The sequence below is a fragment of the Hippopotamus amphibius genome, chromosome 10, assembly GCF_030028045.1.
Source record: "Hippopotamus amphibius kiboko isolate mHipAmp2 chromosome 10, mHipAmp2.hap2, whole genome shotgun sequence".
NCBI classification, from domain to species: domain Eukaryota; kingdom Metazoa; phylum Chordata; class Mammalia; order Artiodactyla; family Hippopotamidae; genus Hippopotamus; species Hippopotamus amphibius.
This window is the reverse complement of record NC_080195.1, coordinates 103,028,551-103,100,639: the sequence shown is the minus strand read 5'-3', so window position 1 is coordinate 103,100,639 and position 72,089 is coordinate 103,028,551. Positions and strand designations below refer to the sequence as shown.

Below are 72,089 nucleotides of genomic sequence, written 5' to 3'. Positions count from 1 at the left end.
AAAATAAACAAACAAACAAACAAATAAATAAAATATTTAAACAAAACAAAACAAAATGTTAGTGATGACAAGGTTTAGAAACCCTAGACTAGAAGGAAGGCAGTAAGAGGACTGAGGAGATTTATGACAAATTTAGAAGACAGAATGGGTCATATTTAGAATGAATTGCATATTTTAAGAGGATTCCAAGTTTTCTGATTTAAACTATTATGTGGTTTGAAATACTGCTTACTCAGGTAAGAAAAAAAATATTTTTTTTCTCCTTAGGGAAGAGCAAATGTTTGATTTTATACACATACAATTTTGATAGCCTTATGAAACCTCCCAAAGGAAATGGCTAGTAACTGGATACCTGGGTCTAGAATTTAAATAAAAGGAGGTGTGTACTGGAAATATACATTTGAATGACATAGAATACAGATAGCATTTCAAGCCATGAAGGGGAAGAGCATCCCCCACGGAGAGAATAAGTGGAAAGATCAGCATCAAGCCTCAAGAAACATTATACACAGGAAGCCAACTAAGGATAAATTGAATTATGTGAAAGTTAGATAGAAAACCGGGAGTATGATGGTACAGAAACACACAGATAAACATATTTCAAGATCAGGGACACAGTTACCTGTGTTAAACGTGGTTAAACATTTGCATAGGATCATCCTAAAAATGTCCACCTGTAGCAGCATAGAGGGCACTGCTGACCATGCCAGTGAAATTTCAGAAGAATGTTAAACCAGGGAAAAACAGTATAATTATTGAGATAGTTGACAAAATGATCACACAAATCTCTAGACAATTCTGTCTCTAGAAACAAGAAGAGCTGTATAATCATGTAGGAAATGACATTGAAATGTTTGGATTGAAGAAATTTGACTATGTCTGTAAGCCTGAGAAAACAGAACCATTAGAAAGGCTGGGTATGAAGCTATTGGACAGAGAAAGAAATAACAATTGATCAAGGCCACAAAGGCAACTTTGCTTGGGCTGGCAGTGAGGGGAGGAGATCCAGGGTCACCTCAAGCACTAAGGTGGTTATGATTAATCGGGGGATTATATTTAGTTACGAAAGAGGTATTTATATGTGCTTAACATTGTATTAAAGATAACTTAAAAAATTAGTGTGGATGCATATATTTATTTTAAGGTGAATGTAAAAATAAAAAGTTAATAATTTGATGTATTCCTTCATTTCATAAATAATTTGGAACATCCACTGTGTGCCAGATGCTGGGTAAAAGAAAATTAAGCCCTGTATCTGATCCTGAGGAACTTCTGGGTACCACTCTTACGATATATGTGACTGTCCTGCAAGTTCAAATGACTGAAATCTTACTCAGTCTGCACAACCCACTTCGAAAGACATCTCTTCCAATTCTTCCATGACGTGTGTGAGTGTGTGTGTATGTCTGTATGTTTGTTTACCCAAAAGGATAGCTAATAAGGTACTAAGATCCTTATTGCAGAAGGGTTTAAACAATTGAGATGAACACTTGTCAGATATGAGGAATTTGATTTTGGCTTTGAGGGATGAGAAGGATTTGGGGAAGTAAGACATTTGGCAGAAATTTGTAAGCAGGACAATGGGCCGACCGTTCCATTGGTGCCAGATAAGCAAATGCTATAGAAGATGAAAGAAAAGAATCACCAGGAAGCAAATGGAAAAGATCAAATTACATAAATAGCTTTTTGCTTTCCAATTTCTGAAAGATGCTTTAAGGCAGAAGTTGGATATTATAATAAGTGGAGAAAAAAAAAGATCTCTAATTCCAAGACTTTTCTTTATGCTGTTGATTTTTTATAGTGATAAGGATAATTTTAACTACTTAATACGAGGGTATGTTTTTTGCTCCTTTGTCTTCCTGGAGCCATGAGCAAAAGAGAAGCTCAGCAGGGAGTGAAATGAATCACTCTCTAAGGTGTCTCATTTCTCACTCCCAACTGAGTTGGCAAAGGTTAGCACACTATTAAAATTCAAGTTTTTGCAAATGTATTTCATTGGTAGTCAACTCACTGGAGGTATACCAGTTTTTAGCAATTATTCTCAGTGATAGTCTATGTGTTTGCCAAAGAATCTCTGCCTTACATGGAAAAGGAATTCAATAACTCCACACAGAATCAAACATGAGTTGCTTAATAATGATAAGCTAAAGGAGAGGACAAATAGAAGAGCAGTTTAAAATAACCATCTCCATGGTAACTTTGAATGCTAAAATAAAAAATAACTGAAAGAATTATGAATCTGTTTCTTGGTGGTTATATTTGGTTTTTCATAAAAAAGGTAAGAAAATATAGGTAGGCACATCCAATTAAATGCAAATGTTCTCACATGGAAATTTTTTTTCACCCAGGTATTCATCGTTCACATGATTCTGGGAGCTGAAAGGTTAAGCTTCGGCACAGCATTGCTGTTCCTGCCAGCTTTGGAAGCAGTCACACCTGGGTTATTAAATTGGTGATAATTCCCGTCTCATAAGGATTGTTGCAAGGATTAAATGATGCCACAATCTGCTCTGTTTTACACATGGTAAAGGCTTCATGAAACATATATAAATATCTGCGAGGGAGGTGCTAATGACTGTTAGGAGGAACAATTTTACACACTCAGGCGCAAAATCCCCACAGTCAAGCTCTGCAAGGAAGCAAGGGCACTATCTTTATGTATCATGACCAATGTCTCTGAAGGCAAACCACCCCTTATTTCTGGAAAAAAAAAAAAAAGAAAGGGAGAAAAAAGAAAGAAGCAGAGTGGCTTCTATAAAGCAGAATAATTGAACAGCAGTTAAGAGAACACACAAATGTGTTCAGTTATAATTATAGCCTAGGTTAATTAGCTGTTTTCATGACCAGACCTGCACAAGAACAGGGAGGGTCTGCATCACATCCAGCGTGGTGAGGATAAACACTGGCTGGGAGAAGCCAAGGATATCAGAGCATCTTCTCACAGTAACTCAGCTGAACTCACATCTCCTGTCAATATGTCCTACAGCTGCTGCTCTGGAAACTTGTCCTCCTTCTCCCTTGCAGAGCACCTGCGCTACTCAGGCTCCTCCTGTGGCTCTTTCTACCCCAGCAACCTGATCTACAGCACTGACCTCTGCTCTCCCAGATCCTGCCAGTTGGGCTCCTCTCTCTACAGTCAGGAGAACTGCTATGAGCCCACCAGGTGCCAGATGTACTGTGTGGTGTCCATTCCCTGCCAGACATTCTGCTACCATCCGAGGACCTCCATGCCCTGCAGTCCTTGCTGGTCAACTCACATAGGGTCTCTGGGCTATGGGTCCAGAAGAGGCTACTGCCTAGGCTATGGATCTAGAAGCTGCTACTCGCTTGGCTGTGGATCCCGTGGCTTCAGACTCCTGGGTTATAGAGTCTGGGGCTTCTCTTCTCTGAGCCATGGATCCAGATTTTGCCACCCAATGTACTTGGCTTCTAGGAGCTGCCAAATGTCTTGTTACCAACTAACCTGTATATTTGGCTTCTACTATGCAACTTATTAAGGGTTTTAGATTATGATGTCACAGTTATCTCCCTCAAAGTTAATCTCAGCTATTATCTAGCTAGAGTCTATATTCTACTACCTAGACAAATGATAATTGTTAAAATCCTACTAATATTAAAATAATTTATCTTAGAGAGTACCCACTCTGTTTTCTTCTATTTTCCCCCTTACTTCTCTAGTTAAAAATAGAACAAGAGGTATCTTTTCCTTTCAAATAAACATTGAATCTGATATCGGTTCATAAATCATACCATTAATTTTTTTAAAAGATACCTGTTGGGAATTCCAAACCTACTGTTATTTGTCTAAAAAAGGAGTATTTAATTTATGGGGCAGATTCCCTGGTTGGAAGAATTATCTGCCAATACAGAGTTAGTTCCCTGGAATTTTTGGCAAGTGGAATCAGATCTTGGGGGGGAGATTATCCTAAACTCTTCTGAGTGGTCATTTCAGCCTTATCAGGACACCTCTCCTTTGGTTAACTAGTCATGGGTCTGACCCAAGAAGAAAAGTTCCAGAGACAGCAGTGATGAGTCAGCAAGTACTAGTCTGGTTGTTTTAGAAGAGGGAATTGTCAGAATACTTCTTATAAGACCCTTTTACAGACTTATGCAAGCTCTAATGGAATTCCGAGGTCATGATATTTGACTGTTGTAACCCATATAGTAAAATAAACATCTTAAGTATGGATGAAATTAATTATACATTCATTTTATTATAATAAAAGGAATACAATCTCTGAATCATTTTTTACATCGATACTTCATTCTCTCTTTCTTCTATTTGATCAGTATAAGGCCAGCTGTTTTCACAGAAGTCTCTTGAGAACTTCTGAAAACATGGCAGTATCATCAGTAGGAAATATTAGCTTAGAGGGAGGACCCTTTGATATCTTGGGCTTATATTTGGATATGATAACTAGTTAGTTTACTAAGCTTTCTTGTTTTGGGGAATGCATTATATCTGCATTTGAAAATACATAAATGGGAAGAAAATATGTAAGTGGATGTGGGCAGCCTATTGTTCATTGCCCTCACAGTTGTTTTTCTCCCCTCTCTTCTTCCCACAAGAACTGAATTTTGCTTGTGTATCCCTTCTTAAGTACCCGCAATCAGTTCTTTATATTAACTTGGCTATGTCCCCGGTTTCAGGATTGACTCTGTCACACCAATCTCTATGGAAAGTGAACAGCTCAGAATGGACCATGTGATCTGACTTAAGCCAATGAGAAATAAGAAATGATCTGGAGAGGTACTTCTGGAGAAGTTCTTCTTGTGGAATTTTCTGAAGCAAATATGTCTTCCTCTGGATTTTGTCATATCATATGTGGAATGCTGCATCCCTCTTGCATATGGCCTGAAAATTAAACCATCACATGAAAGAGGGTAAAACCAAGAGAAATGCTGAGGAACAGAGCCCAGACCACATTATTTCTGGACTTTGGTAAACATGAGCCAATAAATATTATTTAAGCCATTTTGAATTACAATTTCTGTTACTTGTAGGTAATGTTTTCCTAAATGAGACACTCATTTAAAACCTGAAACAACCTCTTTCTCAATAAAGCCTCCTTAATACAATGTTAAAAACCATTTGCAGCCCACCTCTGCCCTCTCCCAGTCCCTCTTCTTACCACTCCGCATGTACGTATACTCCACCAACATGCACTCCGTCAGTGCTAACTTCTCCCATTTCCTTGAACATGTGGTAAGATGTAAGCTCTTATATGGCCTAGTACTTACAGAATTAATGTTACATCTCTCTTAACCTTCAAAACCCATGGAAATGCTATCTCTTCTCTCATTTCTTTTAAATAGACCCCAAAATCAATCAAGTTGATTATTCCCTACACAATGCCAGCATTATATATGCTTATACTCTGTTAATTACAAAGTCGCTGTTTTTAATGTTTCATTTAAAGTATTATTTTGTTTTATTTGTTTGTTTGTTAACCTTTGTCATATTTTCAATAAATACAATGGAATCTTATCGAACAGAATCTTGCAAGTAATAAAGACTCAATAAAAGTTAATTTAATGAATGAATCAATCAATCAAACGGAGCTAGGGTGACAGTCTACAGAATATATATTACGTCAGTGACATCAAACATGCATTCATTTTTACTGGGTGAACTCTAGTTAGGCTACTTGCCATCAGTGTCAGCAATCTTCTGGTCATCATTACCATAAAAAATTACTTAGCACCATCTCAGTGGCATATTATCACAACTTCAGTACCCACAGAAGTGGAAAAACTCAAAAACAAATTCACATTTTTGGATCACACAAAAGCAGAAAAATAACTTCACCAAATGCTAACCTCAGAGGCAGGCCAGAGTAAGTGCATACGGGGAAAGGAACAAAAGCAACTGTATAATTACTATAATAAACCATGACACTTTCACATCCATGACATAATGAACAAAGGGATGGAAACTATGGAAGTTAATGCTGAGATGGTTGAGATACTGTGGTTCATTCTTTTTTTTTTTTAATTACTCATCATTAAAGGCTACATAGACACTGTGTGATCATCTAACTTTTCTCTATTTTTTCTTTTTATCTTTTTGGCTCTTTGAATCAAAGTCTGATTTAATTGAATTGTAAATGACCAAGGATTATTCCAAGAAGCAAAATTATTTAGAAATAGTTTCTGAGAAGAAATGTTGTCACATGTGAATCCTTTTATTATCATATTCTAAGAGAATCTATTTATCATTAGAAACAGAGTAAGCTGGCAAGAGATTATTTCCATATTCCACATAGGACCATTGTTATGGTTATAGTGTCACAACTTTGAGTATTCCAGAGCCTAAAAATTTTTGCATGTATGTTACAATGTCTAAGAAGGGTTACATGGTACTTGACTTATTTTACAGAATGTTATAGCTAAGGGAAGTTGGTCATTCCCCTCAGCACCCTCTTTTGAAGTGGACCAATGTGTTCTTGCCCAGTGAAACATACTTTTTATTTATTCTCAGAGTTATTCTCAAACACAATAGAACTATTCATTTATAGTTGTGGATTTCTACCAGCATACGTTGCATCTAATTGTCTACAGATTTCAACCTTTTTTGTCTGTCTTCCAAATTTTTCATAAATACTCTTAACAAAGATTAGATAGCTTAAATGAAAGTGTGGTTTTCATTCAGTAGGTAGAATTGACAAGATGTCATTTAATGTACTTTTCAACTCTAAGATATTCAGATTCTGATAGAAAATCATAGAATGTGATAACTGGAGAACACCTTGGAGGTCTTCTCATCTAAACTCATTATCTTGTAAGATATCCAGAGAAGCAGAGAGATGTCCAAATTCATGCAGTAAATTGATAGAATTAACAAGGCTAGAAGCCAGGTTTTTGCAGTCTTAGCTTACTATTCCATTGCTATACACTGTATCTTCATGAGTGACTTCTTGGTTGGAGAAGAGGAATGGATTTAAATTAACTTAGGTGCTTTGGCATAAGTTTGTTCAGTGCCATAAAACTAAGGAAAGGAGAGAGGAAATAAATTGTGGAAGAACTTAACTGAATCACATGACCAAAGGGTAACTCTAATTTTTGAATTTTTGTTTACTTTGATACAGCTGAACAAGTGATTAGAAGTCCAACATAGCCACATAATCAAATATAAAAGCAATATAAACTATTCAACTTATAGCTACAGAGTCCCAAGCTCTTGAGAGATGGAGACAGGCTGGCTAGGCCTTTAATGGTAATGATAAACACAATGCAATTGGGAGATTGGGATACCAAAACGTGCACTCTAAATATATGCAGTTTATTGTATGTTAACTGTATCTCAATAAAAGCTCTTAAAAAAAAAAAAAAACCACACAATGTAACCCTTAAAAGGATGGACTATGCAACATTTACAGACACAAACAACATAATCCCAAACACAAAAAAGAGACTTCTGCATTTTACCTTATAGTATGATATCAGTCCCAGACTGATGTTGCCAGGAGAACGTCTTGGTCTGTATGGTGATCCTTGATCAGAAATAATTGCTACTCATTTATCACTCAATATGTGATAGGCCCTTTAGTAAGTTATGTCTATCACGTCAGTTAATCATTAACCCACACTTATGGGGTTGATGCTCATAATTTTAATTTTAAAAGTGAAGAAACCACATCATAGAAATTGAAGGTTATCGTTTATGGTCGTAGATCTCGGCTTAGAATGCTGGCAGTCTGACTGTAAAACCCTTATATTTAATCGCTTCTCCGCAGCAAATGTTAATATTCCACCCTCTGGTGGTTAGGAGGTGCCACTGCAGCTGGAGTCATGTACACTGTTCAACCATTCACTAGCCAAGTATCCAGTCACCATAAGCATTCAGGTAATTATTTCTACCTGTTTCTCGAAATTCTAGGAAATAGATTACTTAACTATCATTATTCAAGTGTCTACAAAACTAATACTTTTTAGTAGGTTGAATGAAAACAATTGCAGGGTGATCAGTTGTCCTAACCTATGTCACTCCCTTGTAATAAGCCAGATAACTCCCTCTACAAATTCAGCACCAGTCAAAATCAAAATTCAATGCTGAAACATCTATTAATTCAACACTCAATTACATAGAATGTGCAAGCTAATGCCTCATGCCAAAGAGAAAAGAACTCACGGAGTGGCCTTATTCACAAATGGCAGATCTACTCACAAATAACATTATCTGACATGTGGAGGTTTGGAACTGCACGGGTATTCACTAATTTACTACGTGTTGTGAGGGTAATAAGGAGATTGTCTGCTGGAGACAATTGTGTGAATGTTGGCCTAGAGGATGCCCTGTCTTTGCCCCTCAGAATTTGGCAACAGGACTCTGCGCTAACAGTGAAAAGTGGTACCCTTTTTCCTAGTAAAAGCTTTCAAAAACATGCCTGTGTGCAATCAATGTTATTTTAAAAGAATTGACTCACTGTGTGCAATGCTAATAAGAGGCTTCCTTAATGATTTTGTTCTTATTTCACAAAGGGGTAGTTGAAAGGTAGGCATGGTTATCGTTATTTCTTTTTCTTTAAGCTCTGTGCCCTTGCCAATTCTTGGGTATGTTCAGCTTTCAGAACTATATCCCTTCAGACATGTAACTATAATTTGAATGAATTTTTATTTAGCAACTTCTATTCATTAATTTTTCAGAATATCTTAATGGAGATCTTATTACGCACCAGCCAGGTAGGATGCTCAGAGCTTCAGGATGCTCAATAGTGAGAAAGATATACACAGTTCTTGCCTTTATGGAACTCACAGTGTAGTGGTAAAGACATAATGAAAAAACAAATAAAATAATTATAAACTGAGATACATTTTGTGAAGGAAAAAAAATTATTTCCTAAGAGTGGGATCTTTCTTCAAGTGAGATGATGAAGGAAAGCACTTAAGAGGTAGCACTTGAGGGACTTCCCTGGTGGTGCAGTGGTTAAGAATCCTCCTGCCAATGCAGGGGACACAGGTTTGATCCCTGCTGCAAGAAGATCCCACATGCCACGGAGCAACTAAGCCTGTGAGCCACAACTACTGAGCCTGCACTCTACAGCCACAACTACTGAAGCCCACATGCCACAACTACTGAAGCTCTCACACCTAGAGCCCGTGCTCTGCAACAAGAATAGCCACCACAATGAGAAGCTTGTGCACTGCAACAAAGAGTAGCCCCCACTCGCTGCAACTAGAGAAAGCCTGTGCACAGCAACGAAGACCCAATGCAGCCAAAAAATAATAAAATTAAATAAAATAAAAAATAAAACTAAAAAAAGAGGTAGCACTTAAGTTGAGACACAAAAGATGAGGAGGGGACCTGTATATAGAGGGGGAGAGGGCAGTGAAGGAATGAAATAGGCAGCAGCAGTTGCAAAATACTGAAGCCAGGAAAATCTTGACGTGGTCAAGGAGCTGGGTAGAGACTTAGGAGAACAGAGCATATTGGGGAGAAGAGAAGTGATAAGATTTGGAGTTAGAAAAACAGGCAGCAGGCAGGGCTTACAAGGTGCTATAGGCTAGGCTAAGGGCAATGGATGTTATTTTTAAGAGCAATGAGGATCCATTTAAGGCATTTAAGAGAAGAAGGCTCCATGTATACGGAGTCTAAAAAAATGGTACTGATGAACCCAGTGACAGCAAGAATAAGGATGCAGATGCAGAGGATGGATTGGAGGACACGAGGTTGGGGGGGGGCGGGGTGCAAAGGGGAAGCTGGGATGAAGTGAGAGAGAAGCATAAACATATTTACACTACCAACTGTAAAATAGATAGCTACTGGGAAGTGCTGTATAACAAAGGGAGATCAACTCGATGAGGGGTGATGCCTTAGAGAGCCAGGACTGGGAGCGTGGGAGGGAGTCGCGTGAGGGAGGGGATATGGGGATATACGTATAAATACAGCTGTTTCACTTTAGTGTACCTCATAAGCTGGTATAAGAGTATAAAGCAATTATGTTCCAATAAAGAGCTTAAAAAAAAAAAAAGAGAAGCCTTTGTGTAATGATGAATACAAATGTGCGTAAGAGTTAAGTGGGTGGTTGTAGGGTTCAGGTGGAGGGCATAATGGGATCTTTCATCACACAAGAGTGGTCATTCAAAATTATAAAGAATTTGCATGTATTACAAAGACATTATACACAAGTCGAGTGCACAGCATGTCAAGCTGAATGTGGACACTCAGAGGTGTCCTTTTAAATATATAATATCTCTGGTCCATGGCATATCAAGGAGGAGCTTGTATAAGTGTTGTTCAGAGTTCCTGAATGCTCTTGGTTAGCTTCAGACCCAAGAAAGGGAGAGCAGAGTCCTATGCTAAAAACATACTTCTGTTGTTTCACTCTCGCAAGCTGAGCTAAATACATTATAGAATGTGTTTAGAAATTGTGCCAGTAGGTCTTGTGCTACGAGTTTGAAACTATACTGAGTACAGCATGCTAATGTGATAAATGTGGGAGTTGATCATTCTACCGTCAAAAACAAAACACTGAATAAACAAAAATGGAAAGCATACCAGAAACGGGCTTATTACAAAGGCAAATTATCAAGCACAACTATAAGTAAATACACTACTTGGTATAAAATACAATCATAATAAAGAATGTGTCAGAGTCCATTGGTAATTCAGAGGAATAAGCAATAATGTCTCACCAGGAAAATCAGGGAAAATCTCTATAAAGAAGCAACATTTTAAATCATCTTTCAATAAGATGAAGGGAACAAAAGCAATGGCCACATTCAGTGCTTTGGGTGAATAGTGAGGAGAATGAGGGTCAGCTCAGTCAAATGAGCCTCTTACTAAAAATGTCTTGATTGTATTATTGAGTTCTGCCAAGGTGCCATTTCTCAAAACTCCAATGCTGAATATTAATCAGATTTCAACTGGCCATTTCCACATACATTTCTTATTCTCCATTTACCAATATGAAGAGTCATGGTGACTAAGCAAAAAAAAAAAAAAAAAATGTTAGCTTGGTGGCATGTTGGGACTCACATTTGACAAGATCCACCCTGATGAGTCAGCTTTGGGGCTAACATGAAAGCCATTTTGAAGATTTGAAATGGACTGGGTTTCTTTGTTAATAAGACGTCATCTTCATATATAACTAAACAAAGTGTTAATGAGATGTTATCCTTCAAAGTAGCTTAAGCGATGAGGTAAAAAGAGTCCTGAGAAGAAGCCAACACCCAGTTTGCTGAGTATATAATCTCCTCAGTAATGAATTTAATCTTCAAACCCAGCATATTGGGTCCTTGGGACCAACTTCATTGAAAGATTTTCCCAATATGACCCAGAGATCCAGCCATTTGCTCAAGAAGTTCTACAACGTCCCACCTCTCTCTGCCATTGTACATGAATCAAATGTTATAAACTTTGAAGACGGATTTCTTTTACCTAGTAGCTGCCACAGTAGGACTTGGCTCCTGGACAACTTTCACGATACCTGCAGGGAAACCACCAGCTGCAAAGTATCCCATGGTGGACAGGAATTATGCACAGAGGACAGCTGTGTGCAAAGTGCCTGTCTCCCCAGAGTTGTCCAAATGGCGTGTTCTAATTCCAGGCCCTGTGAAAGGACAGCATGCCAGTCAAGAAGTTCCTCGGCAGTGTTGGAGTGTGTTTCTCAGCCTCGCCAGTCAGGAAGTAGCCAGCAGATGGGTTTCATAGCCCAGAGCTGTCAACCTGTGAGCAACATGGCAAAGTCTTGTCCACCCAAGACTTACGTCTCTAAGAGTTGTCAAACTCTGGAATGTGACTCTAGCCAATGCCAGTCTCAGAGCCCTGAATCCAGTTCCTGTAGCCCTCCGGTCTGTGTTGCACCAGAGCCACAACCCCTGGAATCTTCTTCTAATGCTTATGAGCCAACTTGCTGTGTTACTGGTGGTTTGCAATTGCCTAGTAAGTGAAGAATGTGTAGGGAGGACCATGTTCTAATTTGGATAAATTGATTTCTGAGCTATCTAGGGACTTTTATTTCTTCAAACATAAATTATTTTTGCATATGTTTGAATAATCATGACCTCTACTGTCTCCAAAGAGAATTTTACTTTTTTCTTTTTTTGCTTTTTGGGGCATTTCTGGTGGTAAGCTGGGATAGGAAAGTATGTTAACTATTTTAGGTCACTAGGACACTATTTGTTATAAAGCAATAAGAATTGCCACCGGGGAAGAACATGAATACTTAAAAACTCCACATCACACTTTACCGATTATTATCAGTGGAAACAGTGTTGAATCTGGCTTATTATAATATGATGTTATATTATCATAAATAAAGGTAATGTATACTAATATCAGAAATCCATATAGTATTGGAGTTTAAAGACACCTTGAAGCCCATTTAGTCCTGTGAGTTCTGATGGGTTCGACTCTATCCAAGGTTGCTTACATAGTTAATAACATCAGAACCACGGCTCAAATCTGTGTCTCCTCACTGTCCATCACTATTTTACTTGTTGTATTACAGCATTCTTTTAGTTAACTATGACATTGAATCTATTGCTTGACAAGTGCAAGAAAATTTTGAATTTTACTTCCATGGACTTCATAACCATGGAGTAGCCAGAGATGTCTGAATATGATAAGTTCAAGTTTAACATATGTTCTTCTTCCTCTTTTCACTATTTATGTGTTTTTTAGTGTGTGATTTGGAAAAATATTCTTTGCTTATTAAATAAATTTATTTACATTAAAAACAATTGTCACTATTATTTTTATTCAACACTTATGAGGGTTTTATGTTACAGGTATTTTTTCCCCACTGGATGAAAAGCATAAGTATTTGGAAGAAAAAAAGAAGACATATTCCTCTACCATTTTTTGTATAGTATGGACCAGAATAAAAGAACACATTGGTTGTAGTCAAGAGAGGATGGGGAACATGCTCAATATGAAGATCATGAAACCACGGAATCCAAATATGTGAAGACATTAATTTTGTTTAGAACAGCTTGGCTAATGTAATGCTCTGGATATGCTCTTAAATGGAGTGCTGATTTTCAGGGCAACATAAATTAGTGGTTAAGAGCATCAATTCCAAAATCAGATTTCCTTGGGTCTGACCTTAGCTGCATTGGTGAAGACTGTGTGAATCCCAACTGTGTGACCATGTGCAAGTTTTTAAACCACTCTCCGTCTCAGTTTCCTCAGTTTTAAAGTTGAGATGATAATGGTAGGACCACTGTGAGACATAATAAGTTAATCATTTGAAAGTGCTCAGCATGTGACCTTGTATATAGGAAATGCTCAGAAAGATTTAGCAACATGATTAGTGAGCTTAGAAACTCAATATGAAGGGCGGAGGCAGGGATTTGTAGATAAACCCAGAAACCTATGTCATATTAGGAAAGCTATTCATCCAAAAAATGAGAGATTAAGTTGTTTTGTATCTGGAAGGATGCAAGCAGCACCTTATACCAAGAGAAAAGCTTAAAAACCATATGCCATGCTTTGTTGAAGTGAGCTGGCAAGTATCTCTGAGTCTATAGCAAAGCCAGTGTTGATTTACCTGTCAGCTCTGTGAATAGGTTAGGCAGAGGTCATCCCAGAGAGGAAGATTTCAACCTAAAATCCATAAACCACCACTTACACAGGTGTTTCTGTAGAGGGATGGAGTTGAGATGTAGTTTAGGCAGGTCTGAAAGAGGTTGAATGAACAGTTTGATCCCATCAATAGCAACAGAGCATATGGCAGTATCAACATTGGAGTACCATTCAGCAAGAAACATTGACATAAAGCTTCTGGCCGTAGCAGCGATGGCAGCCACACAGCACTGGCAATGGCAAGGATACCTCATCTGCAAGGCAACTTCTCAGGATTCTAGTCACAGCCAATCATGTGAACATAAATGAAACTCATTCACAGTACAGATATTACCAATGTAACTCAAATAGGGAAGAGTTCAACTCCTTTGGGCCAGTCATCCTTTCCAGGCTGAATGTGATCACTCTCCTAGGGAGAAGATAGCTGAAGAAGAAACTAGCATCTAATCTAACCCTACTTGGAGTACATTGGAACTCTTTATAGAGAGAGATTGTGTGGACTCAGGGGCTAAAGACTCTTGGTATTGGAATGGAGACTGGTGTGGTGATGTGAAGAGATGCCTGTTAGACAATTCAGTGTGGTGGGAAGAGAACTGGCTTTGAATTATGACTAGGCCTTGTTCAATACAAGTTCTACCATTTCCTAGCTATATGCCCTGGGACAAGTTAACATTTCTGAGACTCAGTTCCTTAATTGTAAAATGGAGATAATGCCTGATTCATTGGATGATGGTGACAACTAAATGATCTCATGCCCACTAAATGCTTACTAGAATGTTTGTGTCAAAATATGCAAGATATCATTTGGTATTTCATATGACATTTGCTTCTTGGACCTAAGCCTCATTCTCATGATTTCTCTACACTGAATTTAAATTTTAGGACAGAGACCAAGAAAAGTTATTCATTATGGGTGCAAAGGGCATAAGTAGTATGGAACGTGACCCAGATAATCTGTGTAGTATTCTCAAAAACTGTAGAAATGATTCACTAGGTACATGCTATAGAACATGCTTCATAAATCAAGGAACTTCTTCCTGCTCAACAGAAAGATTTTGGTAGGATTTGTGTATTGACACTGCCTACCTGAGGTTCTTCAAAAGGTAGATAGCTTAATAGTAGGCTTTTTTTCCTAGAAGTCAAGTATAGGGAATTTAAAGTACATTTCCTCGTCTATGCAGTACTGTGCGAAGAACCATAAAATACCTCCTATTAATTTGATTCTAATTCTTTACCAAGCACTGTGTATATATACTTCATCATTTTAAACTCAAACCATCCAGTTGGATATGTACTATTTTTTAATTTCCTTTTTTTTTTTCAGTGAGGATGAAGACACAGATAAATTAAATAGGTTGTCCACGATAATACAGGTAGTAAAAGTGTAGCCAGGATTTTAATCCTTTGAGTTGGACATCAGAGTTTGGGCTATAAGTTTTAACTACCTGATTAGAGTTTTTCTTTCTCTCTTTCTTTTTCTTTCTTTCTTTCTTTCTTTCTTTCTTTCTTTCTTTCTTTCTTTCTTTCTTTCTTTCTTTCTTTTTCTCTCTCTCTCTCTTTCTTTCTTTCTTCTTCTTTTTTTTTTTTTTGTCACTAGACCAGCTCAAATGTGGGTAAAATCTCTTTGATACATGAAAGGTCTGCACAAACAATTTGATTTTAAAATTTTGGGTGTGGTATATTACACTGTTGTGAGTCTATAGAGGCTACAATCAGAGAACTAAGTATAGTTGATTGGATGGTTCATTTATAATTAAGGAATAAATGCTAGAAAGGAATTAGGCATATTTCATTGGAGTTTGTAAAATATTATAGATTTTCAATATCTTAGAAAAAAACATTAACTTCAAATCATGTGAGACTGACATAACCTAGGTGTTGAGGAAGGTGTTTGGATGATATGGAGTCAGATTTTTCTAAAACATGAGCTTGATTATCTGAATGTTGTTAGAAATTTGATTTTTCATACCCATTAGTCCCTACCTTTTTTTTATTTAAATAATTATCCTTTTGAAAATGTTGAGCTCTCTGTAGACACTAATGGGATAAGAGATAGTATTCTGTTTCATACTGCATCAGCGACACTGACACCTTTCCTGAAGCCAGAATATTCTTCCCTAGTTCTGTTTCCCATTTCGACTTTCAGAGAATTCCTATTATTCCCTCAGCTTGAAATTCTTTCATGTCAGGAACTGTTCATATTCTTCCCCTAGGACCCAAATAGAAAGAATGATGATTGGAAAAAAATGCTAAGAAAAGAACATCACAAAGCAAAAGCACTATATACTTCTTTAGACAATTTGTCACTCATCACTACTGGTTATATTGAGAGGTGGCTTTCATAAGCAATAAAATATACCATAGGCAGATAGATACAAACAGACTAAACACTTAAAAATGAAATTTTGAATTAAAAAATACCTTTTTGTGGTTGCATAGTACTAAGCCATTTGCCTGATTTTTAAATAACTTCCTCTGCTTTTATGAAAAGAAATTAATTGATAACATTCTGAGAGAGTTATTCCTTGGAGGCAAGAGGCAAAACCAATGTGGTTGCATCCAGACACTAGAACAAAGAAATCTCAAAGGTAAATACTGAAAATAGTCCATTGCTATTCTTCCATCTCGCAATATAGTACTGCTCCAAGTTCAGGGCCAGTGCTCCTGCAGGAGTTCAGTAACTACTAATTGACAAAGATAATGAGAAAAGAAGACTGAAAATTACAATAAAATTCTAAGAATAACACCTCTCTTAGCAGTTCACTGCCTTGTCACTATTGCTTCATGGACTGTAGCATGTTGTTTATTTAAATAAAATGGGCAGAGTATAACACTTGGATTTAAAAGCCCTCTTCTACCATAAACCCTGTCAACCTTTACAATAGTTATTAACTGTTGTTCTTGTTTCCCCTTGGAATGAGCTACATTCACTCTGACACTCGCTATGGTTAGGAAACCAATGTAATAATGCATGTTGAAATTCTCAAGAACAAAGTATCTTCCTCTAGACTTCATGTTTTATTAAATGAAGCTGCAGGAGACAGTGAAAGAAATACATTTAAAATTTTAGTTATATTCATATTCAAAAGTGCTCTACTCTAATGATTGGACTTACAGTAAATCACAGTAAAGTTTTGTAATGATCATGGGTGTACCTACCATGTTAAACTTAGAAGATCCATTACTACTGAGAGAAATATTTTTCAGAAATCCTTCTCAGGAAACAGAAACAGGCATTAGTGTCTTTCATTTCTCAAGTCTATATTTGTTCAGCAAATTGTTTAATGTGGGCCTGCTCCCGGTTTCCTATCTCCCAGATGCTGCAGCTGATGGTGTCTTCATCCTCAGGAGTCTGGCTTAATTTCCTGCAGTGAATGACTATCGTGATCAAACCATTGATCTTCAGATGGTCCTGGAGGAGCTTCTCCTGTAAGGCCAGCGCTCTGGGGCCCTCAGGCTACAAATAGAATGCTTAGACAATCAAAACACAATAGGCTACACTCTGGTCCACTAAGCCACTCTGGAGGACAGCTACCCTCTGAAGCTGTGTTTTGTTCTGAAAGATGTCTGATCAGGGTTAAGTGTCTCCCATACATCCATTAGGTAGCTGAGTGAAATTCTGATGTCTTGAGTAGTTGTTGTAAAGAGCAATTGTACATGAGTTCTTCTTATGGCCCCTCATTGCTATCACAATTACATTTTCATAGAATCATAATTATTTCTAAATGTTTAAGACATGTTTAGTGAGCTTCACTTATCATACAGTTAGTAAATATACTTGCTGAGGTTATGTGATTTACTCACGCTGAGTCACGGCTAGAATTCAGACCTAGTGACTCTCATTCTGGTGCCCCATTGGCCATAATCCAGTGTCCCTTGTGAGAAGTTTATTAAAAATATTTAAATGTACTAAGCACAATAGTTTTAACGACCCCTACATGTACATTAAAGGCCACATATAACACATAAAAAACCTTTATTGGATCATAAATGTGGCCTATCTTAAATTAATATGGCAGATGTAATAAACATTAATCTACCCTCAGAATTTCAAGTATCTTTTAACGAAGGTTGGGATATTGTTTTTCTAAATGCATGGTTTGCTGAATGGTAAATAAGACCATAATTTCTTTGTTTTTGAGACTCAGTGGGTACTTTCCTATGGTTGTAATTAGCCATCCTTCCTGACTTCTAAATAACTGAGTTATGTTTATCAACATTTTTTAAACAATGAGTCAGAATAAAACCTGCACTGGATGTCAATATTCATCACTTAAAAACTTCTAGAAGCCACAGCACAAGAGGTAAATAGCACTAAGTGTGGGTACTTTGCTTAGAATCCACGCTAAGGTCAACTTGTCTTTCAATAACTGCTTATAAAAACTACACCTGTCATTCCCTCGGGCTTTATTGCCATATTTCCATTGTCTCCTCTAACAACTCTCCCTCCATGTGATCCTCAGATATGTTGAAGCTAAATCCAACCTCTGTACCCTGATATGGAATTAAATCTCGGAGACAGAGTTTTGGGTGAAGTAGAAAAGAATAGCTTTATTGCTTTGCTAGGCAAAGGGGACCACAGCGTGCTAATACCCTTAAAACTGTGTGTCCCAACTGGGAGGTGGTAGTGTGGAGTGTTATAGTAATGGTTCAAAGAGGGTGTGATCAGCTTCTGGACATTTTTCTGATTGGCTGGTGGTGAGGTAATCGAGAGTCAGTATCATCAGCCTTCTTGTTCCAACAGGTCTGGGGTCCACGTGCTTGTGGGCAGCACACCCATTAACTTCTCCTACCTGGCTAAGGGTTTAGTATCTGCAAAACATCTCAAAGACATTGTTATGTGTATCCCTTGAGGGGAAAACAGAACCCTGCCCCAAGGCGGCACTATTATTTCTTTTAACTGCCCCTCCCTTGTCCCCATGTCCCTTCCCTTCCCTAATTAGTAACTGTTTGAATCTGCAGGTTGGAACTCAGGGAAAGTCATGGAGGCTGAATGAAGCTTATTTCCTGTAATCAAGAATGGGGGACACAGAAAGGCTTTTGTGCCCAGGAGCCCCACAGGGTCCTGCTGGGTATCAGTGTCCCCTGCTTAGCAAGTCGCAGTCACAGCAGAGCCCAGCTCTTGAAGGATTGCCAAGAAGCTGGAGGGGATCCACCAACTGCCAATCAGCATGCCTGTACCCTGCTCCTGTGAAACCACCCCCTACACCTCTCTGCTGGTGGTATGTCCAGAGCCTGCCACACAATCATCACTTGCCTTTTTCTTCTGAGGTCTTTAATCCCTACTATCCAGCAACCTGCACTCAAAACGTTGGGCTACATGGACAGTACAGAGCTACATACAAGGTCTCATGGCTATTCATCCCTGGGCTGTTATTCACGGCTCATCTGTGACTGAGGATCAGCAGTGCTGACCCCTAGTGGGGAGCCTTTGCTTGTTAACAAATGAGCTACAGCATTCAACAGCTTTTGCCCCTGAGTTCCATATCTTACACTTGGAGGCGTTTTAATCCCTCATACTTGCCAATTCCTAAATAAAGTACCTAAACAGTACTACCTAGCCTGGTTGAGAGAGGCAGGCACTCTTTTAAAAGACATGTTATATGGCTACATTGTTTTAAAGAAAAATTTGCTATACCCAAATATTGCTTTACTATTCAACCTTAAGACTGTTTATTAACTAAGCCATGGTTTACAGTTGTTTCTCTGTCAGTTTTTTTAATGTCTTTTAAGCTTTTAAGATATGTTTTCAATACAGCATCAACCTGTTTACTTCATCTTCTGATAACTTTGATTGATCTCCACTAGTTACTGCTGCATGTTTGTCATTATTGCCATATTATTATGATTATTGTATTTCTGGTAAAAATTTCTCTTATTAAATGATTGTTAAAACAAATAGAGTTAGCTATGACATTGCAGTGCCACAATTTCAACTAGAAAGGAAAAACTGGTCAGACATGGCAGTGAAAACCATAAAAGGTCCAAGATTTTACCGTATTAGCAAGCTAACAAGATAGCCTGTCACAGCGTCATGGATGCTGGCAGAAGACATGTAACACCTGAATCAGAGACAAAGGCTTTCTTATTCATGATAATAGAAGAAGCCAGAGTGTTAGCATTTGCAGCAATTTCCAGAGCCTCAATTCCCAAAGGCCAGCAATAAGACAACCAGATGATATCTGTATATGTAGTGAGTTGTTTTATAGGAGAGGAATCTTGAGCTCAGGAAGCCTGAATCATGGATGTGAGAATGAACAGTAAGCATACCTGTCATTTACCCCAAAGAGAAATACTAAGTCTTTTTTCCAAGGCTTTTTGCTATGTAAATATGCTTACAAAGATAATTCAGAACAGAAGGAACCAGTGACTGCTCTAAAGACAGGCAGAAATGCATGAGATCTATGCGGGCCTTTTTTCCCCCAATACTTAACACTTGTCTCTACACAGCATTGCTTCTGATGAATTTTCCTGTGAGTATGCCATTCCGCTGGCTACTCTGATTAATCTGACCAACAGAGGTTACAACCAAATCTATTCAATATGTCTTACTCTGTATTTCAGTAAGGTTACTATTAATAGGTCTCCAAGCAGCATTAAATGGGTAGAGACTCCCTTTGACAGAGATTCCAATCAGTGTCATCAGTCACAGGGATCATGAAAGGGGTCTCAAAGCTACTAGCTACTAATTTCTATACAGTTCTTCACAATCAAGGGGAATCTCCTTTGGAATTGATGGAATGGGGAACTATAGGCCTATAATACTTGAAAAAACAAAAGTACTTTGCTTGGACTCGAAAGGCCCCATCCACAAGGTCACATATCTTCTGTTTCTTTCCGTTTCTTCATTTCTTTAATTTTTTGCGTGACTATTAGAACCTGAAATCAGTTCATTCACACCCAGGCCTAATGTTGAAATACTAGGTATTGGATGATTATCATGAAAGGCACTGTTTTATTTATCATAAAATTAGGTCTTCCATAGTTTTAGTGATGTTTCATATCACTTTCAAGGAACTACTGATTGAGGACATTTTTTGAGGTAAATGACCATTTGCTGCACAATCCAATCCACAAGTATTTTAGATAGGAAAATGTCCTCCATCTTGTTTTTTCCAGAATGGACCTGAATTTCTCTGGAGAACAGCTACTGGTGGTATAAGGTAGATGAGAATGGAACATATCTCCTTTTCCTTCTTCCAACATGAAAAAAACAAAATGTATGGTTACTATTTATGGTAACCAATTCTCAGGTTTTCAGAGTATTTCATTACAAATTAACTTACCTAAATATAAAATAAGACCATCTCCAGGGGTATTAGTCAAGGAAAGAGATGAGAGGTTTTAAAATATTATGAGAAAACTTCTAGGGAAAACAAAACAAAACAAAACTCTTTAGCTTGGGGAAAAAGAAAGCATGAAACTATTCTAGCAGAACCTGGGAAGAGCCTGTTATAGAGAACAGGATAAAGACTTGAATCACTTAAATGTCAGTCTTTCAACTGAAGAAGAGTGATTCTCTATCTTTTATGAAGTGTTATAAAATAATATTTCTGAGGAAAAAATGTTTTAGGAAACTGAGAGTCTTCATTTGTCCCTGAGTGCTGTTCTCTTTGGCAAGATAAAGGTTTGCTAGAGCCAAACTCCCAGAAAGCACCTATTGATTTAGTGGGACTGCTGAGTTGCTGACAAGTCATAGCATTGCTATTTTGATCTCATGTTCTATCAAAAACAAAAAACAAAAAACTGGAAAACCTTTACACTCTAAAATATTTTTTTTTTTTTGTAAAATCACTTTCTAGAGTTGCTGTGTGCCTAGAGAGTCTGGGGTAAAAAGTAACCAGGAGAGGTGCTTGCTATGAAAGGAAATAGCTGAACAAGGGTATTCTGTGACCTGGAGGTGAACTGCATACCCCTTGCTGTAAAATTCGTTATATGGGGAAATTCCAAGACAAATACTGTAATAGACCTATGCCTCTTTTTTTTCTAGGAGGTTTAGAGTAAATCTTTGCTTTCGCTGTGAAAAGCTCTCAAAGAACCAAAAACAATGATTAGTTCTAATTTCTTTTAGGGGGGAGCTGCGTTGGGGTTTGTTGTGCACGTGGGCTTTCTCTAGTTGCAGTGAGCAGGGGCTAGTCTTTGTTGAGGTGCTCGGGCTTCTCATTGTGGTGGGTTCTCTTGTTGCAGAGCCTTCTCTTGTTTCAGAGGCTCCTCTTGTTGTGAAGCACGGGCTCTAGGCATGTGGGCTTCAGTAGTTGCATCATGCAGACTCAGTAGTTGTGGCACACGGGCTTAGTTGCTCCAAGGCATGTGGGATCTTCCTGGACCAGGGATTGAGCCTTTGTACCCTGCCTTGGCAGGCAGATTCTTAACCACTGTGCCACCAGGAAGTCCTAGTTCTAATTTATAAAACTAATGGCCAAAGGGGTTGAAGATATATACATCTACATCCAAATGAACAGATTAGGAAACATGAGAAGGTATGACTTAAGACAGACTCTGCCAATCCTTGATAAACTTTCCTCAACAGCCATTTACCATCATATACATTGAACTACAAGCAAGTCTTCAGCCTGATATAAACCTATAATGGAAAAGAATCTGAAGAAGGATATATACATGTATATATGTATAAGTATGTAACTGATTCACTTTGCTGTATACCAGAAACTAACACAACATTGTGAATCAACTGTACTTCAATAAGAAAATGAATCTTTGAGATAAAATAAGGATAATAAAATGCACAAAATGAATAGGCAAAAAATTGACTAAAGCATTTTCATTCATTTTTTAAATAAATATTTACAAGAACAGCATGTTGGGCATTTTTAGCAATACAAACACAAAAAAGGCTATAATGTCTTTAATGTAATTATTACTGAGAAACAAGAATAAGGTGCAAACTGAATAAAATATAAGGTATGAAATGATTGATATAATAGGAGATATGTCATGTAGAAATGAGTTCAAAGGGAAAAGAAATTACTTCTGGTTGGGCAGAAGTGAAGGTTTCCTGGTAGTTGTTATGCTTGACTTGAACCGTAAAGAATAAGTAGGATATGGATAAGGGGAGACAGGGTGGAAAAGCATTTAAGAAGCAAAGAGGAAACCAGCAATGTTAGTGAGTCATTCATTCTCAGTAAATACTGAGAATGGCAAATTGGGTCATCCAGGAAAACAAACAAACAAACAAACAAAAGAAAAAAACAAACAAAAAAAACGCTGAAGGACTTATGCTTGGCAATGTATGTTTGACCCATATTATGAATAGCTTTGAACGACAATTTAGGGATCAGTGTTTTTTTTTTTGTCAATAGAGGTGTTCAAGATAAGTGAAACAAAGGAAGAGACATTATCTGAGCTAAATTTTACTACTAATCTCATCTTCAGGAATATGATAGATATAGAAGTATTAATGAGGATAGTTTTATAAGTGTAAGCTCACGTGACTAAGAAACTATGGTACCATAAGCAGGTATAAAGTTCATGAGAGGAGGAACCAATTTGGGAGAAAACACTCTGTACATATAAATATTTAATTTGAAGTATAAAATGTCCCAATGAGATGATCTAGGAGACAATTGCAAACGCAGAAACAGATACCAGGAAAGACAGCAAGCCTATAATTATTAACACAGAGGAATTCAAGTAGAGCTATTAATCATACGCTTAGGATGAACAAACTCAGATTGGTAAGAATGCAGAAGAAGAAGAGGCTTAAGAAGGATCACATTCTGGAGAATAGAAGGAGAAAAGGGAAGTAGATGTGAAGACAAAACAGGTATTTCGTGGGATAGAAACAGAACCATGAGATTAGAGCGTTGCTGAAATAAAGGTAGAACAATGTTTCAAAACAGAGAGTATGGAGAGCAATGTCAATGTGCCATGGAGTTCAGAATGAGGGCCAAGATTGCCTTTGGGCAGGGAGTTAATCATTGGTGATCTCTAAGCCAACAGCTGAAAATATTGGTGAGGATAGAAATTAGATTTCAAAAAAAATGAGTGGAGAAAACATAGGAAAAAAATCTTTAAGACATGATGTTAGGTAAAGATTTCTTAGGTACAACATCAAAAACACAATCTACAAATTAAAAATTAATAAACTGAACTTCAACAAAATTAAAAATATCAGCTCTTCAAAAAGTCACTATTAATTGGGAGATTGGGATTGCCATACACACATTACTAATAAGGAAAAATATATCAAATTGTACACTTTAAATATATGCAGTTTATTGTATGTTAATTATATCTCAATAAAATTTCTTAAAACAATAGTCACTATTACAGGAATAAAAAAAAAAGCCACAGACTGGTAGGGAATATTTGTAAATCATATATCTAATAAAGGAGTTATATTTTAAATATTTAAAAAACACTCCAAACTCAACAATAAGAAAGCAAACAAACCAATAGAAAAATGGACAAAACATTGAGCAGTTTCTTCATTAAAGAATATATAAAGATGGAAAATAAGCAATTCTATGCTCAGAATCATCAGTCACTAGCAATTTAAAACCACAATGAAATACTACTATATACAGTTAATAGAATGACTAAAATTTTAAAAGTGTAACTATGCCAAATGTCGGAAGAAACCTGAAGCAGCTTGAACTCTTATACACTGCTGATGGGAATATAAAATGATGCAGTCACTTTGGAAAGCAGTCTGACTGTTCCTTAAAAGTTAAACATTGACCTATCATATGATCACATCATTCTACTTCTAAGTATCTACCCAAGAGAATTGAATGCATATGTCCATTCAAAAACGTGTATGCAAATGTTCATAGCATGTTTGTTTTTGCAGTTTCCAAAAACTGCACACAACCCAACTGTCCATCAACACATGAGTGAATAAACATATTCTATCCATATCATGGAACACTACACAGCAATATAAGGAACAAACCACACCATGGATGAATCTCAAAATAAGTACACAGTGAAAGAAAGAAAAAAGAATATATGCTATACGATTTCATTTCATTTAATAAAATGTTAGGAAATACAAACTAATCCAAAATGGCAGAGGGAAGATCAATGGTTGCATGGGGAGGGGGAAGGGGTGGAGGGTGGTGGAGAGGGGTGAAGGGAAGGACTATGTGGGGCATAAGGAGATTTTTGGAGAGTGATGAATGTGATTATTATCTTGATTTGGGTGTAAACAAATGCCAAAACTTATCAAACTGTATCCTTTAAATATGCCTAGTTTATTGTACATCAATTATACCTCAATAAAGCTGATAAAATATATTGGCAAAGAGGAAATCAGAACATTTGAATAGGGATGTTGTGAGGATTAAATCAGTCACGATGTAAAACACGTAGAACCATGTCTGGTATGTAAAGAGGACTCAGTAAGTAGTAGCTAATAAGGTGAAAGGGACACAATACTAGGACTCTACTATGAATTGTGGAAGGATGCCTCCACCTACGCAGTCCTTAATGCAGGTATGAAAGGACGTAAACAATTTTCTAGCATCATCAAGGGAAAGTTCTTGTGTATGAATAAAATAGGAATAAGTGTAGCAAATTTTGTTCAAAATGTATAAATCATAGTTTCCACACTCAAGAATATTATAGTAAAAATTCAGTTGAAAGTACATTACAGCCTAACTTTATCAGTTACCCCCAATTCTACATTGTTTAATTCTTTCAATTGATTATAATTTACTGATTTTACATATGGCGTCCAACAGGGGAAGCTAAAATTAGGACACTTCATTATGTTGCAGATTGCAGTGTACTGACTCCAGATAGTTAACTGGTTGTCTTCTTTAAACCAAGCTAAGATGAATACTAATCAAGAATATTAGGGTGGACAGGAGGAAAAACTTGACAAAAGGGTGTTCAGTCCACCTGAATCTCTTTCTGTCTTCCTTTTTTTGTATATATTCCTTGAAAGGTGACTTTCCCTGGTGAAAATGGATAGATAGTGATAAAAGTGTATAAAGGAGATTCTTGACTAAGTAATTGTCAATTTTTATTTGATAAAGAAAATCTAAGTTATATATTATGAATGCTATGATGTTAGTCAGTAAACTAATCCCATTTATAAAGGAGCAACTAAGTTTCTTTACATACATTGAGAATAATGATCACGCCTATTTGAAGGGGATGTAGTAAGGATCAAATCAGTTAATACATGTAAAACACTTAGACACATCTCTGGTATATAATAAGGACTCAGTAAATAGTAGCTAATAAGGGTTCTGTAATATATTCAGAAAATAAAACATGTAAAAATGGTTTTCTGGCAATACAAAGAGAGAGAGAGAGTGTGTGTGTGTGTGTGTGAATTAGGTAATGATAATTACACAAATTTAAAGCTGGAGAGGTTTAGGTTGGCAGGAAAATATTTACAAAAAGGGGGCTAATTTAACTGAGGTCTGAATGATGGATAAAATTAAGGAATTATTCCAAAGGAGAGTAAGGGTAGGATGAATGAGGAGATGATATGAAATGAGGACAGATGTGGAGTAACTGGAGAAGTGAAGAGAATAGACAGAATCTCTATTGGGAAGTAGAGGAGGGCGAATCAAGTGTTTGGACAATTTTCTGTGGGCAAAAGAGAGTTCTTGACATTTTAGAGTAAGAGTCATATGATGAAATTAATTTTAGGAGTATTAATCTAAACACAGTATTCAAGCTAAAGAGAAGATAGTAGAGATAGGAGTCAAGATGGCAGTAAGAAATGTATGTATCCACCAAAGGGGAACAAAACCCAACTTGAGCGATGACAGTGATAACAGAAAGGGTAAGGGTATACAAAGACAATTCCAGTGGATCAAGGGAGAAAAGCATGACAGTGGGTTTTCCCTCTTTCCAATCTATGCTACTATTTAATCATAGTGGTCTCTTCTTGAAATCAGTCACTGGATCACTGTGCCTGTAAGACAAAAATCTTAACTACTTCCTCTATGATTGAATTAGATTTAGCATGTGAATCTAAGTTTACTTACTACAACTTGCTTCTAAGAACCCTCCAATGAAAACACTATCATTTTTTTGTCTCTCTACTCCTTTTGCCACAGCCTGAAGTGTCTTCAGAGTCTCCCAAACCCCTGTCATTCCCTCCCATCCCACAAAATTAATATCAAAAGCCAACTTTAGGTAAAGCCAATGAACAACGTTTGCCCTTCTCTGCATACCATTTATAGAACTAACTAAACACTGACGTCTTATCACATGTACAAGATTGGACGTGTCTGGGAGCAGAAATCAATAGTATCTTGGTAACATTGTCAGCATCTGTCATGTTTTGCACATACAAGATGTTCAAAAAATGTTTGTTGAATGAGTAAATGAATGCAAAGGTGTCATTTATTGGTATAACTTTATTGTTGCAATGCTCTGAGGATTCTTTGTGTCCAAGAAAAAGAGAAAATCTGGGTTGTTTTTTCTAGAGCAGAAGAAGTAAGGACTCCTAGTTCATTGAAGAAAAAGCAACAAAGTGGGTAAATCTGGAGGAACACACAGGATACCCATTTCCTCAGTCCCTCGCCAGGAGCTTGCATCAGAAGGAGAGACTGAAACATGTAATTTATAAAAGCCTGCTAATGAGATACCTGCTGTTATGCCCGCGTGAGCTCTACTTTTATATTGAGAGAGTCACTATCAAATAACATCATTTTAACATTTGTTTTATTAGGGGACAACTTACACTCAGGGCACCTCTAATTTTTGAAATCCATGAATATTTTTGCAGTGTTACAGAAAAATGAGTCTCGTGAAGGTGCTCTAAAGGAATTAAACCCGAGATGGTACTCCTTGGAATGGGTTAAGAATTCCAAAGCAAGAAAATTAATTATTCTGCTACAGTGTTTTGCAGTTTATACTTAACTTTTTCTAACATCTCAGCATATCCTAAAATGACACTTAAAATAGACATCATAAATATTTCCATTGTTTCATGAAAGGATACTGATAGTGACTGGGGGTCAGAGTGATTATGCAAATTTCCCAGGGTCACACAGATAGTAAATGATGGTATCAATGTATCTCTATATACTGTCATATTGGATAATGGGAGAAAAAACACTTTAGGGGTCAAGGACCACCCAACAAATATTCAAATATTTGAACCCCCTTTATTCAAATGTTTCTTTTCATATCAAAACTTTCTGCATCTCAAGTTTTCTCATATGAATACATGAACTTTTAAAATTTACTGTTAAGAATTGTGAGGGTAAATTGACATTACACATGTAGGTATGCACACTAAAAGATGTTGCCCAGAACAGACACTAAATGAATGCTAATTTCCTCTTATTCTATACCCCTTCTCTTCATGGAAAACATTCATGTATACATACAACATAAACAATACACATACATACATGCACACAAATATATTGATGTACTTATGATGCAGGGGTTGAACTCTTGCTTATAAATGAGAAGACCAGTCATAAACAGCATTGACCTATAAAATTGATAAGCATTCATTTCAGTATGGCTGTACCTATTACTAACGCCATTCAGCTGACGCATCCAGGATTTCACAAGAAGATTCTTGCAATGTGTACAAATAATATCACATGATGGAAACTGGCAGGGTGGGGGTTGGAGTGGTGCGGGGGGTGCTCCTCAAACACATCAGGTACAAATCATCAAAGGATAAAGTTCTATGACCTAAAATACGGAGATCATTTCAACATATTATCACAGGACCTTAGAGACTATATCATTTTCTTCTTGTAATTCTATTCCTGATAGTAAAATAGTCCTATATTGGCTCACAGAGAAATCAATCTTCTATTTCACAGATTCTACTCCAGGACAGAGGGGGATTTAATAAGCATATCCACTGAACATAAAAATAAAAGAAAGTGTTGTGATTGTTAAATTTTCAGCTAAAGGGAATTGGAACTTAGATCCAGCAGATAATTAAAATTTCCGTTAAAATAGCCCTTAGAGCCACTAGATATGTTGGTATACGAAAAATACAGCGGGATGGTTAAGGCTAAACACAATTATGCATCTTTTAAACCAATTTTCATCAGAAAATATATCCCCCCCAAAACCTTCAAAGTATTCATACTTAGGAAAACTTTACATTAATTCTGATGCTATTGCCAATGTACAGCAGTTTAAAAGCTCCTCTTTGGAAACTGGCATCAGAATCAATGTAAAAAGCAAAACCAAACCCGTTTCTATCTCTTAGTCATTGTGTCTAATTTCCTTTTTTCTTAACCAAGAACATTACTTTTCAGTTGGAACATGTGTAACCATGAAATGATAAGCCTATAAGAACTACAAAAAATGTCATATTTCAGGTTTTTTAAAGGGGTTTTGTTTGCTTTTGTTCACAGTAAGATCCATAATTTAAACTGAGCACAATTTATTCATTTGTATTAAGTGTACACATAAATCAGGACTTCCCTGGTGGCAAAGTGGTTAAGAATCCACCTGTCAAAGCAGGGGACACAGGTTCGAACCCTAGTCCGGAAAGATCCCACATGCCGCGAAGCAACGAAGCCTGTGTGCCACAACTACTGAGCCTGTGCTCTAGAGCCCACGAGCCACTACTACTGAGCCCACGTTCCACAACTACCAGAGTCCATGCGCCTAGAGCCCGTGCTCCGCAACAAGAGAAGCCACTTCACTGAGAAGCTCATACACTGCAACAAAGAGTAGCCCTCGTTCGCCACAACTAGAGAAAGCCTGCACACAGCAATGAAGACGCCATGCAGCCAAAAATGAACAAATAAATAACTAAATAAACCTTTAAAAAAAAAGAACACACATAAATCAAACTTTCAACTAGACTCAGTTTATTTATTGAAATGAATAAAATGAGCATGGCTTTTTAAAAAAAGATATTTCAGTGGGGACTCACTTTCCACCAGGATCCTAAAATAGAGCAAAGCACAAATGTTGGCACATTGAAATTTTCTGTAATATACTACTTTTAGACTCTCTCTGCCCCAAATCATATAGGTTATAGGATTTTTCATTCTTTTACAACATACTTGCTTTCAAGTTTTTTACTCTTGGCAATTTCCAAAAAGCATAGAACTCCCCCCCAAAGAAAGATAATTTGTCATTATTTTAAAGAAGTTCACTACTACTTTTCAAGTCAATTTCAAGAGAGGAATTCTAAGAATGTTTATATAGTGGCAGTTATAATTGGAATAAGTAAATGACCTTCAAAATGTCTGTTTAGGTTGGATAATTTAGGAAGCAGAAATCCTATTAAAATTCGGTCACACTGCTTTATAGATATACTTAATCAATGGAAGCCACTGCAGGGAACATCCAGTTTTATGGGAGGTGGGGGCACCACTTCCTGGCGTATAATGAAGAGTTCTGATGTAGCCTCAAGGAGGCTAGAGAGTCTGAGCAACAAGGAGGAAGAGAGTCTGTAGAGAATCACCACCTTATGAGGGTATATAAGAAAGCAAGCCAAGTGAGAAACTTGACATACTCACTTCTTTCCAACCAACCACAGCCTGGTCTTGAAATCTCACTATGTCTTGCCACAACTACTGCTCTGGAAACTACAGCTTGGGATCCCTCAGAAGTCCCTGTCTTGTTCCTTTTCCATCCTCCATTGCCCTCTGCTCTACGAATGTGTGCGGCGGCAGTGATGTCCTCTGCTTGCCCAGCAGCTGTCAAGACCATACCTGGCTCCTGAACAACAGCCAAGAGACCTGCACTGAACCTAGCAGCTGCCAGCCTGCCAACCGTGAGCCCAGCAACTGTGAAACTTCCAGCTGCACTTCCTCAGGCTGCTATGTGCCCAGACCCTGCCTAGGAACTAGTTTTCTTCCTGGGTCTTCTTATATCTCTGGATCCTGCCTCCCAGTATCCTGTAGACCTCCGAGCTATGTGTCCAGCAGCTGCCAACCCCTGAGCCTCCTCACTTATGGATGCCGCCCCTTGGGTTGTTTGCCCTGTGGTCCTCATCCCCTCGGTGTTTTGTCCAGCAGCCTCAGACCTCTGCGTCCTCTCTTCAGTGGGTGCCACCCTCTGACACATGTGTTCAGTACTTGCCATCCATCTTGACCTGCCTGGGGAGGCCTGTAGCTTCCTTATTCCAGCTAATCATCACACTGAAGATCCAAGACAAAAAAATCAAACTCCATGGACTTCTGCTGCTTCTTTCGTAGTATGAAGCGACTGTTTTCTCTTGATTTTCCTGTGCCTGATCTAATGAAAGCTGTTCATTTCACATTTTTTAATCTTTTTCTCATCTTGCCTTGGCATAAAATTATTTGGTTTAGAATGCTACTCAATGTCACTTAGGTGTGGGAAGAATTTATTCAGTTTGGGTTGTAATAAATGAGTTTAACTCAGAACTAAGAATCTGGTTATTCAGTTTATCTTTCATTCTTTTAACACACACATGACCAGCCTCAACTGCCTGCAGGAGAAGTGACTAGGATGTGGTACCCTCAACCATATGTTTCTATCTCACAGTAGGGGAATAGCTTGATAGTTTATTTCTCATACTGCTTTCTAGATCTCTGATATCTCTGATCCTACAAATTTAAGCAACTCAAAAAGCCCCTGGTGGAAGTTATTTTGAAAAGGCAAGATTAGGAATGATCTCCTTATCTTTCTCTTCCAGTGAACACACTTCAACTAGAATGTCCTTTCTAATTGCAGACTGAATCATATTTCACTCTTTCCTAAGTCTTTGATGGCTTCTTAGGATCTATTCCTGTAAAATGAAAATACAAATCCCTTATCATGACACCTGCTTTCATTTTTTTCATAATCTTTCTCCCTGCCACTTCTTTGGCTTCATCTTCTTCTCAATATTGCAAATTCTAAGCTCCTATGAGTCTGACTTACACATGGTTTCCCAAGCATGCTGTTTTTTGTCAGCATCCACCCTTTTGCTGATGTCATCATCAAGACCAAGATGAACTTCTGATCTATCTACCTTGAAGATTCATTCTCACGTTTAGAAACACAAGCCAGTTTTATTAAACTGTTGATTAATTCAGTAAAATTTTTGCTACTTACCTACTACATCCCAAGCCATCCTGTGTCAGGCACAAGAGATATAGAAGTGAATAAGAAAAACTTGAACTATCTCAGTATTTACAAGAAGTCGTATACTATGGGACATATATGTATTAAAGCTACAATTCTTTTCCTCACTCAACATAAACTGTGTAGGGGTATATATTTCAAAAAATAAAGTAAGGGACTTCCCTGGGTGTCCAGTGGTTAAGACTCCTCACTTCCAATGCAAGGGGCACAGGTTCAATCCCTGGGCAGGGAACTAAGATCCTGCATACCATGGGGTATAGCCAAAAATAAATAAATAAACAAAACAAACAAAAGAAGTGCTGCTTTATCAGCAACCAGAAATAGAAATTTAATAAAGTGAATAAATAAATAAAATTAACGTTTAAAGGCATGAATGTTCACCTTTTTTGAGGAACTGTAATATCTAGAAACTTTGTCAGTGTGCAAGAAAGACAGTGATCTCTAGGTACTAACTAGTGGCTGTTCCCTTTAGAAAAGGTATATGCCTGTGTTTCTCATAACATCCTCTCTCCTTATAGACTTTCTGACGTGGAAGCTTAACTTCGGTTCCTCTTATCCCTGTGTTCATGCTGCTGTTTCAAAATCCACTCTAGTTCATTATTTTGCCTTACTTGCCTGGCTTTCCTAGGTATTTTGAGTTTGTGACACGTGTACCATTTATTTTTTGAAGATTTTCTGAGCCCCTCTTCTTGCCCCTTATCCTAGTGAGTAAATCACACCTTGGCTTAGCTTTCCTTTTATCTCAGGCCTATTTCTATTGCTAATTTTGTTGGACTGATTATTTTTTAAATACTTTTAAAGAAGATTTTAGTTGAAATGTGATGTACATATGAAGCTGTACACAAACCATTACTCCACAGATATAGCCTTTATTCCGACTTCTAACCCATATATTAGGTTTGCCTGATTTTGAACTTCAAAATGAAATTATATAGTATCTACCCATATGTCTTGGGCTTCTTTTAATAAATATTGTTTGTGTGATTCTTCCATGCTGTTAAACATACCAGTAGTCTGTTTATCTTCCTTTACGTATAACATTCAAGGTACTAAAACACCAAAATGTATTAATCCATTCTGCCGCTGCTGATCAGAAGGGCCATTTCCAGTTTGGATCTGTTAGAAATAATGTATAAAATACTCTTTTATTCTTGTACATATCTTTTGATATACAAATGGAGATATTTCTTTTGGGTAATATATTTAGGAGTAAAGTTGACAAATTTTGTAAAACGTGCCTGCTCAACTTTATTTTATACCATGACGAAGTTATGCCCTATAGATATACCAATATTGATTTCTACTCTCAAAAGTGTAAGAATTCCAATTGCTTTGCATCCTTGTCAATATTTATAATTGTTAGTTCTTTTAAGTTTAGCCATTCTTGTGAGTAGGTAGTCATAACAAATATCGGTTTTATTTTGAATTTCCCTGATAATTCATCAGACTGAGAACATTTTTAAAATGCTTCTTGGACATTTGAATATCCTTCTCTCTCTCTCTCTCTCTCTCTCTCTCTCTCTCTGTGTGTGTGTGTGTGTGTGTGTGTGTGTGTGTGTGTGTGTGATGTAGATGTTCAGGTCCTTAGCTCATGGTTTTAGTTGATATGTCTGTTTTTAGGAAGGGAAGAGTTCTTTATGTTGTCCATATATCAGGTCTTTGTTGGATAAATATATATATATGGTTTTAAAGGGTTTTTTTAGTATTTTTTTTTTAAATTTTGGCTGCATCAGGTCTTAGCTGTGGCTCATGGGATCTTCATCGCAGCATGAGGACCCTTAGTTGTGGCATGTACTCAGAATCTAGTTCCCTAATCAGGGAACAAACCCAGACCCCCTGCATTGCGAGGGCAGAGTCTTACCCCCTGTGTCACCAGTGGGTAATATATATATATATTTTTTAATATCTTTATATATATTATCTTCTTATATACATCTTTAATATCTTCTTATATATTATATAATATATATATTTTAATATCTTCTTCCATATCGCTGCCTGCCTTTTACTTAATCATGTCTTTAAATTGATACAAATTCCTTATTTTAAGCTAGTCCAATTTATCAGTCTTTCATTTATGGTTAGTACTTTTTTGTCCTTTTTAAGAAAATTAATGAAGATACTATATGATAACTTTAGAAAATTTTCTTTGTTTTCCCTTCAACATTTAAATATACCATCAATGTAAAATTGATGTGTGTGTGTGTGTGTGTGTGTGTGTGTGTGTGTGTCCTAGGGGCCAAAATTCCAGTTAATCCAGCACCATCTCCTAAAAACTTGCTCTATTTTCTATTACAGTTCAATGCCCTTGGTACATAAAGCAAGTACCTATATATGGGTGTGTCAATATCTAGACTATTCTGTTCTATTCACTATTTGTCTATTCTTACATTAATGTTATGCTTAATTTTTTATTGTTTTATTTGTATTTCTGAACTCTTCTCCAGAATTTGAGCTCTTTGAAGGTTCCTTTCCATCGATATATGACTAGGCTCTTTGTAAAGATTTGTTGATTTGAGTTTATGTAAATTATGTTTTGGGTCAGATGGTAGTGAAATCTAGGGAAAGTGGTATTTAGATTTAGGATAGCATTGATGAAAAATTCTACATGTTGTATATTTTTTTCCATTTAGAATTTTTTTCTGTGTGGCTAGAGACAAATATTCACTTCTCATCTTCCCATAGCTCAGAATCCTGAGAGCTGGAAATTAAGGGAAATTTTATATCCAATATTCCATGACTAGATAGGACTTGCTGATAGTTATACATTAGCCCACATGTGATAATTTTGTGTTGCCAGCTGTGGGTCATGATTCTTATTTAATTCATTGAATCACCTTAATACCCTGCAAGGTAGTGATAATTGTTCCTAATTTAGCCAAGATCATACAGATTGTAAATTACTAATCTGAGATTTATTTCCAAATTTTCTCCAAGCCTATGTTTCTCTAGTAAACTACATTATGATTATAGACAAAGTTTTGTTTACTTTAGCCAATTAATTCCAAATCAATATATTGATATTAGCTAATATGTATTGACTTCTAGCTTCACAGGAATATTTCCTATGGCTAAAATAAGTGGAGGATAGATATCTAAGTTCTTTTTCTTTGCAAAAAAAATAAAAATTCTTTATTAACATCTAAGCACCAAAGTATTGATTGTGATTAACCCTCTGGTTATAGGTATCTTTAACCTGGATAGCAGAGGACTGCCTTCCTTCTGTCAAACTATGAGCTCAAACAATATATTGCCCATCTTTAATGAACTCTAATCAAGAAAGCATGTTAGGTCTCCATCATAACCAATCATGAAGCATTGTCTCTGGAGTTCAAAATCAAACAGAATCATCTTTTCCTTATCTTGCTTAAAATAGATTGAATAAAATTAAATATTTAAAGTTGAATAATTAATAGGTTAGACTTTAAAATGGCACACATAAGGAAATAAATGCAGGGTGAGTCCTACAGATTGTTCAGATACTTTGAGCTGAGATTTTGGAATCTGAGTCTTTACTCAAAACTTAATTCTGAATAATTGCTTCTCAATATATAGAGTAGTTTCTTTCTTCTCCAGTGACATAATTTTTCTTAGGAACATTTTCTAGAAATTGGAGAAGGTGAAGTCATTGGGGGTGACTCTTGAGGAATGTACGGACTTCCAGTTTCGGCTCCAACATACACAGAGCTTAGAAGTCATCAGCTCTGTTTAAAATAAGAAAAAGTTGGACAACATGAAAATCAGTGACTTTTCCTGAAACCATCAGAGAGCTGAGTTTGCAGGGCAAACTGCCACCTCAAAATTTGGAGGAATAGGTGAGTCTAGAGAATCACACTTAAAGCCTGTTCCCCTGAAACCATACGCTTGTAGGAACACGGTAATTTTGAGGAATTGCTTGAGGCTGAGTGTGAACCAGCATGCATCAGAACCTCCTGGAGACCACAGTTTTAGGAATGCCCCACACTTCATCGGTTTTACCTTCAAGAACCCCACCAGGTTCTCATGGTGAAGAACTAAGGAAGATACCCTTATGGCCATGTCGGGAGAAGAAGAGGCATAATTCTAGTGAAACATACACAAAACCACCTCTTCCGTTACAAATCCCCACTCTCCAAAGGAAAAAACCTTACCAGAGCCATATCCAATCTGAGGAGACAACATTTCTCTCTCTCCAGCCACGCTAGCTTTCCTATTTCACCTAAATGGTGAAGAGGAGACTCAGAAACCAAGAAACACTTGTGACTGTCAAGCTTAGGGACATGAGCCCACTAAAAGATTGGGATTTAATTATAAAGCTATAAAGTGCTTCTTCTTTCTCCCACTTTACCACCATACCAACAGGGCTCCAGCATCATAACAGTGGATTACAACTGGAAGAGGTACATGGTGCAGATTCTCTCTAAGGAGAAGCACATAGGAAAGCCCAAAGCCAAAGGGAGGGGAAAAAAAGATACTAGAGAAATCTGAAGGATATGGTACCTACAGCTACAATACAACAAAGATTAAACACAGCCCAACTCTTAGCCAGATTAACTGCAAACCTCACACTAAAGGCCTATTTACCTCAGCTTCCATCACACAATACAAGTCTGAATTTCAACAAAGTTACAAGGCACACTGGAAGGTGATAAAAAAAAATGGGCTCTAGAAAACAAATAAACATCAAAGTCAGATTCAAATATGACATAGATGTTGGAATGATCAGATCAGAAATTTAAAATACCTCTGATTATTAGGTTCAGAGCTCCAGTGGAAAAAGTAGACAAGATGCAAGAAATGGCTGATGTAAACAAAGAGAAATTTGAAGAAAGAATAAAAAATATTAGAAATCAAAAACATTGTAACAGAAAGGAAGAATACCTTTGATTATCTCATTAGTATTGGATAAGTCATGGCCAAGGAAAGAATCAGGGAGCTTGAAGATAGGTCAATAGAAACTTCCCAAACTGAAATTCAGAGAGGAAAAAGAATGGGAAAAAAAAATAGAAGAGAGCATTCAAGAACTGAGGGACAGTTTCAAAAAGTATAACATACTTGTAATTGAAATACTTAAAGAAGAATTAAAAAAAAGGAGCAGAAGAAATAATTGAAAATAATAATGACTGAGAACGTTCAAATTTTAATGACAACACCAAACCACTGATTTAGATAGCTCAGAGAACACCAAACAGGTTTAAAAACCAAAACAAGCATTATACCTACTCATGTCGTATTCAAGCCACAGAAAAACAAAAACAATGTGAAATCTTGAAAAAAGCCAGAGAGAAAACACTTTATCTATAAAGGAAATAGGATAGATAAGAAATATAAGATTATCAGAAATCATACAGGCCAGAAGAGAGTGGAGTGAAACATTTCAAATGTTGAAAGAAAACAAAGAAATGAAAAACCCTGCTAACCTAGAATTATATATGCAATAATACTATCCTTCAAAAGTGAGGAAGAATGAAGATTTTCTCAGACCAACTAAACCTGGGGAATTCACTGCTAACAGACCTTCCCTGAAAGAAATGTTAAAAGAAGTTCTTCAGGGAAAAGGAAATTATATATGTCAGAAGCCCAGCTCCTCATAAAGAAAGGATGAACCAAAAAAAAAAAAAAAAAAAAGAAAGGATGAACAGTGGAAAAATAATCTCTTTAATTTTCCTTATTCATAATTGATCCAAAAGAAATGTATGCAGTAGCATGACTACTTAATCATTGTTCCCTTCAGCATTTAAATTATTAAACCAGTCTCTTGCTTTGTTTTTTTTTTATATTCCCTGAAATGGTTTAAAAAATCTATTTAAATAACTGTTTCAGATTTACAACTCAATAAATTTTTCGTGTTTCATTTGATTAATACATTTGCATCATTTGAAGTTATTTCAGCATGCATAATTGTTCAGTAAATAACAAGGAATTTCTATTACATGCCAACTTCTGTAAAGGGTGATGGGGATGCAGTGATAAACAAGACAGATACTATCCCCTCCTTTATGGAGGTTACACATTATCTGGGGGAGTGACAGAAAATAAACTGTAAACACTGATAAAGATATGATACTATTAGGGTATATAAGGTAAAGGGAGTGAAATGGTATTATAAATGAGGGGGGATAGCTGCTTTCAACAAGGTCGGGTGCATTTTGTCTTTTAAAGAATGTCATATGAATTGTAACTAGAAGGATTAGAAGGAGAGCATCCTGTGATAAACTGTAGCAGGTGTGTTCTAAGCAGGGAGAGCAAGATCAAAGACACAAAGTTGGAGAGTATTCAGAACAAGAGGAGGCTGGTGTGAATGGAGGGTCGTTGAGTGAGTTGAGAGTAGTACAAGAATTGACCAATATAGTCAATGTATTAGACACTCTTGCCAAAAACAGGGTTATCAAATCTCTCAAGTATATTTAAAATGTGTTTAACAAGCATTGGTTGTTTTCCAAAAACAGTAAATACAGCCAGATGGGACTCCAATTAGAGATGAATATTTCACCTATACTTATTGTGAATCATAGCATCTGGCTGAGACAGTAAGACTCAAAGTGGTTCATATTACATAAGAAAGATGAAATCTCTCATAAGACGATCTTTCTCTAAATTAATTTTTATGAAGTATAGTTGATTTACAATGTTGTGTTAGTTTCTGCTGTACAGCAAAGTAAATCAGTTATATATATACATATATCTACTCTTTTTTTTAGGTTCTTTTCCCATATAGGCCATTACAGAGTATTGACAAGAGTTCCCTGTGCTGTACAGTAGGTCCTTGTTAGTTATCTATTTTAGATATAGTAGTGTGTATATGTGGATTCCAGTCTCCCAATTTATCCCTCCCCCTTTTCCCCATTGTTAACCATGTTTGGTTTCTACATCTGTGACTCTATTTCTATTTTGTAAATAAGTTCATTTGTACAATTTTTTTAGATTCCACACATAAGCGATATCATATATTTTTCTTTCTCTGTCTGACTTACTTCACTCAGTATGACAATCTCTATGTCCATCCATGTCACTGCAAATGACATTATCTCATTCTTTTTTATGACTAATATCCCATTGTGTATATGTACCACATCTGCTTTATCCATTCATCCCTTGATGGACATTCAGGTTGCTTCCATGTCCTGGAAGATGATCTTTAAAAATAATTTGCAGCCATAATTTTTAGTATTTGTTAATCAGTCATTAATCTAATGGTTCACAGGAGTAACTCTAGGTTTGACCTAAGGTATTGTAAGGTACACACCTCTGAGGAGGAGAAGCAGGAGTTCTGGTAAGAATTTTTGCTTTATGAAATGTCAGCAGCTGTGCAGGGATAAACAAAAATATTCTCCTCTAGATGTTTTAACATCATCTATCATTTTTATCCATGTGTTTATTTCACCAAATGAATAAAGACAGAACAGCAGAGCTTGAACTTTCAGATAGCTCCTTTGGAGCTATTACGTGACAGAAGAATATATAATGTGTGTGACTCTCAAACCAATAGAAACAAGAAGCATAGCAAATTTGAGATTATAGTACAAGATATGGAAGTGCCCTTCCTAGACAAGTAAAGAAGCGTAGTTATTTTTCCTTTGCAACGTCCAATACCTTACAAATCTGGCTATTGCGGTTATTGACCTTCAGTAGAAAGCTACTCAACCAATAGCTTCACAAACATCTTGCTCATCTTTTGAAGGTTAACAAATCACAAGAAGTATATATTGAGATGTCAAAGTAATCCTAATTATAAGCTTCAAAAGAAATATTTAAAACAAAACATTATTAATTCTGTAACTTTTATGACACATTTTTCGCAATAGTGCTTAAATATTTGCTTGACCTTTTTCAAAGTCCGAGGACTTTTCTCTCAAATTATTTGAATGTTTCTGCTCCTTTTTACTGACTGCACTACTTTTTTTGTATAGAAAATTGCTCAGCATATATTTTTAATTAATTAATTAATTAAATTTTTTTGGGGGGTACACCAAGTTCAATCATCTGTTTTTATACACATATCCCTGTATTCCCTCCCTTCCTTGACTCACCCTCCTCGAGTCCCCCCCACCCTCCCTGCCCCAGTCCTCTAAGGCATCTTCCATCCTCGAGTTGGACTCCCTTTTTTATACAACAACTTCCCACTGACTATCTATTTTACAGTTGGTAGTATATATATGTCTGTGCTACTCTCTCGCTTTGTCTCAGCTTAGACATTTCTCCAAAGAAGACATACAGATGGCCAAAAAAACATGAAAAGATGCTCAACATCACTCATCATCAGAGAAATTCAAGTCAAAGCCACAATGAGGTATCACCTCACACCGATCAGAATGGCCATCATCACAAAATCTGGAAACAACAAATGTTGGAGAGGGTGTGGAGAAAAGGGAACCCTTCTGCACTGTTGGTGGGACTGTAAGTTGGTACAGCCACTATGGAAAACAATTTGGAGGTTCCTTAAAAAACTACAAATAGAACTACCATATGATCCAGTAATCCCACTCCTGGGCATATACCCAAAGAAAACCATAATCCCAAAAGAAACTTGTACCATAATGTTTATTGCAGCACTATTTCCAATAGCCAGGACATGGAGGCAACCTAAATGCCCATCAACAAATGAATAGATAAAGAAGATGTGGCATATATATACAATGGAATATTACTCAGCTATAAAAAGGGATGAGATGGAGCTATATGTAATGAGGTGGATAGAACTACAATCTGTCATACAGAGTGAAGTAAGTCAATAAGAGGACAAATATTGTATGCTAACACGTATATGGAATCTAAAAATGGTACTGATGAACTCAGTGACAAGAACAAGGACGCAGATACAGAGAATGGACTGGAGTGCTCAGCATATTTTAATGCAGTCTTTTTTTCATTTCTTATGTCACTATTGTTAATATCTTCATCAAGATCATTCTTCTATTTCTGATTGTGTATATAGGTTCTCAAAATTTGGGTTGTGCATTGAATAGAAAGCAGGCTGTTTTACCTCCAACTTATCTAGCTTGTGCTGGGAAATATAAAAAATGAAAACTAAAAATCTGCTTACAAAATACATGAGGTTGTTTGTACTCTGAGGTGTCTAGCAATGGCCTCTGTAAATAGAATTCATTAGGAAAAAGCCTGTGGGTTAGTGAAAGCATCCATGTTCTATGCATACTCTAATCTTTTCATACTGTGGAAAATAGTGACCTTTTCCAAGTGGGTGTGTCTCCTTTATGTGACATCTGGGCCTCCAGAATGTCATGGGAAGACAGTTTACTGCCCAGGAGGAACCTATATAATGTGTCACATGTAGAGAATGCTTGTAGTAAGAGGCTATATGATGAACTTACATGAAATCTTCCAAGTTCATATTCCAACGAGGGTGGACAAGGAACAGCACTTCTGTATAGACAGCATCGTGTCAAACATGTCACTTCGACAAAGGTCTCTCACTTGAATCCAGAGAAACAATGCTGCAAATTGGACATTTGGCCTATAGATCTATCAATCAGATGCTGGAATTTTTCAATATTAGAAAACTAATCCAAACAAATTTTATATAGTAATTTAATCATAGGACCATTAAACTCTACAGTCCCTCAAAAAATTTAACCTTACTCAGAAAATTTCTTAAAGTCCCACGTAACTTCATCTCAATGTGAATTTAGTAATAAACACCGTATCATTATTTAATGCCTTACTGCAGAACATACAATAGTGCCAAGCTTTTAAAATTTTACCTGTGAATGAATGCAATCTTGAACATGTGATGTTTTGCTTTCTTAATTACAGCCATGCCAACCAGCTCTACCACATGTATGTCAAATTATTTAACAAAACATAGCATATTTTTTTGAACAGAAACTGTTACATTCAAATGAGCCTAGGGAACGGGCCCACACAAAAATTTAGAGCAATAGAATATTAAATTATGGGAGCTCATACTTCCATATGCACAAGTCTCGGTTGTCATTTTTGAAGCATCTGTTTGACTCTAATCAACTGATTTTAGACATGAACTTGCAGTTTCCTAATTCACAGTGAGTACTGGATCGCAGCTGTCTTAGCTTTGTACTTCCTCTACAATTGTCTTATTTTCTCATCTAAAGTAGACACATTACTATTCTCCAGGGGAAAAAAAAACTCAAAATAATATACAGTATTTTGTTCTTTGAGTCATTGCATCTTTGGCAATTATTTAGAACTTGAAGAATTATAAGGACATATTTAAATGAGCAGTATCAACCATAGACTAGGTTTTCTTCTGAATTCAAACCAGAGCTTTATTGAAAATGTTAAAATCTTTTTATTTCTATGATCCAAAGAAACTGAGTTTACTTAATAAGGCACCTTGCATAGAACCTTCAGAGGAACAATTTAGCTTTCTCTAGGCACTTAAGGTCAATGGTTTCCGAGGCAATTTGAGAGAACACAAAAAATATTTTGCTGCCCCTCCAGCTTTCTATTCATTTTAATTCCATATGCGAGTACAAACCACCTCTGCTTCCCCATATAAGTAGGCCATTGTCAGATCTAACTACACAGTAGAAAAGAAAGACCACATAAGGAAATATTATGTGTCCCACACATAACATATTGCCTATTCCTGTTTGTGCTAACGGCTCAGCACAACAGCAGTTGTATTGATGAGCCTCATTCTCCATTAAAATAGAAAAGTACCTTCCATTTTCTTTATGGAATTCTTATTGGTTGATAAATATCTGGTATTGTCAAGTCAGCACAAGTAGCATCTCCAGAGGTGATGATGGCCTGCAAGATACATCTGTAATACAAATTTATGAATTGATTACAGAACTTTCTCAACTGCAGGGTGAAAAGACTGCTGTATTTTAAAGCATAGTTGACGTCTTGTTTCTTGTAGAAAAACCTATTCTCTATTACTCTATTTATTATCAGGATGAAGCAGTGCAGTGCACACAGCACTTCTGTATCCTTTCTAGTGGTGTGGGGAGAGGATGGAAAAAAAAGAAGGAAGACAACATAGGGAGGGCTTAAAAGGGGAAAAAAAGGTTGCCCAGGGATAGAATCTGAAACTGTTGGTGAAATGCAACTTCATATCTTTGCTTAAAATTGTATCTCCAGATGCATTCATTCAGCATCATATATTCAACAAATATTTTTGAGTTGTTATTACATGAAGGGTACTATTCTAGTTGCTGTCCACAATTTATTTGCTTGGACACCCATACTATTGAATCTTCTATATCTAAACAGGAAGTCTCATTACCACGTGAATGCATTTGCATCTGGAAGCAGAACTCTAAAATAGCTTTAATCTGACTCATTACACTGCAATCTATCCACCAAATGTCAAAGCCATTTGATACGTGTTTGGTGTTGGAGTATATTTTCCGGAAAAGATAAAATCTATAGAAAGCTGCATGAAAGCTTTCACTGGAAATAGACTCTTTTTATTTTAATGGAAAAGAGTTTCTGTGTTAAGAGCTTCTAGCATGCAATGAGATTGTCTTTATTTTATGTAGGCACAGCTAATCAGTGACTTTGAGAATAGGTGGATGCCTAAGGGGTTTTCTTGTCCAGTGGATCCCTAACCAGGCTGTATAGAGACATCTGCAAAGTAAATCAGGTTCTTGGGTCCAATTACAACTCTCTGAATACATGCCTCTAAGTGATAAGTCCAGGAATCTGCTTTAATTTTTTCCCTAAAAAACTCACCATATTTTTTTTTGCATGTCAACATAGTATTTTTATTTCCTTGTATTTCTTTTTATTCTTTATTCCCATGTGTAAATACACTTACATATATTTTACATATTCATCATTAAAAAATCACATTATAACTACTGTCACAGTCAAAAGAAGCCTAAAGAGGCATGAAAACTAAATGTAATGTGGTACTCTAGATAAGATTTTGGAATAGAAAAAAGACATCAGGCAAAAACCTAAGGACATTTGAAGAAAGTATGGACTTTAGTTAATGATAACGTATCAGTATTGATTCTTTAATTGTAACAAATATATCATGGTAATGTAAGAAATCAATAACATAGGAAACTAGGTATGGGGTATATGGGAACCTTCTGTACTATCTTCTCAATTCTTCTGTAAATCTAAAACTGTTCTGGAAATAGTCTATTTTTAAAAAGAGTGCATTATTATTCTATTCAGTTACTGTTTTTCTAGTGTTAGACATTCATGCTGTTTCTGGTTTTCCACTGTTAAAAATAATGTTCTATAAGCATCCTGTACAGCGACCTTTTAAATGATCACCATATTTTTCAAAGCAAAGTTTTGTTTGGCAATACAGAAACAATCTAAACTATTCTTTCTAGATGCCTTTATTTTTCTGGGTTCTCAGAATAAGATCACATCATATGAATTATGCTTAACAAATGATAGTCAAATTAACAGTCAAGATCCAAAAACTAAAAAGATGAACAATTAATTAAAATATACCAAAATAGGAAACCTCACCCATCATCTAAAATACGTATTAGATTAATAATAAAATATTATTTTCCTTATCAAATTGGCAAAAATAAATAATGGTAGCAATTTCAATGGTATTGAGGTTTTGGGGAATCAGATGCTCACTCAATTGTATTAGAAGTGTGAATTTGGAAACATACCTCAAAAGCCTTTAAAATATACTGTGATGTGAGCAGGTTAGAATATTTTTATGAGATAATACGCTAAACAGGAATAAAGCAGAACCACGAACAGCCTGCAAACAAATTCACTGTCCTGGGGATCTATGAAAATATTTGCAATGTCTTTCAGGTTTTTGGAAATCACTTTAGCTCAGGCAGTGAGTATTCTAATTAATTTGAGTTTCACGTGCCAGGACTTTTTAATAGGGGAATTTACATCTGGATATAATCTGGATATAATTTTAGAATAAGTGCAACAGTTTATTTTGGAGAGTTAAATTTACAAAATCTCATCACAATGTGCATATTTGTCTCATTTTGCTGACAACCAGAACAGTGAAAACGTCAAGGATGAGAAGTCATTCTTATTTTGGTAGCCACTAGCCTATTCTTTGGTGTTTGTACCCACAATCTATGGATAACAATGCTTATTATGTTCTCCCTCCCCTCTTGCGCCACATCCTGGAGAAGGAGTTCCATGTCAGCTATTTATAACCCTCACATTTTGCTGGAAGTAATCAGAATGAGGGTAATATCTGGGACAGGAATGTTTGAAAAATACAAGTAAAACTTTATGAGAAGGTTGGAGGGTATTTTCATTGGCATCTGAACAACTATTAATAAAATGTTGTCAGGTAAAAAAAATCTGAGCAAGACAAGAAATGAGTGTGTGTATGAAACTGCTGGAAAGCAGTAGGGGTATAAAAAAATTTACTTAGAAGGAGACAAGCATATTTGAGAAAGTTTCTATAACTCTTCTGAAACTCTGTTAACTTCATGTCTTTCAAAACTGCTGCTCTGGAAATGATAGCCCTTGCTCTTTTGGGAGTCTTCACTATACTCCTTTTCTTCCTTATCTATTGTTCTCTTCTCTGGAAGAGTGATCTGTGCAGGTGCCCTCTGCTTAATCAGCAGCTGCCAACCTGGTTCCTGGCCTACTGTCGAGAGCCCTATGGTGAGCCCACCAGCTGCCAACCAGCCAACTGTGGGCCCAGCAACTGTGAAATCTCTTGATATCTTTCTGCTGACCGCCATGTTTCCAGACCTGCAGAAACCAACTTTGTTCCTGCTACTTCCTGTGTCTCCAGTTCAGGCCATCCACCAGCCTATACCCAATGCCCACATTTCCCAAGGTTAACAGCTTCCACTCCCTCACCTGCCTCTCCTATGTCTTCTAACCCTTCAAGTTTATGTTTGGTAGTGGCTTCCCTTTGGTCTATGACTCCTGTTGTTGCAGTCGTTGACTAGGTACATCACAGTGGCCAACCACTAAACATATTGTCCAATCACTTTAGACCTCTGATCTATGTATCTGGTAATTTCTAATGCTTGTGTCCTCTCTGGATCACCTGGTACTATTTATCTTCCAATAAGTTTGTTTAAGCACAATCAATATTAGGATTGGGATTTCTTGCTAAAAATGTCTCTCCATCTATCACTTCTTACAGAAATCTTCCAAAGATAGAGAGATAGGGAAATAGGTAGAAATAGATAGATTCTTTTTTTTTTTTTTGTACTAGTTGTTTAAAGATGCTCCTGGACAGCACAGTCTTTAACTAGGTTTTGGTTCACATGTCGTCCAGCATGTGAGAAATGAGTTGCTTTAACTCCTAATTAATGTGTTTTTACAGGTGCTGTAAACAAGGCTTTTGTTAACATTCACTAGTTTATTATAGTGAATTTATGGTATTTTTAATTAATCAGAGGGCTCTGTCCACTTAATAAAGGGTGGCAAATATAACCTGAGTGATTTTTGATTTCTTCATTGATTCATTAAGCAAGCATTTATTAAATTTCAAAATTGTGCCAGGTACCATGTTGTAACATTTTCTTTGGATCTTTCTGGATATTGGTTATCCTAAGGGTTTTGTGGGTTTTTTTTTAAATTTTATCATTTATGAACTACTCTCATTAAAGCCACTCTCAGGACCTGATTCTGAGGCTCTTGTGGACAGAGGACTAGAAGGGATTAAACCTCATTCAGTAGTGACTTCCAGGTAGCCAGTGAGGAGTACAGTATTTAGAGTTTATTCTACCTTATCATGCCTCTCAGCGATGGCAGGTAATTAAACTTGTGTAATCTTGTTGTTGAGTCTTCAAGTAGCCACTATAATTAAAAACATAAAACCGGCTAAGTACACATGGTGGGGGACAGTGTAGGTGTGGGAGAGCTGTCAATGATTGTTGAGTAAAATGTATGTGTAAGTCCTTCATAATAAGTAGTGTGCATTGGAATTGCACCAAATCTTATGCAACTGGGAAAAATATGTTGAAATTATTTTCAAATGGCATGTTAAAAATATGAATTTTACCAGTTACTGAAAAGTGTGCACTCTGGGAGTTTAAATAGAAATACAAATTGACAGAGGAGAAAACATATTGTGTACAGTTGGTTAAATTGTTGTCAATGTCTTATTCAGTAGTACTGGTAAATTAGTCACATGAGTTTGTTCAGAATAATGTCTCAAGAGTCTCATCTAGGCTTTCCGGTAAAGTTTTGGTTTTCTATAATCAGCTAAAAAGCAGAAAACCATGTGTTTTTTGAAGTAATAGCTTCCAAAACTCATGAAGACAGTGAGATATATCTACCAATGGTGCATTTACATCTGCTGTCTATGCATCACAAGTAGAGCCACTAAACTGTCACAAGTGTTAAATTCTTCTTTGTTTGGATACGGTCTGGTGGTATGTTGGAAACTTAATGGATTTTCACCATAAAGACCATTGGATTTGCTTCATTTCCTAAGAAATAAAGTATAAGAAAAGCTATAATCAATTGTCCTGTTCTTATTAGTAGAGGGTCAGTAGAGTAATATATGGGGGAATCACTTAGGAAAGCATATTATCATCATTGATTTTTCAGGCTACAATGGTGCTATTTACCATACGAATCCAGTAAGGTAACATATTTTTTTGTCTTTGATCATAATGAAAGGAAAAAAACAAAACAAAACAAACATTTTCGTGATGAGGAAGATGTCATAAGAGCTTGCATATAGTCTCAGCTCCACTTAATAATTCTGTGACACGGATACATTGAGTAGATTTTAAAATTTATCTTTTGATGAGGAAATCAAACCTTCCTGCCTCGGAAAGCTGCTACAAAAATTAAATGAGACAAACAGGATAAAGTGTTTTAGAATGATACCTGAATGGTACCAAAGTGTAAGTTATTAAATAGTAACTTATTTGACAAAAGTTAAATCCCAACAGTCTGTGGTATAAATTGATGAAGATATGAAATCAACAAATCTCTAGCTTTTCAGTAGTAAATAATTTAGCTTGTAGTTTGCATGTTAAATAAATATTTTATTTTAGAATTGTTTTAGATTTACAGAAAAGTTATAAAGGTTCTATATACTCCACACCATTTCCCACACCAAGTTTAAAAACAGCAACTTGTAATGGTATTTGCATTTGTCACAATTAATGAATTCCTTATTATAAACTAAAATTCATATTCTGTTCAGACTTCCTTAGTTTTACCTAAAATTCTTTTTATGTTCCAGGTCCCCAATCAGGATATCACATTATATTTAGTCATCACGTCTCCTTAGGTTACTCTTGGCTGTGACAGTTTCTCAAATTTTTCTTGTTTTTGATTCCCTTGAGAATTTCGAGGAGCACTGCTCAGGAATGTTGTAGAATGCCCTCAATTTGAATTTGCGTGACACCTGTCTCAGGATTAGACTGGGTTTACGGGTTTTAAGGAGAAACACCACAGAAGTAAAATTCCGTATCGAGAGTACACAGGATCAACATGGCATCACTATTGATATCAAACTTGATCACTCGGCAGAGGGAGTGTTTGTCAGGATGCTCTGCTGGAGAGTATTCATTTTTCCCATTTATGCTTCCACATAAATGATCACATAATTCATATGTAGATACTTACAATGGCAGTATCATTCTGGTTTGTATTAACAGGGCATTAAATATTTGTTAGCTGAAAAGCTACATTCCTTTCAGATTTAAGGGATCCTTAATAGAGTGTTCCTGCTTGTTTTACTTGAAAAACAAAAGAAAAGAAACTGCTTGAGAGTGAGTATAATATATATGTACACTCTCAAACAGTTTCTTTTCTTTCATTTTTCAAGTAAAACAAGTATGTATATAAAAAAATCTCCACCCCATGGATAAAAGTGAAAGAAGTGGGACTTGTTTAGTCTAAAGGGGGAACCTGAGTTTTTTGTTTTTTTTTTTTTTTTTTTTTTTTGTGAAAGGTATCCTGAGAAATTATTCTTTATGCTTGAAATGACCATATGTGGGGAAAAAATGGCTTAAAATTAAACAGGAATGGTGATTGTTAGGGTTTATTCTTCCACCTGAAATAATCATAGTTCTAGACAAAATATTTGAAACATGGATTTTCGGGACATTGGACTATAGGCAAAGAAGGGTAGTGATCCCTGAATGACAGAGAGGAGAAAGTTGAACAGAAAGAGATTTCCAACAGATCCACCAAAGCCATTACAGAACCTTACTCATCAGTACACGCACGTGAGAAAACTACACAAAATTGCCAAACTCTCCCACCTGAAAGCACTGAAGGAGAAATATTCAGAGCTCACAGAGGGCTGTGAATAGTTTGTGCTCATACCAGACAGTGTAGAAAACTAGTAAAGGACTCAGAGAGATTTTCTCATGGTGCTAGGGCAAAAGTAGCCTTAGATTAAACATTGTTTTAGTCCTACATGCTTAAGAACCAGAAATATCAAATTGTTTCTACATAACTTAACTGTGGCCCAGAACAAAGCTCGAGTGTTTATAATATTACAAAAATATGCAACTCACAGAAAGTTAAATCATAATATTTGGAATCCAATAAAAAATTAACAGGCATTCAAAGAAGCAGTAAAATAAGACCTACAGTAAAGGAGAAAAATCAGCCAATCAAAACTAACCTACAAATGACCCAGATGCTAGAATTTTTAGACAAGGACATTAAAACGGTTGACTTAACCTATATCCCATATATTTCAGAAGCTAGAGGAAAGACTGTTCTTATTAAATAGAGAAATGAATGATATAAATAAAACAGAGATGAAAGCTATAATGCCTGCAGTAGAAAACACATTAACAGATTAGACACTGTCAAAGAAGCCATTAACATATTTCAAGACATAGAAATAGAAACTATCCAGAATGAAATGCAGAGAAAAAATACTGAATAAAATGAACAAACAGGGTGATTTATTGGGGTCTCTTACCTTTACAAATTCGTGACATGAAACACAGATAGAGCCATAGTAAAGTACAGAATTTTGTCCTCTTTCACCTGTGGCTGTAAGTGACTAATCCTTGCCATTTCCATAACCTATGAAAATCCTGTACCATCCTGCTTTTTCTACAGTTCCCTGGGGATTACAGTCCTACTACTTACTGTTCCTGCTGTCACCAGTTCACTAATTATCCACCCAGGTAATTAGAATTATACACAGCCCTTTACTACTTTCCAAATAAGTGAATAGTGTTACTGGGAAAATTGGTCAAAGGTGGGTCCTTTAACATTATACACATCATATCCCTTTGCCATACCAGCTCCTTTGCTCCTGTTTCCCCATTTCACTCTTATTTGAATTGATTCTGAGAACTACAAAATGTTGATCTCCAATGAAAAGAAATTCCGCCCCCTCCAAACTTACACATCTATGCCAATCACCGATCATTTGCTCAAAAAAGAACAAACTGACCTCCTTATACATAAATCCATTTTAGAAGGTAGTTGAATAGATTATAAATAGTGTTTTGTGTTTTATTTTGCTATATTTGGCCTCAGGGGAGAGAGAACAACATTTCTGATTTCTTTGTTACTTGTGACATTTTATCTACACAGGAACTTGTAAATATAGTATATTGGAGATAAGTCAGCACTATTTACTTCACTAAATATGGACCCGTGCACTAACTGAACAACAAAAAAGAAGGATATTCCTTATTTACTGTGAAGTCCAATTTCTTATGCCAGGGGTATTTGATGGTGGAGGATGATAGTTATGAAGATCCTCAATCCAATAACACAACAGCACAATTCCATTGTTGGCTGTTGATAAATCAAAGGATAAATCCACCCTGTGGCATTAATCATGGAAACACTCAAACTTTTGTGTGTATCTGGGAACTTAACTAGTTTGAGGGTCACATATCATCAGAGAACATCATGTTCCAGAATTAGAAAAGATATGTTGCCCGTGGTACCCATTTCTAGATTAAATGATCAGTTGGCTTACCTTTAAAAAAAAAATTCCTCAAACATCAATGCAAGAAAGGTGGCATATGCTGTTAGTTATGACAGATGCTCCCCTACTCAATAAAGAGAATTACAACCTGATCCACTCCATTATCAGTTTATCCAAAGATCATAAAATGTGTTTATAGTGCTACCAATGTTATAGAGATTCCATATAAATGTAACTTTGAGTATACACGCACAGGAGCAGCAAGTACTCAATGCCAGCATGGAAGTTTCATGTCGCAAATGGGGAGAAGACTTATCTAATTACTAAATTGGCATAAATGAGTCATGAGAGATTTTAGAGCTTCTGGTAGGAAAGTGTGCCTTCTTCATGATCTGCAGCTTAAAAAGCCAGCATTGGTCAGCAATCCAAATGTCTATCAAGAGGCAAATGGAAAACAAATCTATGCAGCAATGAAAAGGAATGAAATGCTAATACTTGCAACAATAGCAATGAATTAAAGAAAAAAACTAGATATAAATGAAAAAAAAAAAAAAAGCTGCCTCAGTCAAATCCACCTTGACCATGGTTGCTGTGCCTCACAACTCAGTCAGATTAATTTCAAACCCACTTCATTCAGGTTGTGCGAGGCAGACAGTGCTCAGGACCTTTCATGTATTCTTTTTCTTTTTTTTTTCTTTAAACCCTAAAAAATACTAATGAGATGGTGTTTAATGCGCCCATTTTGCATATGAGAAACATAAAAGCTCAGAAAAGTTACATGCTACCCTATTGTAACCAGATAGTTCAAAGTCATGAGTTCTGGCTCTGTTCAGACTATACATGCCAGTTCTTGTTGCTTTGCTATTCAGAACGATGATCCGGATATTGACATCTCAGAGTAAGAACGCTATTCTATAAAAGATCTATTATTTCCCCACCAAAAGCCTGTTTCCAGATACACAAAGATACAAGTAGTCTCCCTAAATGAAGCTTCTCAAGGAACTCTTAAAAGTCCATTATCCAAATAATGTGGTCTGGGCTGAGTTATTTATTATTAGTAAAACATTTTTTTTTAGCAGATTAGTCTAGAAATTTCCATTTCCTGTCAACATATAAATAAATTCTGATTCCAAATAATCAACAATGAATAAAGCTTTAGAAAACAGCTCAATCGTGTTAGATTTTCTTCCTTAATTAAATAATAAAATATGAATTATTTCAAAAAATTAATTATTTAAAAAACATGAATTATATATATGTGGAAGATATTCATTGAAAAATAGTAATATGGAAACAGGTTACAAACATAAACACTCTGTGCAATAATATGCTGAAATTCCCTTAGATAAATGTCCAAAGAGATACATGACCTCTTATTTTGTATAACAACTATAAAAATATGTGTGCTAACACCTTCAGTTTTATGATAATGAAAGAACGGTGACATTTAATTTCTTTGAATGTGGATCTTAACAAAGATAGTCAAAGCTTCCCAGGTCACCATTTGTCACTGGGAAAGATAAACTTGAATATGACACATGCCAAGTTTCCCAGAAAAATGAATTAGATTTTGAATTTGTGTTGTGTCTCCAAAGAATGCAAAGTAAGTTTCAATTCCCAAATTAATAATTTTCAACGTGTCATTTCCAAAAATATATTATTAATCTTAATAAGTATTTAGATATAGATATTTTCATTTTTTGAAATAGAAGTGGCCATAAATGATTTTTCCCATTATGGAATGATTATTTTCATTTAACAACAATTTCAAGGAAATGTCAAGACTTATGAACAAATACAATTCCTAAAGAAGCAGTTGACCTATACTCTGAGAGAGACTGGGCAAGGAAGACAAGATTGATTTCAGAATGACAAGGAATCAGAAGGATGTGATATAGGTAAAACACATTTTATAAGCTCATGGGAAGACTGCTAGGTAGACATTAAAAAATACTTTAATGAGATGCCACAGAAATGGTTCTGAAATATGAGCAGAAGGACAGGCTATAGAAGGAACCAACATCCAGCAGCCAAGATAGGTAAACAGTAGGTCCAACAAAAAATCACACTTCAGCAACCTGCTCTTTGCAATTTAAGCAAGCCCTGACCTTCTAGCTTCACCATGTCTTACAACAAATGCTGCTCCAGAAACTACAGCTCTCACCTCCTTGGGAATTTCTGCCATGTCCCTGTTACTACACCCAGGGCTCTTTGCTCCACTGATGGGAGCTGTGGAGATTCCCTCTGCTTCCTCATAGCAGCCTGGGCAGCAACACACTCCATGACCACTGCCATGAGCCATGTGGTAAATCCATGACCTGCCTACCAACCGGTTGTGAGAGCAGCACCTGCAGCCCTTTTGGATATTCTCCGATTGCTTCTGATGTGTTCACATCCCGTCACAAGCTAGCTTTCTTCCTATCACATCCCGTGGTTCTAGTTCCTGCCAGCCAGGATCTTATAGACAGCCTCTGAGCTTCCATCTTGCAAGTTACCAGTCCTTTGGCTCTCCCACTGAGCTACCTAACCTATGGCTGTCAACCTCTGAGCTACCTGACCTTTGACCATCAGCCCAAGAGCTACCATTCCAATGATCATCAACCCCTGATATACCTGCCCTATGGATGCCAATCTCTTAGATACATGCCCTACTACTACAGGCCCATAAACTATACGTAGAGTGATTTTAACCATGCTACTCTTCCTTGAGCAAACAGCAGTATCCTTATTAAAGATCATCATGAGTAGCTGGAAAAACTTCATGCTTGCTGTCTCTGAGAGCTCATTCAGCTTCAATGGCTCTTATTCTACCTGGGTTATGTTATCCCTTGTAATTCTATACTAAATCTCCTTTTTTGGCTTTAGAAGTTCTTATCAATTAAAAAGTTCTTTCATTAAAAAAAGAAAACTTTAGTATTTTCAGCCTGGATGAAACTATATTTCCTCTATTTTCTTACTAATTAAAGTACAGCTTGGAATACAATTATGCTTTTGATGGGCTATTATGTATATGTATCTTGTTTTATGTCTAGTTATACCTTTGCGTTATGTCAACTGCTTTATACAACATTGACAATTTTTGTACTCTGGATTAATTATGGAGAATATTGTCCAGAGGTTAAAAAAAATGATTCATTAAAAAGGGTCTATGGAAAAATATTAAAGTATACAGAGAATGTGACTTGATGACTGCCAAAGTGTACATGCGGTATGTGGCTATATTTGGGGTTTTGTATTAGAATCCTTCAGGTAATAGTAAATTTAGCTTCAAAATGTACACGAATAACCTACTATCCACATCCTTGCTTTCCCAACAATACCGCGCAAGGAAAGAGGTCAGCAGGGAAGCCTTCCTTCAGGGAGTCATTTAGAAATTAGCTGACAGAGACCTGACTCTTCAGAATGTGACTACAAAGACGGCCCTAGGAGTTGCATTCCATTTTTGCTACGCATGGCACTCAGTCCCTTGGCCTTATATAATCACAGGAAAGGCAGTTAGATACAAAACAATCATGTGTCCAGGAAGAAGAAGGGAACATATAATTGATAAATCTTCCAGTAGTCTATAGAGCAAGGATCAATTGGAGATACATTTGGATAGAAAAAGAAAATCCCTACACGACTGCCTCATCATATCTAAGTTCCAACTTATAACTGTGAAAAATTTGACTTTGTTTTGCAGAATTCAGATATTTGATACTCTTGCTTCAGTTTACCAAATCTTTTTGTATTCAGTATTGTTTTCAACTTGCACTGTGATTACAGGCTTATGAACCTATTTCCTAAAATTACAATTTTTAAATTACAGTTTTTCTCAAATTAAAACTCATCTTAACTCAAAATTCATCTCAATTTAGAACTGCCATATCACACTAATATGACCCTTTGTCAAAACCATTTGATGTTTGTAACCAGACACTGTGGCTTGATTTTGATCAATCAATGCTGACGTAAGTATTTACTTTTGGATGCGGAGCATGGAGAACTACCACAAGTCTGTTGCTTCTTTAAATTACCACGTTAATCTGCATCACTGCTCTCTTGTACCAAAATTATTATTGTTTTTAAGTTATTTCATGGAATAGTTGAAATTCAAGTCCACATCTGTATGTTCTAGAACTTATGTCCTATTTTACAATAATTTACTTTGATTTTCAAATATTTCATCTTCTGTATGCCAGTTCCCAAAGAAAAATTATAGAAAAAAAGATGTATTATTTATTCTACATTTCCAGTGACAGAAGTTGTATAGATATTACCCTAATCTTTCTCACAACTTGAGAGGTTTTACTTCTGTCTTAGTGATGAAGAAAGCAGGTTCAGTGAGATTAAACTTCTTGCCTAAGATCTCATTGTTAATAAGTGAGAGAGTCCAAATTTGAGCTCAAAACTATGTGACAATGAAATATCACAAACTCTCAGATGTAATTTTCATTATTTTGTGTTAATTTTATCATATCCTCAAGGAATCGTCTCTGACAAAAATATAACTTCTCAGTAGGTTTTCATTTTTGTTAGTTTTTGTTTTTATCTCAGGCTTTCGAGCTAGGCAACTACATGGAGATGTAATAAACTTAAAGGAAGTCTCTGTACTGGGAGGAATTACAGAAGGAATAAAAAATAATGAATTAGGATGCATGTCAACCAGGAATATATATTGGGCGTCTCCTGTGTTTGGCATAAAGTATGATAAATAGTTGCTTCCAGACCTCTCTCGGTCACGTGCCCTGCATCTAACTTATATTTTAATTACTGATGATTAACGATGAGATTGTATTTAGCTTGATAACTCTAGCCTCAATGGTGTCCCAGTTATCAGCTACATATTAATAGCAAAAACATGTATCTATGAAAACAAAATCTATTTTCACTGTGGACAAGAAGAAAGATTTTTTCTTTTTTAAACTCATACATAGCATGCCTACAGGCTGAGGAAGAGATTTTATAGATTAGTTGGTTATCACTTGTTTTCCAACTTTACAAAGAACTAAGTGAAGAGAATCTTAAACTACATCTTGAGGAATTTAGGTGTGGCACACACAAGAAACCATTGCAGTTGGGACTTACTAAGGTGAGAGAAGGAATCTCCTTTGGAAGCATATAAGACTTGGGGAGATTTTATGTATCCTGAGGGTTTAAAGTTCTTAGAGGAAGTGGGCAAATTGTCAAGAAGATTCTCAGACTCTCAACGCTTGATGACTCCAATCTCTTCTGTTATTTTCTACCATCAACAGGCCTCACAATGATGTGATATGATGTTTTCTTTGAGGAAGAATGTAGTACATTGACTTTGAAAATTCCTCATGTGAGATGTCAGCTCTTTTTTTCTTCCACTACCTGAAATGGGGAGGGTGGGGGGGAGTCGAGGGAGGGAGGGAATATGGGGATATATGTATAAAAACAGATGATTGAACTTGGTGTACCCCCCAAAAATATAATAAATAAATAAATAAAATGAAAAAAAAAAGTGAAATTCAGAAGAGAGAAGCCTTGCATTCCATCTGCACCAAAGGCCATGTTTTGATGATGTTTAAGGATAAACAAAATATTTTTAAAAATCATAAGTGTGCTTGGACCACCCTCCCTGCTCCCTCCCTCCCTTCTTGTCTCTGTGCATGCTTTCATGGTTGTATGAGATCTCCTCATTCTTACTTGAAAAGCTCTATATGCATTTTTCAATATCTTCCCTCAAGAAAAATCAATCAGCCTTTTACACTCTTCAGTGGGCAACACAGGGACAATGGGTATGGATGGGAAAAGGGGATTCTGCAGAGAGGATGGAACTTCATGGCTATTGATTTCACCATGGTTCCCTAAAGCCATGTTCCCCAAAGAAACTGGGACTGTTGTACAATGGCCAAGAATCCACCAAAAGAACCATCAATAAGACTCTCAGATGCCAAGTGGCCATTTGGAATCTTTACTCTCCTTCACTCATTCCCAACATCATCCTTGACCAGCTGTGAAAGAGCTTGGAAAGAGATATTTCTGGTTCTGTTAGACTACTGACTCCAGGAAATAGATGTCTATAAAGATTAACTCATATATTTGGGGGAGAATCCGAAATGAGGCACAGAGATCATTCATTCTGTGGTGTCCCAGGAAGCACTTTTCAGACGTCTTTCTTTATGTGATATTAAACTTTTTTTAATCCTTGCTCACTTTAATTGCTTGAAGATCAAAATGTCTTAGTAAATTATCTCAGTGAAGACATCCACCAATTCTGGTATGCTAGTGCACAAGCTGATGGCTTTTGATATGTTTATCCTTTCAGTTGAATGTCACTAATAGAAATGTATGCCATTTTTATTAGTAAAAGCAAGTATATGTTACCGTGTAGAAATATTACATACATTTCCTCAAGTCTTTGGAAATCAAACCCAACTTTTAAATATGAAAAATATCAAGCGGTCAGGGTATAGCTCTTCAAAATGTATTCTAAGATGCCTGCATAAAATTGACTGTCAGGACAAATATACAGAGAACAGCATCACACAATTAGATTCTCAGCTAGGTATTAAAAATGGAGAATAGTATGAGATTTTCCATCTGGCAAGTCTGGTAACTTTGATATGTACGAACTAGTTCACTACATCAGCACGTCCTCCAAGTATTGCAACCTTGAGTTCCTTCTTCAGTGATGAAGACTATGCCTTCCTGACCATGTTGTTCCTTGTGGATAATGACTAGAATAAACATGCATTCACGTGGACTCCACTTAACCATGCATTTTTAAGGGGTGAGAATAGAAGCAAAGCAGATAAAATACACAGGTGATGACATCATACATTCTCAAGCCTGATAAACAGGGGAAAGATTAAGATGGCTGATATTTACAAGATGCAAACTGGACTTATTTTATGGATGGATGAGAAGTCATCTCCATAGGCAGTACAATGAGCTAATGAGATGTTATGATGCAAACTGAACTTAAATATAGGGGGGAGGAGAATCCGGGTATATATTCCACCCAAGTGTATAAGCAATCTGGTCTTATATACTTATGTCAATTTAGACAAGCTGTTCTTTGCTGCATATCTGAAATTTTCACTTCACTATGTCATCCAACAGCTGCTGTTCTGGAAACTATAGCGCCCTCTCTCTTGGGAGTTATTGCCATGTTCCTGTTACCTCATCCACAATTCTCTACTCTACTAGTGTGAACTGTGGTAATGATCTTGGCTTGCCCAGCCAAAACAGAACCTGTCTCCTGGACAACTTCTGAGAGACATATGGTAAACCTTCCAGCTACGAACCATCCAGCTGTGTGCCCACAACATGTGACATTTCATGCTATCCTTCCACTACTTACTGTGTCTCCAGGCCCTGCAGAAAAACTGGTTGTTTCCCTATCAGTTCTTATCTCTACAGTTCTTCTCAACCATCAATATATAATAGACTTCAGAACTATTTGTCTAATTGTTGCCTCCCTCAGAAACACCTGTTTTATGGCTGCAAGCTGCAGAACATCATCTCATGTGGGTATCGATCACTGAATTTTTCGTCCATTACCTGCCATTCTTTGAGATATCTCTCCTATGACCGTCAACTTCTATGTTATGATTCCAGCAGGTTCAGACCTCTAGACTTTGTATCTAACAGTGTTCAACCTGTTCCCCACATATACAGCAGTTTCCAACCAGCTTTTTCTTCCTTTGGGACTTGGCAATCTCCATTCATTAGAAGATCATGGTGAATTGTCATCTCAGCATCTTGTCAGATAGTTTTGTAAAGAAATGTCATCTTTAGGTTAATGAATTGCTCTTAGGCTGATGGGTAATGGCGCTTTCAGTTCAGTTACTGTTTTAACCAGTACTCTTTTACTTGATCAAATTCTAAGTGATTTTAATTGTTGGTTTATTTTTTGCTTTCACGCTTTTTGATTTCTATGCCATTAATATGCTCTTAAGCAGAAAGAAAAATTTTCTTGGTTAGCTCTAAATAAATTTGTTTCGCATCATTTAGAAAACAGTATCTTTCTATTCTTTACTATCTCTCATGAAGTTAAAGTCTTTAATTGTACTAAACCAAATATATTTAAAGAAAAAACAAAAACAATGTCTGAAACAAAACGAGCAAGATAGAAACTTTCAAAGTCCTGATTGACTATGCCATACTACTTGAGCATTAATTGTGCATCTGTATTTTCTAACTCTTAAAAAGTGAATTAAGAAGTTTCTTTAGTCAGAATAGACTATGTTTCATCATGATAAGTAAAAACTTTAAAATTCCAGAAGCTTAAAAGTGCTACGGTTTATTTATCACTCATAATACCCATTCCTTGTTTGAGGTCCAAATCATTCTTATTTTGGGAGCCAGGAGTAGAGAATCTTCATTCTGGAATATTACCAGTAGAGGTAGGGAAATATAGCAAGAGAACCACCCAGTAGCTCTGTGTATGTCTTCTAATACATCATTGAACAGAGCAAGCCACAAATGTCCACTCTACCTTATGAGATTAACCACAAATGGGTTACATAAATTTTAATTCTGAACAATAGGAAGAGCAACATTGGTTTTTCCACTTGAATTAAAACTTAAGAAGTACTTCCTTCCCCCCCTTCATGGATCTTTGCATAGAGAACATCTCTATTACTTTGAACTTATTTCCCTCTTTCATGTATATACGTAACTAACTAATTCAGTTCCTTCATGTACTCTGTGGGAACTTGTTCTTCTGACAAGCAACTTCTCGTATCCACCATACTGATTCCCTTCAATGTGCCACTATACCACTAGCTATTCAATAATCTGCTATAAAAATACTTTTAAAATGTTATTCTCCTCATTTTTATAGATATGAAAACTCAAACAAGGCAAGAGATTTGCTCAAGGACCCACTTAAGTTGGATTCCAAAGACTTCTCTTTATCTTCCACATTATTGATAGCCTTCTTTACTTAGGTAATGACTAATCTGGAAGCCACTTGGATGTTGTCAATAACATGATGACCATGATCTTCAGCTCTAGAACTGCCAAATCTAAACTGCAGATAAAACCATTTCTCTTCGCCTCACAGCACATCCTTCTCTCTGGGCTGATTGATTTTAATAGTATATACACTTTTGTCCTCTCTGGGAGTCTTACTTCCCATGTAGATGGTAGGAAATACTTTCAACTTATTCAATTTCTCCATACTGAATTTTATATATATACACATATATATATAAAACATATACATCATAGCAAGTTATCTAGCATAAAACTTGCCTCCTCTGTGCATTTCCTTTCTTTCTTTTTTTTTTCTTTTTTTGTTTTTTTTCTTTATTCCTGAAGCACTCATAGAAGATGCAATAGGTTTTAGGTAAGATCCAATGATAGTAATATTAATGAAAATAATATTTAATGATAATAATACTAACAAAGATTATAGGCTGATGATAATAATAAAAGTTAACATCAACTATATATTAGCTATACTTTATAACCTGTGTTTGACTAACTCATTTAACCCTCATAGCCACCTATGGAGAAAATACTATTATTAATTCCATTTTTAATATATATAAATTGAGTTACAGAAACTTTGATGGTTAATTGATACTCCATGTGAGCATCAGGAATAGGATTAGAATCCTGGAAATCTGAATACTGAGCCCTTATTCTTAACAACTGCATATACAGCCTTTAAAATCTAATTAATGACACGTGGTACAGAAGAACATAGGTTGAATAAGAGGAGTCATTAGCAATCTGTTGTCAAGCGAGGCATTTTTCTTAATCACATGAAGTAGACCTGTTCGTTTTGGGTATTAACTTTTAAAGAAAACAAAGATGGTTGCAGACTGTGTATCTATAACATCAAAGTATGTTAATAATAATGATATTTTTATTTAGTTTCATGGAATTTCCTAAATTACAACTTTAGAAAATTAGAAAGAAAAATAACATTTAATTTGCATCTATTATGTGGCATGCACTTTCTTAGGTATTTTCACATTTTTTATCTCATTCCATCTTCAAAACAGTCCTACAAAGTTGGTACTATTACTCTGGTTTTACATAAGAAGGCACTGAGGTACTGAGAGAGAACAATTTTCCAAGGTTGCACACGAATAAATAAGCTTCAACAGTACTCAGTAAGAGGATAATTCATAACTCATTAAGACACAGTCATAACATTTCCATCTCAAAATGCTTAATTCTTATTACACCTGTATCTCATTACATTCATACCATGTTTCCTGAAAAGATAAGCACAAACCAAACTCACTTGCCTGTCTTTCCATCATTTAAAAAATATGCTATCATTTTAAAAATGCTTTAACTTCACATGCACCCCAGTGTTCATAGCAGCACTATCTATAATAGCCAAGACATAGAAGCAATCTAAGTGCGCATCAACAGCTGAACGGATAAAGAAGATTTGGTGTATATATATGTACCAGATATATATATGTGTACCTCATATAGACATATATGTATATATGTATACATATATATACACTCACACAATGGAATATTATTCAGCCATAAAAAGAATGAAATATTGCCATTTGCAGAGGATGGACCTAGGGATTATCATACTAAGTGAAGTAAGGCAGACAAAGAAAGACAAACTATTATATGATATCACTAATATGTGGAATCTAAAAAATAATACAAATGAACTCACTTACAAAACAGAAGCAGACTTGCACGTGTAGAAAACAAAGTTATGGTTACCAAAGGTGAAAGGTGGGGGGGAGGAGTAAATTAGCAGCATGGGATTGACAAATACACACTGTTATATATAAAATAGATAAACAATGAGGATTACTGTATAGCACAGGGAACTATATTCAATATCTTATAATAACCTATAACGGAAAAGAATCTGAGAAGGAATATACATGTGTATTCATGTATAACTGAATCACTTTGCTGTACACCTGAAACTAACAAAATATTATAAATCAACTATACTTCAATTAAAAAAAAATATGTAACTATCTGGACCACACAATGGACACTTGGTAACATTCTGTGTTCCATCCTCTTTTCCATATGTATTAGTCTTGTCTACTAAATATGTGTCAAGACCCTTGAAAGCAAAAAGACCCCAAAATGTATTATCTTCCTTTACTCCTGTTTCTTAATTTTTTTATTTTGTTCATCTACCCTTCAGCTTTTGAAGCCATTAATGATTTATGAAGCCAACAAGATAAATGTAGCTGAGTTACACCATTTTAGTTTACCACTGCAAAATTTAAGAACGATTTTAACTCAATACTTATAGTTTAATTGCTATGTAAGCTTGCTACAAACTTACATACTTGCTATGTAAGTATGGATTTGCATATGTTTTGCTTTTTCAGATCACAGAATCGCTGTTGCATCATTTAACAACTCTCTGGCAAGTGGAATTACAGCACAATTATATGTATATGGTGGTAAAAAGGAAGATAAAATTTCATCAAGACCTAAAAAGCTAGAAGGTGACCTCCATTATTTTCTTTAAGGGCCATTTACTGGAAAATTTAGCTTTCTTTGATCTTCTGTTCCTACCCTAAAGGATTTTTAATCTTTGGAAAAATTGGGAACCAGTTCCATTACTCTTTTTTAATGAGTTGTAAAAAATCTGCTGCCTCATTAGATAAATGGAGTTTGTTTCTTGTTTTTCAGAAGGCATGTGGATTTCTCTGAATTATCTGATGGTGGAAAGTTCATTCCTTGTATCTTAAACTTGCCATGGATACAGAGCACAAACTCCTCAAACTACATAAAGACTATCTATTAAAGCTGTATTTTTCTGGCTACTATTTTCTTATAATTATGGAGGCCAGAAGTCCAAAATCAGTTTCACCGAACTATAGTCGAGGCATCAACAGGACTGCTTCCTCCTAAAGTCTCTGGAAGAAAATCCATTTCCTGCCTCTTCCAGCTTCTAGAGTTTGCTGGCACTCCCCCACTTATGGTAGTATCACTCCAGCCTCTGCCCCTGTCATCACATTGCCTTCTCTGTCTCTAATCTACTGCCTCCTTCTTATAAGGACTCCTGTGATCACATCAGGCTCACCCAGACAATGCATCTCAGACACTTAGCTTAACCACAATTACAAAATCCCTTTTGTCATATAAGGTAACATTCACAGGTTCTGGGGATTAGGAAGTGGGCATGGGGGAAGTGGTTTCTCTTCAGCTTTCCACACATAGAAAATATTACAAAGAGGGGAATTAATGGAAGGAAAGATTATTTAGTAATTAAGTGAAAGCAGAGTAATGCATATGCTTCTCCAAAACCTTCAGAGGACAATGTCACCCAAATGACAGTGGTCCTTACTTTCTGCTAAAAACAACCACTGTTATGAACTTGATATTTGCTGTGCTACTGATGCTGTCTGCTCCGTCTCTTGCCAAGATGGAGACAAAAGCAGAAAGCAGTTGTGTAGACGTATCATTCACAGAAGGTGGTGCGTAAACAGGGAGTGATGGTTATCTATCAGTCTGATGAGTGGATAAGAAGGTAAAACATAAAAGCGAATGAGAGGAGTTGAGCTAACTCTGCTTTTGCAAACCTCGGTATTTGATTGTTTAGAATATCATTATACCAAAATAAATTAAAATATGTTGTAAAGCCTTATGCTGTGAACATTGATTATGCTGTGTGATGTTCTATATTATTTAATTTTTGGACTCATAGTAGAGTGAATGGTATTAATTTAAAATATTTTACCTTTTTTTTTAGTACTTATTTACTTGGCCGCATCGAGTCTTAGTTGTGGCACACAGGATCTTCGTTGTGGCATGCGGGATCTTTCGTTGAGGGACGTGGGCTTCTCTCTAGTTGTGGCATGGGCTCTAGAGGGCACAGGCTCAGTAGTTGTGGCCCATGGGCTCAGTAGTTGTGGCCCACGGTCTTAGTGGCCCTGCGGCATGTGGGATCTCAGTTCCCTGACCAAGGATTGAACCCACATTCCCTGCACTGGAAGGTGGATTCTTAATCACTGGACTACCAGGGAAGTCCCAAAATACTTTGCCATTTAATGCAAAGTTGGAAAGGGAGTATGTGGTCTTTAGAGCTGACTACTCGTTCTGTGTTTTGTTTGTTTTCCCTCAAATTTGCTATAAGGAAGCCTAAAATAAGACTAGAGGTAATCCTGCTATGAGAGGGGGATGCAGACATAAACCTCCATCAATCTCTGGACTCTTCTATACATCACTTGGAGCCAGTAACTTCGTGGAAAGTTGACCACCAACTGCCTTGTGTATTTTTTTCCAAGCCAAGAGCCTTCTTTTCTTTTTTTGCATATTCTTTTTTCAGATTCTTTTCTATTATAGGTTATTACAAGATATTGATTATATTTCTCTGTGCTATACAGTAGGTCCTTACTGATTATCTATTTTATATATTGTGTATGTGTATAGGTATAATGTGTATATGTTAATCCCAAACTCCTAGTTTATCCCTTTCCACTTTGGTAACCATAAGTTTGTTTCCTATGTCTGTGAGTCTGTTTCTGTTTTGTAAATAAGTTCTGTATCATTTTTTTAGATTCCACATTCAAGCGCTATCGTATGGTATTTGTCTTTCTCTGACTGACTGACTTCACATAATATAAAAATCTCTAGGTCCATCCATGTTGCTGCAAGTGGCATTATTTCATTCTTTTTTATGGCTGATTAATATTCCATTTTATATATAAACCACATTTTCTTTACCCATTCATCCATCAGAGGACATTTAGTTTGCTTCCATGTCTTGGCTATTGTAAATAATGCTGGTATGGACATTGTTGTGCATGTATCTTTTTGAATTAGAGTTTTCTCTGGATATGTGCCCAGGAGTGGGATTGCTGGATTATATGGTAACTCCATTATTAGTTTTTAAGGAACCTCCATGCTGCTCTCCATAGTGGCCGCACAAATTTACATTCCTACCGAGAGTGCAGAGGGTTCCTTTTTCTCCACACCCTCTCCAGCATTTATATGGAAGCCATCAACTACCTTGTGTATTTTAGTTTCTATTTTCCCGCCTCAGGATGGAAAATTTCTGTGTAAAACCTCAGGACCGTTGATAGCTGAACAATTTGCTGAAAGCATGGCTCCTTGGGCCTGACCCTGTTCACCTGAGACACACTTCCACGCAGTGTTTAAGAAAGAGTTACTCATAGAATAAATTGCTTATCTTATTGAATAAATACTGAGAGAAACTCTGAGAAAACTCACATTAAAAGAAATATTTGGAGAATACCTGTCGCTTTAAATTGGTGTACATTTTAAAAATCTAGCCGAGAAGAAGAGAGTGGGAAGGGAAATCAAACTGTCTTCTGTGAGGACAGTGTCTTTTCAAACCTAACCCTATAGCTTATCTCACCTGAAGAAGCTGGTACTGTCCTCTGAACGCATTACTGTTAATAAATGCATTGCCATTTCCAATTCAATGGAGGCTGTAAGTGTGAATTATAGTTTGTATTTTTAAGAACAAAGTGCCAATTCTTTAATTTAAATTAAACTTTAAAAAAAATTTCCTTCAGCCTTCACCATAAGGAGTGAAAAGTGTTATTTAACATGTACAGTGCCTATAAGAACTATACAGGTTATTCAAATAAAAATTTTAAGCATAGCCATTCCCTTTTGTGGGAGTAGACCAAAAATAACTATACTCTTCAACAGAGGAATAAAGTCCATGTGAAGGAAGAAAAAGCCAATCAAGAATAAGTAAAACTTTTTTGGGCAGAAATGTAAAAAATATTATACATCTGACAACAACTGGGTTTCACAACAGAGACAATGGAATGTATAATGCATAATTTTAGTCAATTAGGAAGGTACAATCTTGAGAAACTGGCGTTCTTCAGTATTATATATTGTAGAAACTCTTTAAGAAAGGGATCTCATAGAAGTCTTGGTTACTTAGCAACCACTGACCCCTGGGAACAAGTTCATTTTTGGCCTTGTGTAGGTCACTAAGTCTCACTGGGATTGCTGTGAGTCTTACAGATGGAATTTTCCAAACAGATGAGAGGTTGTCACCAGTACATGGCCTGGCGCAGTTAAGAATATAGCATATATTTGGAGGAAGCAATTCTTTCCCTTAATAGTTCAATGCCTTACCCTCTCTTTTGAGCAATGATGTGGAGATAGTCAAAGCATTCAGCTTATTTTAGAATATAGGATCAAGCTCTGCAGTATTTTGCAGTAGTCAAAAGAGTGGAAAAGTCCAGTTTCTTTGTTTGACTTGGATCCTCTTTAACCCTTTGACAACCATGCTGCAGAAGCCCACAGACACATGATCTCTTGTTTCCTACTGATTGACAGATGAGAGTTTGCCTATTAACATTGAAATCACTATTTACCAAAGCTTTGGTCTACAGATCATGAGTGATGGGTGATGGTCAAAGTGATGATTACAGATACTTTGTGGAATCCAAATAAACTTATTTTTATATGAGTGTGAAGACATCAGCAGCTGTAGCTAAACAACACACTAATGAAATGTTGCTATGTCATTATCCCAGGCAGGAGAAGGAAGAGAGTCTGGAGAGGATGTAGACAATCACCATGGAAGATATAAAAGGTCATCAAGCCACAGGCTCACCACACCTTCACGGCCATTGCTGAGCATGCAGTCAGGCTCCATGTCTCTTCTGGGCTATCCTGGGGATTGCAGTGGCATATCCTACAGAACTCACTGTTATATCCCTGTTGCTCTTTGCTCCAGTGATGTAAACCCTACCTTTGGGCTCGGCTTACCCAGTAGCTACCAAGGAAATCTCTGGCTCCTGGATGACTGCCAAGAAACCTATGGTGAAGCGCCAAGCTGTGAATCTCCCAACTGTGAGCCCAAGACCTGCACCGCAAGTTGTGACCAATCAAACTTGTCTGTGCCCTGCAACTCTCCAACAGCAGGTAAAATATGCAGCACCTGTGAAACTACCAACATCGGACCCAGCTCCAGCTGCAAGCCAAGCACTCAGACCGAGGGGTATGTATCTAATTGCTGCACACCCAGCCAATGTACATCCAAAGCCTGCCAGAGCCTCAGCAATGGCTTCAAATGCTTTAGGCAATTTAACTGCTTATCCAAGAGTTTCCAGCCCCTAAGCCGCTACAGACTGGGTAGTTTGGGGTACAGGGGCTACCAAAATCTTGGCTTCATACACAGTGGCTTCTCACCATCATGTTACATTACCAACAGCTGCCAATCCCCAAACTATTTAATAGGAAATTGCCAATATCTGTATTATTGGCCGAGGAGCTGCCGACCGCTGAGCTATTTTTCAAGAAATTTCCAGTCTCTGAGCTGCATACCAAGTACCTTCCCTCCTCTGAGGTATTTACTTAGCAGTTGCAGATCTCTGAATTGCTACTGATCAACCTATTGCATTTGCAGCTGCTAGAAATTGCCCAATGGGGCAGATTCTACCAAGCTGTCACTCTCTCGAATATTCTCCTGAATTACTCCATGCGTCTTAAGAATTGTGTTCCATAACCTCAAATATAACTCCAGGATTATTCACCACAACCATTATCACTTGCCAGCTTTTTTTCTGTTGCTCTCTTAATGCCCTTTGTGTTGAAGGTGTATCCTGAAGGTAATATTATTGTTTCAACGCTGAAGAGATTCCACATGAAATACAACGCAATACAGCATTCTTATTTGGGCTGTCACTACCACTTGCCTGCCAACGCAATTATTCCCGACCTTTCCTGAAGAAGTGGAGCCTCCTTGGTCTGACTGGTGATTCCAGCACATTCTTTCAAGATTATTTTGCTTTCCATCAATAGTTTTGCTGATTGCCTAACTAGCATCTTGCTAATCAACTATGAGGTAACATCATCCTAAACATTCTGAATTAAGCTATTTCCTCCTTCCCCTGCCATGTGAATATAAAGATGTGCAAGCATCAGTGTCCAACTAGAGTTCAAAATCAGAAGACCTTCAGCAAATCTCTTCCAAAGAAGCCATAACACATAGGATGGCTGGCACTCAGCTTTTGTTCTCAATGCCTAGCAGAGAGCCTCAGAAGTGTAGAAACACAGAGGACTTCCTTGGTGGTGCAGAGGTTAAGAATCTGCTTGCCAATGCAGGGGACGTGGGAAGATCCCACATGCTGTGGAGCAACTAAGCCCGTGCACCACAGTTACTGAGCCTGCACGAAGAGCCTGTGCTCTGCAACAAGAGAAGCCACTGCAGTGAGAATCTCGCACACCACAATGAAAAGTAGCCTCCATTCACCATAGCTAGAGAAAGCCTGTGTAGCAATAAAGACCCAATGCAGCCATAAATAATAAACAAATAAATAAATTTATTTTAAAAAAAGTGTAGAAATACAAACATCGTTTGTTGAAAGAATGATCAAATACTCTTATAGATGCTTTGTGAGTAGTAATAATATGTTCACAATTCTGCCAAAATTCTCCTCTGTTGATTTATTGCTTTCTGATGGCCAAAGTAGTCCTGGTACATAGTTAATAAACAAATTTCTATTGGGAAATAATGATTTTCATTGTGCTTTATTTCTTATTCACTGAAGTTTTATCAGTGTTCTGGGCAATGCGCATAATATTTTTGAAGCACTAGTTACTGCTGTTCCGTTTGTAGCCTAATTAAAAATATAAAGAAGATAGACTATGAATTCCCAGGACTTTTATTTGTTTTGTATTGTTCTAATTTTAACACATTAAGTGGTATTTCTGTTAGAGTGTCTGTAATTGATATTTACATAGGGAAATTTGGGGAGAAATTATAAAATAAATCAATTTAATAAAGATTATATAAAATATTAAATGTATGTATATTTCCCTGTAAATATGTGTATCTAATTTTGTTAAGATTTGGACTTTAGAATAAATTTAATCTTGAACTATGAGAAGTGATTTAACTTATAAAAAATTTCAAAAATGGAAAATCATCCATCTCAGGGATAAAAGATAACATCTATCCCAAGACTTTTTTGTAAATAAAAAGCAAATCATGTTTAAAGTCAAATAAAATGGCCTGTGGATACGGGTGTAATTGGAGACTGGAAAGATGGGGAAGGAGCATTAACATCAATAGTCAATGATTAAAATTAAAACTTCTGAAGCAGGGACTTCTCTGGATGTCTAGTAGTTAAGACTTTGCCTTCCAATGCAGGGGTTGCAGGTTTGATCCCTGATCAGGGAGCGAAGATGCCAGATGCCTTGCAGGGGGAAAACCAAAACATAAAAAACAGAAACAATTTTGTAACAAATTCAATAAAGACTTTAAAAATGGTCCACACCAAAAATTCTTAAAAAAAGAACCCAAACTCCTGAAGCGTACACATGGGGCAACCATTTTGTTTATTCACTCAGGAGGCCTACTATGCATAGAAAAGACTTATAGAAAGAATATTAATGTATTGCTCCTGACCGAATATGTTTGGGGACAGTCGGGTCACTCCTTTGTGAGTTCATTCTATTTTCAGAGAATTCTATTTGTTGAAAATTTCTTCCTTATTTTGAGAAAAAATCCAGTTGTCCTTAGCAACCATTCACTAACCTTGTAGGGCCAGTATAACTCCTTTAACATAAGACAAGTGTTCAAGTATTTGAAAATAATTACTGTGTCCCAGCTGAGTGCTCAGTTGTCTAAACTAAACACACATTCTTTCTCTTTACAAACTTTAATAGATAACCTATTCTTTGAGGTGTTGAATGAGACTCTTTGGGGATATCAAGATTTATAGATCTGTTCTCAAGAACTATTCAGAGAATTCATATACCGAAACAAACATAATACTGTCTCAACCGTTTTAAGTACAATATGAAATAAATCAGAGGAAGAACTCTAACTGGAAGAATAAAAGAATATTTGGTAGAAGAAATGGCATTGGAGTAATATCTGAACCGTGAGGAGACTAGGCTATGAGAATGCAATGAGGGGTTGGAAAAGGATGGGAGTAAGAGATAAATTTGAAAGAAGCTACCGTTTACCTTGACCCAAGAAAAGCAAACATAAGCTCCCCAGGGAGAAAAGCATTGGGAGAAAATACAGAACGTTAGATTAAACATATTTGATAGGAAAGACTTCCTTACTTTAAAACAAACAAGCAATAATTATAAAATCAAAAACATAAATATGACTACACCAAAATCAAAAGTTCCTGATATAGAAGATAGCATAAAGACATTAAAAATAAAGCATGAGTTTGGAGGGGAGGGGGCATTTTGGGGGTAAACCCGAAATCTTTGTACTTTTCTACTTTATAGGTCCATGTAAAGTGTGACATTTTTGTATAGCCACACATGTATCAACAAACATTTCTCCATGTTATCAAACTATCTATATACATATGACTAGACTAAAAATGCTAGAAAAACACAACCTAAGTTGTGCTAGCTTTACAGGAGTTTTGGGAATGGTAGTTGGTAATTCTCAAAGTGATTTTTAGACTAAACAGTTCTGCTTTGATTCCCTAAGTAATTTCAAAACTTAAAAGAAAATAAAATCACAGTACTGAGAAATAAAGTTGGTCCCACCCTCTGACTTTGTAGAGTGTATAATCAACAACTTCTTCTCTGCAGTTATTTATAAAAATGTTGAATAGCAAGGCATCAGTCCTCTATAGCACACTGCCTTCTAGAAGATCATAGAATGTGAAGATTCATATATGTCTGTCCTGTTCAATTTCAGTTAGCCACAAAGCATGCTTAATAAATTATGTACTATGTTCATAATTCCAAAGGCATCTTGTTTGTAGAAGCCAGCACAGGTCTTTTTATATTTGCACTTAAAAATACAAAAATGAATCACTTCGTGGGTGAAAAATACTTTCTGCCTCCCAAAAAAAAAGATCATTTATTTTTTTATTTAAAAAATTATAGATTTAAAATATTACTTTCTACAGCTGTAAAAATTTTACCAATCTAAATATAACCATTCAAGCCACTTTTTTACACTTAGCTTATCTCCTTCCTTTATACACTGCAGAGAAAGCAATACAACAAATCCACATGTACATCTACTATCCTAAGTGCTATAAATCAAACAAAACTCTACTCTGAAATTTACTTTACACACAGTCTACTTAAAGGATTATTAAAGTTTCAGTTTTAATTCACACTGTTACAAGTTTATGTTCAGATGACAATCTACTTCATAATAAAGTTTTCATGAGTTGATAAAGTTCCTTTGATAATTGGTATTACCAAAGGACTGAATATAATTGAATGATCTTCATGTTTGTTTCTGTCTACTATCTTAAAATTATAATTATTAGCCCATATCTTTTGGAATCCTTCATTTACGTATCATATTTTCTGATGGGTAAGAAATACATCTCCATAATTTCTTTTTTTTTTTAAAGAGTTTTATTGATATTTAATTAACATACAAGCTGCATATATTTAAAGTGTACAATTTGATATTTTTTTCTTATTAGTCATCTGTTTTATACATATTAATGTATACATAGCAATCCCTATCTCCCCGTTCATCCCACCCAACCCCCTCACCTTCCCGCCTTGGTGTCCATATGTTTGTTCTCTACATCTGATAAATCTCCATTATTTCTAAGCCCAGTGCAAGCATTGATAGATTTTTAAACCTTTGTCCCATTGCATTTCTTAATTGTGTCTTTTTCTTCAAGGTCTGGTCAAAATACCTATCAGAGTCCTCAGTATACAGTTAGTGTACTACCCATGATTCACTTCAGGAAAGTGGATCTCGTCTTCCAGGAGGCCTTTAATGAATAGCTGGCTCACCTGACAGTTCAATTGATGATACTGTCACTCCCAATATCATGAAAGACTATTTCAAAACCGTGTAACTCTATAATTATTCATAACCATCAACACTGTACCCTCCATGCTGAAATTTCCACCTACATCAATGCTTGCTGAAATCATAGTTCTGAGATTCACTTCAGAAATGAATCAGAAGGAAAGTGAATCCTTGATCAGACGTTGTCTCAGAGCTAATGAAATTGTTTCTTCAACTACTCTCTACACTCACTGTGCCTGTTCTCTTTGTCTGTTATTTTAATATGACTGACAGTTGAGACTCAGTAAATCACGGAGCTGCGGATCTACAGTCAGGTCACTGACAGATCAAAAGAAAACAGAAGCTCAGACCTTGCCTTTGTTTTCTCTGCCTTGTTGTCTGGAGTCCTGAAAGCTGTAGATGATGCTCTTGTTGACAGCTCTCATTCCAGGTTCTCAACTATTTAAAGGGGATATTATTCAAAACTACAAAGTAATTCTCTTAATTAAAAAATATATACATGACCTCCAAATGTACATTTAGATCCTGCTGTTTAAAAGAATGATGTGAAAATTTCTTTATCTAAAGAATATTCTAAATCTGGAATTATTCTTTTAAAAGAGAAAGAATAAACATTTTAAGCTCAGAATCCTTTCTTTCAAAAGTAATTATGATAAAAATAATTACTATGGTCACCGTCATTACTTTGTACTGTGAACCGTTTCTCATCTGGGGTGTGGACGCTGAGAATGGGGGATTAAAAACAGTACCACGGAATCTGCTTTTTCTTATCAATATGCGTCTTTTCTCAGTCATTTTTAATAAGTAATAGGCTTTTTTGAACACTGTTCTCTCGGATCGGGGGCCGCATTGTATCTCTTCTTTGTGCTACAAGAGCTGGGTGCCATGTGACTCTTGAGTCACTTTGAGGAATATGTTTTCAGCCCACAGACTCAGAGATACTAAGTGCTTTTTATTGTGTGTGGCCTCACGATTCACATATCATGGGTGCAGCAGAGTCACTTGCAGAAGAACTTGAATTTTAACCCTGCATCTGCTACTCACAAGATGTGCAGCTTAAGCTGCTCCTTAATCCTCTGAGCCTCTATAAAGTGAGGCACTTTCTGAGA

General features: G+C 36.4%; 5 protein-coding genes across 5 annotated transcripts; all 5 read left to right on the top strand.

The window, feature by feature from the left end:
• The first annotated feature begins 2,951 nt into the window (after positions 1–2,951).
• Positions 2,952–3,497, top strand: LOC130829891 (keratin-associated protein 13-1-like). The gene has a single exon (XM_057696437.1). The coding sequence runs from the start codon at positions 2,976–2,978 to the stop codon at positions 3,495–3,497; it is 522 nt and encodes a 173-aa protein (XP_057552420.1). The 5' UTR covers positions 2,952–2,975.
• Positions 3,498–7,791: 4,294 nt separating this feature from the next.
• On the top strand, positions 7,792–11,892 carry LOC130829889 (keratin-associated protein 27-1). Its single transcript, XM_057696435.1, is given in 3 exon segments — positions 7,792–7,846; positions 11,227–11,249; positions 11,251–11,892. Coding segments are annotated over 3 exon segments (720 nt in total).
• Positions 11,893–30,007: 18,115 nt separating this feature from the next.
• On the top strand, positions 30,008–30,544 carry LOC130829790 (keratin-associated protein 26-1). Its single transcript, XM_057696343.1, has one exon. It carries the CDS (start codon positions 30,008–30,010, stop codon positions 30,542–30,544), a length of 537 nt encoding a protein of 178 aa, XP_057552326.1.
• A 14,619-nt stretch (positions 30,545–45,163) lies between these two features.
• Positions 45,164–58,005, top strand: LOC130829888 (keratin-associated protein 25-1). Its single transcript, XM_057696434.1, has 3 exons — positions 45,164–45,263; positions 45,762–45,766; positions 57,745–58,005. Exons 1-3 carry the CDS (start codon positions 45,164–45,166, stop codon positions 58,003–58,005), a joined length of 366 nt encoding a protein of 121 aa, XP_057552417.1.
• A 7,849-nt stretch (positions 58,006–65,854) lies between these two features.
• On the top strand, positions 65,855–67,509 carry LOC130830545 (keratin-associated protein 24-1). The gene has a single exon (XM_057697846.1). The coding sequence runs from the start codon at positions 65,855–65,857 to the stop codon at positions 66,602–66,604; it is 750 nt and encodes a 249-aa protein (XP_057553829.1). The 3' UTR covers positions 66,605–67,509.
• Positions 67,510–72,089: the final 4,580 nt, after the last annotated feature.

What these genes read in the sequence shown, in the direction of transcription:
- LOC130829790 (XM_057696343.1), top strand. Translation starts at nt 30,008, where the DNA reads ATGTCTTGCCACAACTACTGCTCTGGAAACTACAGCTTGGGATCCCTC.
- LOC130829891 (XM_057696437.1), top strand. Translation starts at nt 2,976, where the DNA reads ATGTCCTACAGCTGCTGCTCTGGAAACTTGTCCTCCTTCTCCCTTGCA.
- LOC130830545 (XM_057697846.1), top strand. Translation starts at nt 65,855, where the DNA reads ATGCAGTCAGGCTCCATGTCTCTTCTGGGCTATCCTGGGGATTGCAGT.
- LOC130829888 (XM_057696434.1), top strand. Translation starts at nt 45,164, where the DNA reads ATGTTTCCAGACCTGCAGAAACCAACTTTGTTCCTGCTACTTCCTGTG.